The 72,089-nt window shown below is 42.5% G+C and overlaps 3 protein-coding genes and 1 long non-coding RNA gene across 4 annotated transcripts in view; 3 read left to right on the forward strand and 1 right to left on the reverse strand.

The window, feature by feature from the left end:
- The first annotated feature begins 4,095 nt into the window (after positions 1-4,095).
- On the forward strand, positions 4,096-26,564 carry tlcd4a (TLC domain containing 4a). The gene is made up of 7 exons (XM_080020347.1): positions 4,096-4,432; positions 10,073-10,242; positions 15,312-15,401; positions 16,409-16,467; positions 17,661-17,755; positions 21,889-21,962; positions 22,893-26,564. The coding sequence occupies exons 2-7, from the start codon at positions 10,088-10,090 to the stop codon at positions 23,209-23,211; spliced, it is 792 nt and encodes a 263-aa protein (XP_079876473.1). The 5' UTR covers positions 4,096-4,432; positions 10,073-10,087; the 3' UTR covers positions 23,212-26,564.
- Positions 26,565-29,026: 2,462 nt separating this feature from the next.
- bco1 (beta-carotene oxygenase 1) lies at positions 29,027-33,774 on the forward strand. The gene is made up of 11 exons (XM_080019991.1): positions 29,027-29,107; positions 29,212-29,340; positions 29,460-29,589; positions 29,707-29,854; positions 29,945-30,095; positions 30,189-30,415; positions 30,690-30,947; positions 31,054-31,159; positions 31,272-31,366; positions 33,170-33,281; positions 33,394-33,774. The coding sequence occupies exons 1-11, from the start codon at positions 29,044-29,046 to the stop codon at positions 33,546-33,548; spliced, it is 1,575 nt and encodes a 524-aa protein (XP_079876117.1). The 5' UTR covers positions 29,027-29,043; the 3' UTR covers positions 33,549-33,774.
- Positions 33,775-47,436: 13,662 nt separating this feature from the next.
- Positions 47,437-62,127, forward strand: zc2hc1a (zinc finger, C2HC-type containing 1A). Its single transcript, XM_080019955.1, has 10 exons — positions 47,437-47,523; positions 48,337-48,410; positions 49,046-49,162; positions 50,575-50,601; positions 51,501-51,642; positions 52,915-53,054; positions 57,974-58,088; positions 58,872-58,944; positions 60,605-60,709; positions 61,034-62,127. Exons 1-10 carry the CDS (start codon positions 47,505-47,507, stop codon positions 61,152-61,154), a joined length of 933 nt encoding a protein of 310 aa, XP_079876081.1. The 5' UTR covers positions 47,437-47,504; the 3' UTR covers positions 61,155-62,127.
- An 8,826-nt stretch (positions 62,128-70,953) lies between these two features.
- LOC307244687 overlaps positions 70,954-72,089 on the reverse strand; it is a 4,175-nt gene continuing 3,039 nt past the window's right edge. Inside the window, exon 3 of the long non-coding RNA XR_013844656.1 lies at positions 70,954-71,022. This is a non-coding gene — a long non-coding RNA (uncharacterized lncRNA). The remainder of the gene's footprint in view (positions 71,023-72,089) is intronic.

A 72,089-nucleotide genomic window follows, 5' to 3' on the forward strand; every position in this document is an offset into this window, starting at 1 on the left:
GAGAATAAAACCTGCTTTACCATCTCTGGGCAAGGGTACGATTTTAAAACTCTTTCCATAGCCCCGGACCATGGTCCCACGTCTGTTAAAAATATGACACGTGGGTTTGGAAAGCGGCGTAGCTGCAATCTTGGAAAGAAAAAAAAAAGTTCCGTCCAGGTTATGTGTGATCTGAAAAAGAGAAAACATCTCCTAAGCCGTGTCTTAGTTCATCTCATCAAATGGAAAAACAACATGTTTTATCCCTCATAATACCGTTAAGGACGTCGCTCGTCAGGTTGACTTCCTCCAATTGCGCGCAAGATCTTGAGCCGTCTACTTTCGTTGATAAACCATCGTACGGCCTGGTGATGAAAAGACCTGCGCATTCCAAATACTTTTGAATTCTCGCACACCCTTTACCTCAAAGTTTTCCATCATCTTCAGAGCTACAGATTTTTTTCCTCCAAAAATACTCTCTCTTTTTGACGTCATTTGACTCTGCAGCCTTATTTCTCAGCCGACAATAAAGACTTAAAGCACCCTAATTTGTGAGCAGCTACCTTGGCTTTGTCCCTTTGAGGCATTGAAGATCTCAACTCGTCATCGATCCACGGTGCGCTGCGTCCCTTCAGCCTGGAGAGCCGTTTGATGCAAAACTTGTGGGCGTCCGGTAACTGGATAGGTGGGTGGTGTGCAGTTCGGGCGGGGGTTGTCGCATCAAACGGCTCTCCATACTTTACTCACTGATTTATCCATGGAATGTTTCAAAGCGATGTTCCCGTCGTTTTCCCCGGCGTCCATCAGACCCCTTCAAATCCTGAACGTCATTACCAAATGAGTCTGCGTTTAGACGACCTGCGGTAAACAATCCTAACCCCAGACTTTTTAGTCTTTCTTGTGAAAGCAATCAAATGACGGTCACTGCATCCCACTGATACTGCCTGTGAATGCAGCTCATGTATAATAGCGGAATTATTAGCACCAACAAATGGTTGTAGAGATTCTCGTGGGTTTGAGTCACAATCCGGGTACGATCGCAAGCATCTGCCGTAGAAATCAACTTCCTGCGTGGTGGACAATTTTTACAAAAAACAGTCAATATTCAGGTCGCCGAAAAGGATCCTTACCGTCATCTTTCATCGCTACATCTAGATTTTCACAAATAATATCCAAATACATCACATTCGAGCGGCCTGTGACGACAACCGACTGGAATAGGCTGACAGTATAGAAGGTGAGTCTGTCGCCATATTATTTCAGTGTCAGAACTCGTGATATCGTTCCGTGGCACAACTGAAACGTGTCCCTGAGCATAAAATGCAACTCCACCGCAATATTTGTCCCTGTCTATTGTATATAACCTGTATCCTTCGATGGCCAGCTCGGTGAAAGTAGTGTCTGGGTGTGTTCCTGACAGTGCTAACACATGAATATTGTTTGAGGAGCGGATCCTGGTCATGTCATGAACCTTGCGCCTGAGACTGCAATTATTCAAGTGAACTGATACCAGTCCCTTCCTTGGCAAACTTAATGACAAAGATGGAGTTTTGTCATTTGGACACATGAAACAAACAAAAACAACACAAATTCCTTTTATGAAAAAAAACATTGATTGAGTTTGTCCACCCCCTGGGTGAGATGACCAGCTTATCACACTTCAGGCTGGCTTTATCATCTCTTTCTCGGGTAGCTTTCATAGTGTGCGGATGGTGTGGTCTGAGCAGCCACACCTGTCCTGGGTCTAGGTAACTGGGGGCCCAAGATCAGTGTGGCTGTATACCTGCTGCTCTTGTTTGGTCAAACGAGCAACAGGTAAAACCCCCATACCCACACACACTCAGGAGAGGAGCCGTCGTCATTACACGTGTCCATCTGCTCCTGGCTTGTTCCACCTAGTCAACTCTCTACAATAAACTGGTATCTTTTCTACCCCATTGTCTGTGTCTCTGTGCCGGAGCACACTGGAAATGCCACTCGGGGGGCGTGCGGGCGGCAAAACTGCCACAATGGTGCCTGAACAGGGACCCTGAAGGGCCTTCCGAAGACGCCCAGCAGCCAGGCCACCTCTCCAAGCAGCCCCCGCAACAGCCAAGCCCGGCCGCGCCTTCACCAGCCAGCACAGCAGCCCGAGGCCCCATGCTCTGGAAGGGAGGAGGGGTAGTCTGCGTCGTCGCCCTGGGGGATGGTCGCCGGTAGACCGTGCCGTTCCCGGGAACCAGGCCCCCTGGAAGGGGAGCAGTTCTGTTTTGTTGGGCTTTTTTGTTGGTTTGAGGTATGGGAAACCTGATCAGGGTCAAATGTTTTTATTTATTCAAGGTACAGGTACCCTGTGTCAGAGTCTGTATTTTTAGGTATGGGAATATATATATATATATATATTTTATTTTATTTTTACACGTTGATCACATCAAATCCCCCCAAAAAGGTGGTACACATGGTGCACAAGGAAATGGAGTAACACACGTGTCAATTGGCCTTTTCACATTTTAACAGCCATGTGTCTTGTGGATTGTGAGTAAAACAACAAATGTTCTTTTCACTCGTTAAATTGTCCATATTTTTATATGAGACGGTCATTTACAACTAGATGTAAATTCATTTTAACCTATTGAAATGCAAATTAATTATTCGTTAATAGAAATTGTATTTAAACTTATTGAAGTGCCGATTGTGGATGTCTCAAACACAAACCAGGAGATGTATTTTAAGTAGGACAATGAAATCAGGCAATACCTCCAAAACTGGAATTTTTCAATTATACAAGGTGAACAACTGCAAATGAATTACATTTCATACACACCACCCTTTTCCCCCAATGAATTTCAATAAGAGACGGAATCGGAGATCGGATTATAATAACACAGACAAAAAATATCCGATATGTCATTCTTGACGTCAGATTTTTTTTTTTTTCCAAAATAATAAAATGATCTCTCCCAGTTAAAGGTTTTATTATTCGTTTGTTATTATTTTTTTTAATTATAATTCAGGTTCCTATTTTCCAATGAGTTGCTCAGTGCCTAAGTGGTGACATTCACCACCAGATACAATGATTATCCTGCATGTTCTTTCCTAGGCAGCCAGATGGTGCTGTAATTAAAGGTCCACATTTCCACTTTGAAAGGCTGGACCTCCTATGTAATCTGCATGTCTTCAAGGTAGATTTTGATCTTCGATCAAGGTAATTTGGAGTTTATTCCGAGTATACAGTATATAGCGTATAAAACTAACCCTAAAAATAAAAGTGGAATATATGACCTCATCTCTTAAGCTCATGAAATAATAGTTCGATTACCCATTACAATGTGGAATATTTGACTAATTATGACTCACGATTTGACCAATGTGAGACGCTTCATGGATTTATTGTTGCGCCAATTTCACGGATGCGCACTACCGCCTCTGCCCACAGGAGTGAGCAGTAAATATTGGGCACTTTTTTTTTGGGGGGGGGGGGGTATTTTTGGGAGACGTTTCCCGACGAAAAGCTTCTTTTGATGTTTTATGTGAATGTTCAGCGTCGCCGCCGCCCGTTCGCCCAGCGTAAATATACAACAATTCTTTATTTGGTCATTAACTTCCCCACGCTACTCCACCTCTTTGAATACGCGGCGTGCCCGTATTATTATTATTATTATTATTATTATTATTATTATGTATTTTCTTTTTTTTTTTTCTTTTTACATTTATTGCATGTTCTGTATTTGCTGAAAGTCACTGACAACTGGAGTCGAATTCCTTGCAGGTTGTGACCACGCGTGTGGGCCAATAAATCCCTTGCAGATTTCTGTGTTTTTGGGTTTTTTTTTTTTTTTTTTTGGTGTGGCCCGTGTCCTATTCAGCATGAATACCAGGGCTATAAATAGGCGCGAGTGTGCGTGTGTGCGTGCGTGCGTGTGTGTGTGTGTGTGTGTGTGCGTGCGTGTGCGTGCGTCTTTAAGGATCCAACAGTAATTCGATCTCTATAGGAAAGGGGCCAAGTGTGAGAAACGAAAGCGAGAGGGAGGTGGAGGGAGGGAGAGCGCACCCTACAATAACCCCCCCCCCCATCGCCACCAGTTCCATGTTGGAGGAGCGTCCGTCTCGCTGCGCGCTCCACACGCACTCACACACACACGCACGCACACACACACACACACGCACACACACTCACAACATGCGTGTTTCGACTCGGGTACGGTTAACACGCACGGCCGCGCCGCATTCCACCCCGTCAACAACAACAACAACAACAACAACAACAACAACAACACCACCGACGACGACGACGAGAGCGCCATCAAAACCGAAACCACCACGCGTGTTCCGACGCGGCGGGCCGTCCGCGCGTCAAAATGAGCCCCGCGGCACCGAGGCTTCTTCGCCGCTCGACGGGAACCGCGTCGCCGACAGGGAGCCCCCTACGACCGGTCGAGTGAGCGCCGGCCGCCACCCCCATGCGCGGTACGAGGTGAGTCCATCTTGCACGGTCACGGTGCGCGTTTGTTTTTTTTTTTGTGTGTGTTTTCGGTTGGGTTTTTTTTTTTTTACGTTCCGCACAAATCCCAGCGACAAGACGACGCGACGCGGGCTGCGGGTCTTATATTCACGGGGTGGCCATTGCGTGTCCTTCTCCGATGAACATGTGTATGTATGTGTATATATTTAGTTTGGTTTATTTTTGGGACTCATGCTGCCCAAATGCGAAACGCGAGCCGAGCATCCACGCTCGGTTCCGTGCGCAGGCCGTCAGCACCGTTTCTGCGGGCGGACAGAGTCCCGAGGTGCGCAGGCGCACAACGACATATAGGCAAATGTCATTGTTAAAATAAAAATAATAATAATAATAATAATAATAATAATAATAATAATAGCTACGACATGTATTTGTTACAAAAATAAAACTAATGTTCACAACAACATATAGGCGAATGTCATTGTTTAAAAAAAATAATAAATAATAATAGCTACGACATGTATTTGTTACAAAAATAAAAAATAAAACTAATGTTCACAACGGCATATAGGCGAATGTCATTGTTAAAAAAAAAGAATGATAGCTACAACATATAAATACGACAACTTATACCTGCTGGTTAAAAAATAACATATACCTGGTAAAAAAAAATGCAACATACTGTATGTGCCTGTTGAAAAATGAAAATACCAGATATTGCCAACCAACATACTAACAGCGTATGCCTGTTTCATTGCAAATAAATGGTGCTTTTCGCTTGACGGGGCGTGCGTTCACGAAGTACGAATCAGTCCGAATGCTGGAAGTCATACACTTTTATCGTTGTCAGAAATGACTTTTTTTTTTTACTTGTCCATGACCTCAATTCAGTATGCATTCAACAATAAGCCAGTCTGATTGCACAAGGCTCAATTGAGCAACATGGTGGAATACACTCATGTGCAGCGGGTCTGATCTTGTTCACTCTTCAACACAAGGTCCCTGATGTTGTGGTGAGGATGGGCGGCGGCGGAGGGGGTTACTTTCTAGTTTCTGAGCTTTTTTTTTTTTTTAAGTTTGCAAATGGGTTCTTCCTGTGTTTTGCGCTCAACCTCATTCGACCCCCTCCCCCCACCCACCCACCCACCGCCTCTAAAAAAACACACCGCTGTATCAGTTCAGTCGCCGTCGGTTCGGTTTTCTTAGAAGTGGCCCTTTTGCGACAGTGGCATCGGCTCAGTCCCGACCCCCCGAGCAGCGCATGAAACTACTTACTCCCACTAATGCGCTGTAGATGCAAGACAAGTGAAAGGATATAGCTCCATGGAATAACCAACAGAAATTACTTTTGGGCGGGTAAAAATAGACAACAAATGGCCCCTTGGCTACAGTTTTTAAGTGTATCCTCGACAGGCCAAGACGGTTATAAAGTCATGTCACCGAAGCCAGTACTCTTGGAATTTAGAATCCATTGAGGAAAAGGAAGTGTGTCTGTGTGTGTGTGTGTGTGTGTGTGTGTGTGTGTGTGTGTGTGTGTGTGTGTGTGTGTGTGTGTGTGTGTGTGTGTGTGTGTGTGTGTGTGTGTGATGTATCTGGACAGGAACATGATGCTGGCTGTTAATGCATATGAGATGTAAATGTGTGCTTCAAATGTAACTGTGGGGCTCTGCTCGCTTTCAAACTGAGGGCTGGCAAAGTAAAATCAGACCATATGCAAATGAACCAGTGAAAGACAGACAGACACACACACACACACACACACACCCACACACACACGCCACCCACACTCACAGTGAGGGGCAGTGTACTGGTCAAGCCCCTCGGATGAGCCGCACTCCCCATTGGTCCACAACCAGGCCTGCAGCTGCTAATTTTGGAGCTTTGTTTTGTTTTTAGCCAAAGGTCACTTTTCTATTTAAAATCCAAATACAGATGATCCCGATGGCCTTCGAAGGCTAAAAGGAGCTCCTGGCCACGATAAGAATACTTCAGTATATCACTATTTCTTCCATGCCTGCTTTGGAAAACAAATGATTTAGCCCGTCATTGTCATTGAAGCGCCTTCTCTGCTGTTTAAGGGTTCACGCGGTGTGATAAACAGGGTGGGTTGTTCTCCTCAGCTTTAATGGTCGCAAATTACTTGTTGTACATGGTGACTTGTGGATTTCATAGCCCCATTTGAAGGCCGGCTTTGTAATCGATCAGTAACTATTTATTGGCCCTCTTGCGTTTAATGAATGTAGGGGTTCCATTGAAACTTGACAGTTAACATAATGACCAGATCAAAAACCATCTGTCTTGTTTGTTTTGTTAAAACGACAGCGATTGAACGACTAAATTGTATTATAATGTGTGACACGAATGACGTGATATCCGAACACCAAATTCAAAGTTGATAGATGTCAAATTCCAACAATCGATCAAAATCTGTTTGAAGGCAGTGACGCAAACAGAGTGGAAGGAATGATCGGAGCATTCCTTGTTTCAACCGAACCGAACACATAGCCTCAGGTTATTCAGGTTTTGTCTGATTTGACTGATACACCCACCACCGGACATTTCCCCTTTATCCTGCTGACAATCAAAGTTCCTGTGAAGGAAGACGGTGCGTTAGAATTTTTTGTTGCTGCATAAATGCATAGGTGTTTGCTATACTGTATGTCCAAAGATCAGCTTTAAGGGGGGCGTGCGGTGTAGGGCACTGAGCAGTTATTTCCAGTCATTACGATAAGAAATTTGCAGCTGCATCGAAATATTTCTCTGGTAAGTTGTAGCAACCCACTCTCATTATCTGATTTTTAAATGTGTTTTTTGTATCGTATGTATTTGTTTGTTTTTGTATATCAACCGTCATACTTCATCGTCATGGCTGTATTTGTCATTTTTTATATGAAAATATGATGCGCCTCTGTTGTATTTATGAGAAGTATCTGCCGGTAGTAGTTTTCTTCCTCAAGACGAATCACTATAAACTTGTGGCAGAAACGCCACAGCTTCACAGTATCCACGAGTAGTATTACTTTTGTCGTCAAGTTAAGTGACACTTGAAAGTGTTAAATTAACACTTATTAATTGGTCTCTGGACAGATTTTCCTTCGATTTACAGCCAGCATCTCTCTCTCTGCTCAGTCGCGTTCCATTCCAGTTCCTGTTGATAGATGTTTAGTCTAGGTTGTGGTTGTCGATAGAGGTTTTGCCTCGGCTTCCCCATTGTCTGCTTTCGCTGGATAATTGTTTTATTCATTTGTAGTTCCTGGTCAGTCCAAATATAAATTTGATTAATAAGTGGTCAGACACCCAAACAGATATATGTCACAGATAGAAGTTAGGTACAAGGCCGACTGCTATCATGCACCTAACTACGGTTTGACTTCTTCTGGTTAAAGCTTGTGAGAGACAGTTCGGTTAAACATTGACCTGCCCGCTCTGAGCAGGTGTGGTCCGACACAACGATATCTATCAGCAAACGCAAGTAAACACAAGCTGCCGTACCTGTGTAGCTCAGCTGCCAAAGAAGGGCGGCGCGCCCCAAGGGGATTTTATGTTTACCTGCGATACACTTTGGCGTCAAGAGGAACGTGGGTGCGTACAGTAGTATACTCCAAATGGCTGTATTGTTGGGGCATCAAGAGAAACTTGGGTACGTAGGATGTTTGAAATGACTGCAGTGTTGGGGCATCAAGATAAGCTTGGGTACGGAGTATGCTTCAAACGGCGGTGCTGTTGGTGCGTCAAGAGAAACTGGCGTAGGTTATTATGCTTCATATTGCGGTGTTGTTGGGGCATCAAGAGAGATTGCCATGTGTTATATGCTTCAAATTGCGGTGTTGTCGGGGCGTCAAGAGAAACCTGGTTATGTACTGTAGTATGCTTCAAGTGGCAGGATTGTTTGGACATCAAGAGAAACTGGGGTATGTTCTATACCACTAATGGTGGTGTTGTTGGGGCGTCAAGAGAAACTGGCCTATGTTATATGCTTTAAATGGCGGTGTTGTTAGGGCATCAAACGAAACTGGCGTAAGTTACATGCTTCAAATGGCGGTGTTGTTGGGGCGTCAAGAAAACTGCCCGGTGTTACAGTATATGCTTCAAACGGCGGTGCTGTTGGTGCCTCAAGAGAAACTGGTATATGTTCTATGCTTTAAATGGCGGTGTTGTTAGGGCGTCAAGAGAAACTGCCCGGTGTTATATGCCTCAAATGTCAGTGTTGTTGGGGCGTCAAGAGAAACAGCCCGGTGTTATATGCTTCAAATTTCAGTGTTGTTGGGGCGTCAAGAGGAACTTGGTTACATATTGTAGTATGCTTTAAGTGGCTGTATTGTTGGGCATCAAGGGAAACTGGGGGTATGTTGTATGCTTCAAATGGTGGTGTTGTTAGGGCGTCAAGAGAAACTGCCCGGTGTTATATGCTTCAAATGTCAGTGTCGTTGGGCTGTCAAGAGAAACTTGGTTACGTATTGTAGTATACTTCAAGTGGCTGTATTGTTGGGGCATCAAGAGAAACTGAGGTATGTTCTATGCCACTAATGGTGGTGTTGTTGGGGCGTCAAGAGAAACTGTTCTATGTTATATGCTTCAAACGGCGGTGTTGTTGGTGCATCAAGAGAAACTGCCCAGTGTTATATGCTTCAGACGGTGGTGCTGTTGGTGCATCAAGAGAAACTGGGGTATGTTCTATGTTTTGAATGGCGGTGTTGGCACCGTGCTCCAGCGGGTTATCTCCCAAATAGGAGCCTTTCTGTGTGAAGTTTGCATGTTCTCCCCGTGTTCACATGGGGTTTCCTCCACCTCACGTCAGTAAGGACCCCCACTAAAAAACATGCACCCATCATCGTCTGACCAGCGATGGACATTTATCACCCGGTCCCCGGGCGCGTCCACGTATGCTGCCCACTGCCCCTGGCTGTGCCCCCGGAGGAAGGACAAGCCAGGATGGGTGAAATGCAGAGGATCCATTTCACCGGCCACCATCAAGCATGTGCGTGTGTGTGTGTGTGTGCAAGCATGTGATGTAGTGTGGTGTGTTGCGTGACGAATAAAGACTGTTTCTTTCTTTCTTTCTTTTCTGTTAGGGCATCAAAAGAAACTGGCGTAGGTTATATGCTTCAAATGGTGGTGTTGTTGGGGCGTCAAGAGAAACTGCCCGGTGTTATATGCTTCAAATGTCAGTGTTGTTGGGGCGTCAAGAGAAACTGGCCGGTGTTATATGCTTCAAATTTCAGTGTTGTTGGGGCGTCAAGAGGAACTTGGTTACATATTGTAGTATGCTTCAAGTGGCTGTATTGTTGGGGCATCAAGGGAAACTGGGGGTATGTTGTATGCTTCAAATGGCGGTGTTGTTAGGGCGTCAAGAGAAACTGCCCGATGTTATATGCTTCAAATGTCAGTGTTGTTGGGACGTCAAGAGAAACTTGGTTACGTATTGTAGTATGCTTCAAGTGGCTGTATTGTTGGGGCATCAAGAGAAACTGAGGTATGTTGTTTGCTTCAAATGGCGGTGTTGTTAGGGCGTCACGAGAAACTGCCCGATGTATATGCTTCAAATGTCGGCGTTGTTGGGGCGTCAAGAGAAACTGGGGTATGTTGTGTGCCGTTATCTTGTATTTCTGACTTTGCGCTTGTTTTTGCTCTCCATCTCTCCCTTTCCTCCCGCAGTGACGTTGGGCGGCCATGGACCCGTTCAGCCAGCTGATCCTCGCCATCTCGGTGACCAGTTTCCTCTCCTTCCAGTGGCTCTTCCACAGAGTGAGCCCCTGGGTGTCCACTCGCATTAGCCCCAGCTTCCTCTGCCTCAGCGACAAGCAGAAAGTGGAATGGAACTCCAGGTGGGCTTTTGGTTGTCTCACCCCGTGTGTAATTTTGTTGTATTTTTCCATGTGTATGGGTCTGAGAGAGAGAAACAGGTGCCGGTTTGAGTCCTGCCATGTCTCTTTATTTGGTTTTTAGCTTTTTCTTTTATTCTTTGTTTCTTTTATGTATTTGATGCCTTATGAATTGACTATGTGTACGAAATATGCAATTCAAAAAACGTACATAATATATAGACTTACTCAACGATTAAATATTTAACTTTCCAATGCACTAATCTTTTGCTGCTTTATAGTTGACTTTTCCTTTTCAAGACAAGCTTCTCTTCCAGATAAGTTGCCACTGCAGTTGTAGTTGGTTATTGCTTGATTTCAGAAGCAAATCTAGTTCACCACTTAATATAACTGGATCCTTCTTGTCGTTTTTCAAGCCTCAAGCCTCTCTGTTTGTTCGTCTTAAAAAATGGCATTGTTGGACTTTTCCCTGCACTTCCATTACAGCAGCTCTAACCGGGCCGGTTGTCAACACTGCACGCTACAAATTCAGTGCTTTATACTATTGCCGCTGGTCTGCAATAACCTAATTTTAGTGCATGAGAGCACAACGTCTTTTTCCTTTCTTCACTGACCTTATAAAAAAAGCTTTGAGTGCCAGTCTATGATGCATCAGTACACCTGAATTAAAAACGACACGGCGGCTGCTGGGTCAAAAATGTGCTTCACAGCGCCAGAGACTTCAGTTCAATCTTTGATTTAAGGACCTTTCACTGCGTGGAGTTTGCTTGCTCCTTGTGAGTGCGATTTATGTGTGATGACTCGGCACTACAGCCAGACGCCTCCAAAAAATGATAATATATAATAGTGTTACCCTTAACTGCATTACAGTATTGCAGTGCAACCCGGAAAACGGTGGGACAAACATTCAGAACTATGAATTTCATCCATGGATTAAATTCCACTATTTCTATTCCAATATTGGAAATCTTTATTGGATTAATTGTGATTCTGACGTGTCTGTACTGTCTGTACCGGGCATCGCCCTGCCCCCAGAAAGCGCCCAGAACGCTGGGACAAGCTTCCAGCCGACACAATGCTGCAAAGGAATAAGTGGTTCTACAAAACAAATGAATTGTAAATAACTCTCACACTGGAAGTTATGAATGAACTATCTTCTTTCACGCTATTATGCAGCAACTGCAAAAGAGAGAGGGAGAGAAAAAAGGACGGACTATATATTGTCCAATTAAATCTCCTTCTTTGCTGACTGTAATTTCAATATAGTGCGTTGACGTTATCGCACCGGTTGGAAAGTCTTTATCAGTCCAGATATGTTTTCTCACTTCATAATGGTTGTATGTGTGTGAAAATCCCATTGCCACAGATAGGTTCTTATTGACTTCTTATCTCGCTAAATTAATCACTACGTATGTAGTGTTTGGTGTTCTTTTTCAATTTGCCATGCACTTTGCACTATGTATCGTCAGTTCCTTACCAGTGTTTGGGTGTTTCATATCACCAGATAGAGCAACCCGTCCCAGCAATGATAAAAGGGCTGAACTCCATTTGTTTTAACACAAAGCGCTCACTGCGCCTAATAATTGTCGCTGTACAGTTCAATCTATTGATATTTTCTCATAGAATTTTGAAGGCAATGCGGTATTTGCCTATTTTGAATGCAAAAGTAGAGAGTGTGTTTGTGCACATAGGCAGTGTGGAAGGAGGAATAGGCTAAGGAAGATTTATTTCCAATTCCAATTGCAATCGGTGGTCCAGCTCTATTTTCATATTTGTGATTCAAGCATTGTGCGAAACCGATGACCAAATTAACATTTGTGATTAAACTGCTGTTTTGGAAAAGCTGTGCCAAAGACTGCACTATTGACGGCCGTACTGTCAAAGCGCTCGCATGCCAGATGGACTGAGTTCCTCAAATGGTCTCGCTGCGCCTTCTGGTCTCCTCCAATGCCAAGTACGTTCTGGATTTCTTCACTGTCTCCTCGACCGATTGCCAAGAAGTGTTTGGGTGGCCTGTCGTCCTGCCCCGGCCCTCCGGCCACATCTCAGCTCTTAGTCTAATTGGTCTGAATCTGTCTTCCGCGCTGACAGCCGATCGATTGATTCGCTGCGGGCTCTACCTAAAAAGTCGTCGGTTTCTTTTATCGGATACTGAAGAAGAAAAGTATTCCCTGTTAGGAAAGACTCCTGCGCTCGGTGGCAGGGCTGGGTGATACTCAGGGCTGTCGCGATCATGACATTTTACGACAATTTTTGAAAATTAGTTGTCATCTTAATCATTGCAGTTAACCTTTCTCGATTGTCTCTTTTGTTCATTTTATGCCACAATCCCGGTATAAGCTTACAGTATCACGCTCGGACCCTGCCTGTAATTATATCCCCCTCGAAGGCGTAATTTTGTGCTGGCGCCTGGGAAGGCCCCCGGGCTGCCTTTGTGGAAAAGCAGTTGCAATGCTTTATCTGTCCACCGGAGGGGGGGGGGGCAGTGGTTCGAAACGTAATGCAACTCGAGTATACGGTATATTCCTGTGTTTATTTAATGAAAAATATACATGTTTTGGAACAGAACATATGTTCGGTACATCTAATACAATCAATATATACATATCTCATTTTAAAGGACGAATCGTTTGAAAGAATGAATGAATCCGTGTTCTTTTTTTTTATTTCTAGATGTATCTAATTGAATGAAACTAAGGAAAACACTGTGCGTAACCGTGTGTAACAGGTGTTATAATTTTCCTAAAATAAATGTGAAATATTGCAACAAATTTAATCACAGTACTTAATCTTATCGCTAAACTCGTCATATCGTGCGTTTTCGCGCCGCAGGAATTTTTTTTTAGCGTTCTGAGGACTTTTTGGAAGAACCTTGTGTCAGCACTGCAGGCACTACTGCAGGGACGATCGTAGTTCTTAGAGCTTCGTTTTGAGCAACTCATTCAGCTCCTGCTCCAGCACAAGGACTGAACCTTCAGTGATGTGGTGGTGATGGAACAAATAATAAAATAAAAATAGTATTGTCTATGTATTTATTTAATTTTACGAAGTGAATTGAATAAAACAGAAAATCTCAGAGCGAGTGAGCTCATGCTTTACAAGAGTGGGAACAAAGTTTTAAATTATATCTGGTAAATATAATATTAGTGAAGATTCAGTGACTAGATGGATTATTTCTGTGTGTGTGTGTGTGTGTGTGTGTGTGTGTGTGTGTGTGTGTGTGTGTGTGTGTGTGTGTGTGTGTGTGTGTGTGTGTGTGTGTGTGTGTGTGTGTGTGTGTGTGTGTGTGTGTGTGTAAAAAATAATAGAGTGCCATTCTCATCTGGTTTAATACTGTGCTTGTATAAATTAAACACAAAACTTTCAGAAAATCATTTCTCTGTGATGATTGAATGACCTTGAGACAATGAATGACATAAAAACAACAAGAAATAGCAGGGTAAGCATTAAGGTGATAATGTACATAATAGCAGTGTAAGGGTTAGAAGATAAGGTAATTCATGTATTTGAGTTACCATTTGTCCTCAAATATAAAAAGTTACTCAAAACAAAAAACCCGGACCTCTAATAAATGTCGTGTGGTCAAAAAAAACAACGGCCTAAACTCTACCTCAGATTTAGACCAGGGTTTGGGCAGTCCAAGGATGAACTACTGATGCCTGTTACACAGCATGTGTACAGTATGCCGGTTAAGCATAATGTACATTTCCGCTGCTTTACTGTAAATTGATAAATTCATGAATGCAATCATGCTATACAACACTTTGATGTCTTCAACTCATTGTGTGAGAGGTGAACCTAACTCTGAGAATTGGAGCGGGTTTTTTTTGTCCTCCACTGTGCCGTAAGTTATTATTACTTATTACTCCTAATCTATGGTAATACTTATTTGAAGTATATTATTAGTATCTATCGAATCCCTGTTGCTTTTCATAACGACAACTAATACAAACACACAAGTGTAATTGACTACTGTGCATTATGACAAATGATTGTATGAGAACATTTTTATCTGTATTGCTGCATCACCCTTTATTGTTTATCACATGTTTTACCTATTGCTTCCTACTTTCTGTTTTTTTATATTTTTTTTATAATCATTTATATAATCATTCCAGTCTACAACCTTTACACAAGGATACGGCACTTGTCTCTAATTGCCGCAGTACACATTTATGAGTGACTATGAAGGCCTAGAAGGCCTTGGGCCATCTCTTTGTTTACACTTAACGGCCGGTCATTGTGTCACCCAACAGGTCTGTCAGCCCTAACCCTAATCCATACATATGCAAACACAGACCCAACGACCAAAATCTCTATACTCCATCGGAGCAATCCACCCCTTTCTCACAGGTGAAAATTCCTCTCTATAGAGGGGAAATCAAATATATTTATTTAATAGCTGGCAACTAATCTGTGAAGTAAGCCATGGAGTTTGAACTGTATCAACAGCAAAATAAACTTGAGTGTTCAGGAGGGCCTACATACTGTTCAGTCTCTTTAACGTTTGCTGGAATTTGGCTGCAATTCGCCTGTCAGCCGACTGGAAGAGGCCACTTCGAGTGGCTCCTACTGTATAATAGCTCATATAAAAAGCTCAAACATAGAAACTCAGGTAGACAGTTAATTTTCCTTGACCCATCTGATGGAAATGCAACTAGTTCACATCTTATTAGTTGCAATGATTCTAACATTGGCTTACATTGGCTTACATTGGCTACAACATTGGTGATTAGGTAATAATTGTGACAGATCTAGTGATGTTGAATATCAAATATCATTCTATATTTTTGACGCATACCACAATATCGATCACTTGACCATATTTTGGTGATGAGTAGCGGTGCTCTGAGATATTTACACCCAAGGAATATCTCTGAAACAATCATTCTTGCGTCGCATCACAATGCCGATATTATTGATATATGGTCCACCCCTACTCCAAGGTTGTTTTCTTGAAGAAGATTACAGTAATATTCTACTTTTGGCTCCTTTTTTTGTTTGTTTGTTTTTTAATTCCCTTGATAATCACCACTGTCTTATTCCGTGTCCGTCTCTGGTTTCTCTTCCAGAACAGTGTCGACGTTTCACGCGCTGCTGGTCGGACTCTTCTGCCTCTACATCTTGCTCTTTGACGAAGCGGTCAATGAAGACCCAGTGTGGTGAGAGCTCACCTCTCAATCATTCACATTAAGCTGTATTATATTGCACACATAAGGGTTTTGTATAAATGTCAGGATCACAATTGTGTTTCCCTTTGCATTTATTTTTATAACTATCCAGTTGTGTCCAAATCACAAAATAAGGATGCATATTTTGGAACAAAATCTTCTGATGCTGACATTTTTAGAAGTTGGTTGCAGTATAATCAAATCAAACCACTTTTATTTCTCACATACTTTGCTTGGGGAATGGAGAATCCTTTATTTGATGGAATTTAGAGGGAGCCCCATTGGGCATAAATACATCTTACCAAACACACACATAACATAATTGATTCGACAGCTCTGTGTTTTTCAAATCTATTTTCAGAAAAGCCCTGTGGCACAATACTTGAATTACCATACAATTACATACAAGGCCATTTTCAGCTTACTTAAAGGATGGGTTGGCTATTTTTAAACTCAGGATTTATTAAAATGTGGCTTTCCGTCATTTATCATAGCTGTTCATAAACGCAACCTCGCTGAACGCTTTCCTATTGAGAAAATTACCACTGCTGCAGCTTCTCACTGTGCTTCAATGCAGTCCAATGGGGCAAACGATTAAGCCTCCTTTTAAATGAGGGTAAACTCCTATTATCGTCCCATGTGTATTTATTTTATTGTTAATTATAAAAATAAATGATATGATATATTAATAATATATGAATATATATTTATATAGATAATATCACATTTTATTTAAAACGTATTTTTGCAATTGCCACAGTTCATTGAAGGCATAACATTGGCTACACTAGGAAGTGGCGCAACTTCCAGTTTCTAGTCTCGCACATTCGCGCAGATGTGGCTGTCGTATTTGATGGGGGCGCGTGCTTCGTAGGGAGCGACCGGTTCAAAGGAGAGAGCCCGGGCGTCCTCGTCCTTCCTCTGACTCGACTGGGCCGCGCTCTCTGTTTCGCTTGATCCTCAACGCTGCGACGCTGTCGTGCTCTTTGTGTCGACAGGGGCGATCCCACACTTGTGAAGATCAACGTCGCCATCACAACAGGCTACCTCATATCTGGTGAGACGAACCAAAAAGCCGAGGCCGCGTCGCTCTTGCGAGACCAGCAATAAAACTATTCCCGAGCGAGTTGATACACGTACGCAGAGATAGTGAAATAAGGAATTGAAATATGAAAGTGCACTGCGTGTACTATATGGGCCATTTAGTTGCATTGTTTTTGTGTTTTTAGTGTTTTTTTCCTGTGCTTGGGTAATTAATAAATGAATTAAAGATGGCTGTTATGGCAATGAATGCACTTAAGCTTAAGCTTATCTTTATGTGAAATGGCCAAACACACAACTCCATCACTACGTTCCCTCACTACTCTTTCTATTGTCACGTTTAAGATGATTGCAATTCATATTTCTTTCAGAAAATATGAGATACTACATTGTTACGGGATCGTTGGGGTACATTTCCGCAACAGCCTCTTTGTCCAGGCGCGTTGCGGTAATGCACTTTTTTGAAAGAAGAAAAGCGCAGAAAAAACACTGAAATGCCGTTGTCGTGAAAGAACAACTAAGTGGGCCATATAATAGGCGTTGTGTAATTTCAAATTTCAATGAATTACTTCACACTCTCTGAATATGTGTATCAACTCGTTTGGGACAAGTTTTATGTTGGTTTCGTGAGAATGACCCAGCCATGTTCCATCATGGAGGTGAGATGCACAGAGAGAAATAATAATAATAATAATAATAATAATAATAATAATAATAATAATAATAATTATAATTATAATAATAATAACAATAATGATTGTCTCTAGTCGGGGTGAGAGTAAGAAAACGATTCTTAGCGAGTCTCTCTTGAACAACGATACTGAATCGATGCCCAAAAATCCACAATTGAACTTTTATAATTCCTTTTTTTTTTTTTTTTTTTTTTTGGACATTTTGGCTGCTTTTCAAACCTTTTTTCAATCAGCGCAGCACGACGTAAAGGATAAATGGAGCAGCAGGACAACGACGAGTGCTTGAATTGTGCTAGGCTAAATTTGAGTAGAGTATAACTAAAGAAATGTGATATGTTGCAGAATATGTGTTTGTAAATTTAGCCTGTCTCTTTCATTACCTGAAGTCGTCAAGTAATTGTGTTAGCATGCTTATTAGGAGCGAGACCAATCTCAGGATGGTTTCTGTTATACAACGTTTTATACAAGCCCACTGTAACGTGTCATCCCTCTCTGTTTTTCTTCTCTCCCCACCCAGATCTTCTGCTTATATTTTACTATTGGAAGGCGATAGGCGACAAGTTTTTTGTAGTTCACCATCTGGCAGCATTGTATGCTTACTACTATGTACTGGTGAGTTCCCTATTGTCCATTAGCAGAACGCGCAGGCAAGATGGGAAGGAGACGACCAAGGGTGAACAGCCGAGTCCTGACAAGCTGGGTGTTTGCACGGCGGTCTCGCCGAGGCCTCGGGTGGCGCCGCCCCAAAATGGCTGGAAAAGGGCGACCCGCCTCGGTCAGCCGCGGGAGGTTAGAGAGGCGAGTCTCTTAGCCGCCGCCGCCGCCGCCGGAATACTCCATGTATTACGCCTACCGCGTTGGAATGTACCCGCAGGGAAAACTCCGGAGACATTGCTCTTGATTTAGCTTCGGGCGGGTAACTCGTAAAAAAAAAACAACAACAAAAAAAAAAAAGACTTTTTAAAAGCTGCCTCCGTGAGGAAGGTTGGGGGATGAATTCCCTCAAAACCGGTTAAGCGTGGCCGCTAGTATGTTAAAGCGCTATCTAGCTGGCGGCTCAGCATGCTTCCGAAACAATATTGTTTGAAAGCATCTTAACCCAGCAGCGAATGTGCTTGCCCGCTGAGTGTCAAAAGTCTGTAGTCGACGTCCAGCGTGTGTTGCGATCACCCTCAAGCCATAAGCCTCGTCGTGTGGACAAAAACCGAGACCCGAGGGCAGGGCGCGGCCGCTCTCACCCCCGCTTGGTGACGGTGGCTCAGCTCCTGCCTGGGCCGGTCTGGGTTCCACCTCGGGTTTCGGGGGGCTCAACCCTCGGCCCTCCTTCCGGCTCCGCCACCTTCCCAGCCCAGCTTCGATGGATCTGGCCGCTGTTCGCCCTTGGTTCCGGGCGGCGGGGCCTCACCCCTCCAGGTCACCGGGTTCTGTTGTGAAACATGACACGGAAATGAATGACAATGGTATTTTTTGCATGGAATGCTCTACGATGGTAATTGACAATGCCCCACCCGCCCTCACCCCCACCCATATCCCCCTCCCCCCCCCCATCCCGTTGTTGTCCCCCTTGTTCAAGTGTTGTGTCAACATAAACTAAAAGCTGAACCTTCCTAAAGCTTTCAAGCTGAGCTGAATGCCCAAAAGCTGCAGTCGCTGTGTGCATGCCAAGAGCTGCTTAGATCCCTGAGGGGGTGGGGTTTGTTATGGTGCATGCCAAGAGAATGACTTTTAACGTTCCTTAACTACTTAACCGACGAACTGCCTCCTGTATATGTCTTGTGCCATAGCCCAAATCTGCCTGCTCTCTCTCTCTCTCTATATCACTCTCACTCACTCTCTCTCTCTTTCTCTCTCGTTCTCTCTCTCTCTTTCCACGTGCTATCTGCATTCTGTTTGGGTCGCGGATCCAGACAGAGCCTTTTACTGCCCTTTACGTTCCAAGGATACTATGGGTGATGCCCTTTTTTAACATAGAAAGCAGAGGCGGTTTCCCCCCTGCCATTGATATAATATTGATATACATGACTTACTAATTGGTGGCACTTCCACTAATTTGAGCATGCCAGGCTCATTGGTACATCAATGATGAAGAATCTATTTAATGATCCCGCCACTGGGTTAAGCTGAAAAGCTGCAAAGCGCACCAGGAATATTTTTTGTGAATAGGTTTTTAATCCTGTCCCCGCGGGAGGGGGGGCTCCTTTCCTTGTTTCCCCTCCACTCCGTTTCCTTCTGTCTCGCTGTCCCATTGCAATTGAAATGGGGACAAAGCGTGTCCTTTCGGGTTCACACAGTAATTAAAATCCCCGGAACGGTGTCATACGTACAGCACATTTAAGCGAAAATGCCGCAAAATGCGGCGGCGGAAAGCGAAGTAGGCCATACTGTCACTGGACACTCTTCAGCGTCTAATCAGACCAGACCAAACCGAAACCGAGCTCACGTCGGACAAAGATGTTCCCAGTTTTACATCAAATAGCTCAAAGACCAGAACTTTCTTGGCTACTCTTTTGCTACCCAATTGATGACTTATTTTAATGACGTTTTCCCTCTTTATTTTTTTGTTATGTACTCGGTTTCTTTTTGTCAGGTGTTGTCAAAAGGCCTTCTTGTTAGTTAGTGTTTTAAGTGTGTGATCACATTTTACTAGATTTATTTAACTCAGTGCACATTAGCGATTTCTATCTCAATATAGTCCTTTTATTTATTTGTTTTATTTATCATTTGAATGTCTTATTCTTTGGTAAACAAATATACACCTACCACAGGGATGGCCACAGTTTTTTTTCGCCGCTGTGTGACAATTAAATGCATGCTCTGACTTTCGGTGTTGTCAGTGTGGCTTTCTTTTTCGCTTTCGACCGTGGTGAAATCTTTTATTTGATTTATTTTTTTATTTTTCTATTCTTTCTCTTAATATTGTTGTCTGTCTCTCTGTATGTCCTCTGCTAATACGACTTAAAACATTAATAATCCCCCTCTCTTTCAAAACAGCAAAAAAAAACAAAAAAAAAACGCTTCATGCAAAAAATGACCAAAACTTCCTGTAACTTGGGTTTGGGTTATGTGGTTCATGCAAAAACTACCAAATCCGAGTAAGTTTGGGTTTTATTTTTAGGGAACCGGAGCAGGGGTCAGTTTGTAAATTTGGGTGGGGGGGGGGGGTTGGAATCCCGAATCCCTCACTCCTGTCTTGTCTGCTGTTATTGCTGTTATGCCCAGTCACAGTATGGACTTACCAGTACCTAGAGGTACCAGCATGCTCATGCTACATGGAAAGGTCAAATCATTAAACCTGCGTATAGCCACCAAGACCAACCTTGTCTGTGTACCCATAGTAAGTATGTTTTCGGATGTTATCGTGACCCCCTTTTATTTTAGTCCGGGAAGGTAAGTCACCCTCCAAAAGCTTGTGTGTGTGTGTGTGTATATACAGTATATGTCTGAGTAAATGTATGTGTATATGTGTGTGTATGTATGTATATATATATATATGTATATGTATATGTGTGTATATGTATATATGTATATATATATATATATATAAAACAGTGATCAGAACAAGGCCGGGTTTCCCAGTGTAATGGTGGATTCAACATAATGGGGGAAAATGTTACAATTCTTGAAGTTGGGACGTGAACTGAAAATAGTTTTTGACAGTGGTTCTCCTCAAAGGCCACTGTTAGTTCATTGGCAGCTTTTCCATTTTAAAATGTCCATGTCATACTGGTCTATAAACTCTGCTTCGTCACTGCCAGAGGTGGGAAAACGACCACTTTTAAGATGTTATATTGATTGATTGCTCATCTTTTTTTTTTTTTTTTATCTCGTTTGAAAAACAATAGCCTTTCCCCCCTGTTCTATATAGTTAATCAAATACAGCCTTTAACATCAATTGAGTTCAAATTCCCCAAATGTGATCACACACATAAAAAAAAAAAAAAAAGGGGAACCATGCCTGGGTCTTTGAAAAGCAACATCTATGGAATTAGAACGTCCTTCGTAGTTTGCATGGCTATTTATCGCTCCTCCATTTAGTGGCTGGCTGGTTGTGTAATTTAAGGCCTGTTATGTGTTATTTACCATCAAATGTGTTTAATGCCTTTAATTATGTGATGTATTGTCTGCTGTCGTTTTGATGGGATCATCCCATATAAAAGCTTCAGTTTGCAATACCAGTTATCCGTTGTAATTGTTTCCTCATGAGCAAATGCTTTTAATATCTAATGCCTCCAATTCACCATTTAATTTCACAAAAGACTATTTTTTTTAAGTATTTGTATTTTGAGTAAAGTATTAGTCATCCTAATTGGGGTCATGATTCATATAATTTAAAGAGAAATGGTATAATCCGAAACACTTGACAATGACAACAGAGTCCAAATCAGCAGCTCTATTTTTCACCAGGGTGCGAGCTATTTTTAGCAGCAGCTCAACTCAACCAGCCCCGCTCCCCCTACAGCCATCCTTTAATCTTGGGCACCTCGGGGGAAAATGGGGGAACGTCAAAATGGGATGTCTCCGCGAGGTCTGCAAAACAAAGAGAAAATGTCTCCTTCCGTTCCGCGTTTGAGACGTTTCAACCTTGGGTGTGATTGGTTTTGTGCTCTGCGGTGCAGAGTCGGAGCAAAGGGTCGACGTTGGTTTTGCACCTTCGTCTGACCCGGGCGACTCAGTCGTGTGTCTTTTGTCCCTCTCCCCTTTTTTTTTTTTTTTGTCGTCTCCTTGTTATAACCTTGTCCTTCCAGGGTCAAGGGACGTTGCCTTATTTCGCCAACTTCCGACTGCTCGCTGAGTTCTCCACCCCGTGTGTGAATCAGCGGTATGTGCTATAGCTGCCACATTGGTTCCTCATATTCATGCTCACAGTGCGGGGTTCAGAGCCAGTTAGTGAGCTGTACTGATGTCACAAGCTGTATTAATCTTTTAAACAATCTTAACAGCCACAGTGGCAAGAGAGAAGCAGCAGGTAACGCAGTAATGTTTAATTTAATACATCTTATCGCACGGCTCTGCTGAATACTCAATTATGATTGCTCAATAGCTGCACTCAGCGGTCGGTTATTCCTGAATAATGACCATTGTCATGGGCATCAACCTCTCTGCCTGGATTTACATCCCCTGAATCACCCCACCTACATGCCAATGCTAAAAGGCGACATCTTGTGACGCTGCTTAGAAATTACAATATAATAAATCCTAAAAAGTCCAATGTCCAATTTCACATTGATTACAATAAATAGGTGAGTCATATGTAGGCAGAAGGGTTTATTTTAAGGGCGAATAGTTTGCTACGTTGTTGAGTGTTAGGTTGTTGTGGACTATTTTTCTTAGTGGAAGCTAATTGTAAAATAATTTAAAATCAATACTCATTGTATTCCCATTTAGTAAGCAACCGTGTAATAGGCGGGTTAATGTGCAGTCAGCTGTTCATTACCACAACTAGCGCCCTTCATAGTGATGTTAGGGGTTATTTTGCGATAATGACTGGGTGGCTGCACATTATCCCTTACATAGTTTGAAGTAAAAGCTTTGACACATTTCCATCTCATACATTTCTTTGAGTGGCCGTCAATGAGCAAATTATTACAAGAGGCTGTTTAAATTCTAATATTGTCCCTGTGGGGCGCCAAATACAGTAAATAACATGTAGCCTATTTATATTCCTTAGTCTCCCCAGGTTGGCCTTATTTAATTCAACCTTGACCTTCATCCTTCTTGAACCCGTCCTTGACTATGTCTTGTCTTTCAGCTGGTTCTTTGAGGTATTAGGTTACCCCAAGTCCTCTCGACCAAATATGGCCAACGGCGTCGCCATGGCGGCAGTCTTCTTCCTGGTCCGCATCGCCGTCATGCCCGTCTACTACAGCCGAATGTACTCCATCTACGGCACCGAGGACTTCTACCTGGTCCCCTGGGGCGGCCGCTTCGCCTGGATCTGCTCCAGCATCTGCCTGGACATCATGAACATCATGTGGATGCACAAGATCGCCCGCGGCTGCTACAGGGTGCTGCGCTCGGGACATCCGAAAAAGGCCGCCTCGCCCCAGGAGAACGGGAAGACGGATTAACGGCGCGGGGCCGTCCAGCCATGACTAAGCGCTCCCAGACAGTCGGGCGGAGTTCCGCTCTTGGCGCCGTGTCGGGGCAGCGACTTTGACCTTTTTTTCTCCCCGGCAAGATGACTGCAACGGCGGCGTGAGACATCCTCCGTTAAGGAGGAGGTCGAAACATGAGCGAACAAGTTCTCGCGGATGTGGAAGTAGCGAACTGGCACAGGAGCCGGTGGCACCGACACAGTGGCCAAACTGTGAGCCACGGAATGACGTCTTTCCAATACTGCGTGTGGAATGCTAATTGTGATGTTTGTTTGGGGGGGCGTGTTGGACGGGAGGTCTTATATATTTGCTACTCAAGGTAAAGAGAACATCCGGGACGATAAACGGATCTCCCAAACGAGTCGAGGTTTACCATTCTTTTATATTTTTCACAAGAGAATGCAACAGACCTTTTTTTTTTTTTTTTTTTTTTCTTTGCCTAATATTTTCCGCTGCCTGAATCGCCAGAGTGTGATTAAGAGAAGACACGTTTAAATGCATACGCGTTGTGAAAGTCTCGACCGTGAGTATCCCGTTATTTGTAAAATAGAAATAGAAAAAGAAAAAACAAAAGGCTGTCGACTCCTGTTCCAGAGGAGCTCCTGGACAAGGCAGGAGGCTGGCATCGAGAAGGATGGATCCCTGTTCATTACTTTTGTCCGTACGGGCGTCCCAAAGCGTAGACGGTTGCCGAAGATTGTTTTTAAATCATTGGAAGACGGAGGTGCCGAGGCGAATGTCTAAAACCCCAAATTACCAAATAGGAATCTGAATGTCAATTGAACTGAGGTACTAAGGTAACGTGTGTCTACATGTATTATACAACCTATCTGATGTTCTATCTGATCGTCTATTAAGTATCTAATACCTCTACTAGGATGTAGCGTTATGACATCTATGCTCCGGGGGTAAAACCATGACCGCTGACTAAACCTAAAATTGTCTTCACTGTATTCTTGCACCGCAGCAATTTCCACATCCAAATGTTTTGCAAGACATTACGTCTTTTTTAAATCTGAAATCTGTATCCTCTCGCTGTCCTTGAGTTTTTACGTTTCGGAGGGACGGGGTGTTTTCGTTTATGGCGAATGTCGGCCTACGACTTCCCTTTTTTGGGCGCACACTGGTACCTTGTAACTTTATCTGAAATATCCAACTGGCTGCTGCTGAAAATGTTCATGAATGTTGAAGGGATCAAGGATCTGGCCGGCAAATCCATTCTCACCGTGCGTTTTAACGTTGCCGACTTTCCCTCAAGATTTTAATTTCGTATTCAATTATATTAAAGTGAGCGAACCTTCTTTTCTACAGTGTTCTGAAATGGAGCCAGGCAGATTGATTCAAATCTTTTTCCACATCCAGTGTGAACACCTATCCAAACTGTGGATATTGAGGTAAAAGCGAGAGACTCGTCCTTTCTGATCTCCAACGGCCGACTTCCGAGGTTAAAGATTTGAGAACAAGGCGGAGTTTTTTTGTGCCAACGATTTGCCTGTTTTGGGAGAGAACAAGCCAAGTAACGTGATCATTTGACAACAAAAAAAAAAAATGTTAGACGGATAATAACCATCTTTGCTAAAGTCAAGTGTACTCCTCACAACGTTGAGCAAATTGATCGTCTACTTGTTTTTGTTTTTGTTTTTTTTGAATGGATTGTAATCGTATACATTTGAAATGGTTTGTCGAACAGAAAATGGGGAACTCAACTCATCAAGTTTGGCCTTGACACTTGAGCTTATTTGCCTTCGATTACAAATGTTTTTTGTTACATCGACACTCCTTGCAATACTGAAAATAAGTGCTGTTTTCAGAGCTCTGTATTTGTTTTGTTGTTTTCCATTTTGTCTGCCTGTCTTAGGATTTGGTTGTAGGCCTTTCAAAGGTACGACACTTGAGTTGTTTGCTGAAGTAGGACTTTTTAAATATTTATAATTCCAAGGCCTAAAAAAGACTTCAAATGTTGTGGATTAAAGATGTGCTCGTATTTTAGTTATTCTGACTTTGTGCTGTTGACAGCTCTATGTGACAATGTTCTTTTTTTGTTTTGTTTTGTACACAACAGTGCCAACCTCCAACCGTTAAGTAGTTCATAAAGTAAATCGATAAATTAAGTACGTTACCGGCTGGAGCTACTTACCTGAGGAAAGACCCCAGTTTGAAAGAAAAACGAACAATGTTTGGAATAGATTGGAACATGTCAACAAGTGAATGGTAATGAATGACTGAATGTCGAGAAGTGAATGAGATGACAGGCTTTTATCTGGTGATCAGGCTTCATATTGGATCTCTTTCCGGCCGCTGTTCCGTCAAAAAGCAAAAGAAAACCCTGGTGGAATGTGAGGACAGCGGGGAACTCCAGCAGTGGTTCTGTATGCAAGGTTCTGCATGGATCCTGGTCTTCATGCACCCGCTGTAACTGCATGTGGCATTGCATGGGGATATCACTGTAATCGGAATAACGTATACATTTGCAAGCTGTATGTTGTTTGGTTTAGTTTTCTTTCCTCCCGAATACATGTACATAATGTCTGACTTAAGCGTTTTCATGGACTGTGCCACCAAATGTAATCCACAGACGATGAAAACCGTAAAAAAGAGGGGGAATGTGATGTTGAGCATAATAACTAGCACAGAAATAACCAGTAATGGAAATTATACTTGAATCCTACAGTTCTAATAATTTGGAAAGTGGAAAAAAATATATATATTTTTTAAATTATTTATATATATATATATATATATAAATAATTTAAAAATAAATATTTTTTTAATTATTTATATTTATATATAATTGTTAGAGAGAGAGAGAGAGAGAGAGAGAGAGAGAGAGAGAGAGAGACTCGTGGCTTCTGCTCTGAATGTGTTGTGGAAGGGAAACTCACGATTGGATTTTTAAATACATTTGAAAGTATTGCATGAAGGCAGCCTGTATTCAGCTACATTGGGAATCTCATATGTATGAAATCTATATTTTGTGATATGACAAACTGACACGTCTTACAAACAGCTATTAAATATAAGATCACTTCGGTTGTCCTGATTTTACTCACAACGTGTTTATTTGCCTCAATAAAGCAGCATTTACAGAATAAACATAATGAGAACTGGCAGTTTTATAGTCAGCGTATACGTACACAAGGATATAATACATTATGTGTTTCCTGCAACGACACAACAAATGAGGAAATAAGACTATCAAGTGGATTTATAGCACAGATAAGGATTTGTATTTTGTTTGTTCGATTTAACAGGTCCATGTAAGGCGTTGCTTATGTACACGGAAATTGTTGTTTTTCAAAATAAAATGAAAAATACAGCCCTTGAAATGTCAACGTTTCAGTGTTTCTTTAACAATAACTGAAATACTGTTGTAATGCGTGTGTGTTTTCTTTAATAGAACCTTGTTTTGATTAATGGAGATGAAGATGTGAGCACCAAGTCAGGGAGAGAGTGAAATATCAGAAACGGTGCAAACTGATCTAACAAAGTGGCCGGTGGTCTGTCCACGTACTTTTGGCTTGTCAGACCAGTCCAGCCTGTTAAACTGGAATCCCAAGAAATGTGGAGGCCAGCAACTGTCCACAACACCATCCTGCTGCGTCTTTAAGTCAACCAATTGTCTCACATCCACAGAAAGTACTACAGTATATTGTAGGAGCCGCCACCAGAGGGACTTATTGTTCCATGTTCAAACTGGAGCTGAGTGATATGCTGCAGAGAATCTATGAGATCGTCTTATATTTGCTGAAGCCCAGGCCTGGGAGGCCTTGGGTTGTTAAAACAATTGAATGATAACATTCATTCATAATGACGCATTGGCATGGAGGCAGACCCGGTGCAAGAGGAAAATTCCTGGCCGGCCTTGGGCGGGGATCTTTTGTTCTTGTTTTTGCTTTTGCAGGGCTTTCTCTTTTGTTTTTGTTTCATTCAATAATGTAAAAACGGAGTAAAATAAATACATCTAAAATATTGCTCCCCCTGCAGGGAGGGCCAAACTCCCTGGAGGGGGAGTTTCATGTAACAGTTAACGTTCATGCTGGCACCTACAGACACCTCAATGAAACAGACCCACATTTAATGTCACTGGGTTGAACTGTGTTCATTTACCCTTCCATGGCATGTTAAAATGTCTGCCAGAAAAACACCACCAAGCTCCGGCCTGTTGGTGCGGGAGCCCACCGCAATGCAGGTTGACCCCGTCATGGCGGCCCGGATCATCGACTACCTACTGACAGGCCACAGGTAGGTCCATCTGCAGGGCAGCCAGTAAGATGTGGTACACCCTTAATGCAACCTAATATACTTCCTTTGTATTGCCCTCACCTCTCTGAAAGCAAGATTTCCATTTTAATTGCCCATTGTGCTCAGTCAGCATGAACACACTGCTTCAGGAATCAAATGTATAGGCACTCGAAGAGTAGCCAGGCTGAATAATCTGTGAATTCACAGCTAGAACAGTAAGCAATAGGTCATCCTCTGATTTAATTTCAGCTAGCATTGACATACCTGAATGATGGACTTTGACCTTGAAGACAATGATTCATGTTATCACCAAACCTTGCTATGTGTAATCAGATAAAGGCTTTTATTTTATTTTTTATTTTTTCTGTTGACACCGCAGGGAGTCACTGCTGATGAAACCCTGGTGCTGTTGTCCTCCAGGGAGAGAAAATAGATCTGTTATTAGGGGTACAAACAGTCAGAACTATAAAATATGAAATATAGCTGCAGGCAGCAATACACACGGTCCAGGTTCGTCGTGTCAAATACTGCAACTTAAAAAAACAAAAGACAAAACACAGGCAGATTACAAAAAAACATAACAAAGCCACATTACGGGAGTGAGCCACACCAGATGCATTGATTTATCTGCAATATAATATATTCAACTAAATTATTTGGTGTCTGTTATCATAAATAAGAATTCATACAAGTAATTACAAGTAAGTGCCCAAATCCTCCATCTGCTTCCTCCATGCAATTAATAAATAGAAAAAAAGAACTTTTATATCAATCCGCAGTTTTTATTTAAGCCATTTAAGTGCGATGTTCCAGAGAAAACGACATCATGACGGCTCCGTGATAGTGTGGTGAAGTTCGCAAATTATTAAAATCTGGTGTGGATCAAAGTTGAACCACAAGCTCAACCATGTCTGTGGGTTTGGTGGTTTCCCTGCACCAGACACTTTTAGCCCAAAAAATGCCCTGGAGAAAAATAATAATAAAAATCAGAACAAAAGTAATACGGCTCGACCCCCTTAAAATACAATTCTAAATATATAGATGTATATAATATTTTTGTGTTAAATTGACATTATCAAAAAAAGCACTCCAGAATGAATTGAATAATGTAAATTTAGTCATTAAAATATACCCTTGGGGTCGCACACTACTCTGTCTCTGAACTGGATGTTCTGTAACTATTCTATAAATATAACTATTACTGTAACTATCTACTATCTATATATACTATACTATAACTACTATCCTATTGTCACTCTGTCTGTAATCCGCATTTCCTATGACTGAATAATTTATGACAATTACAATGTTATTTGTTGTCTAGGCCTTTCAGAAACATTGGCTTAAAGTCACATTTTAAATGACAAAAAAAAAAAAGTACAATGGGAATTCCACAATGAACTTTCCACAGCATGAAAGTGGGTGAACTCTCAAATAAGTAGGTGGAAGATAGGATAAGATAAATGCCCTGACCCACCCCTTGAAGAAAACAAAAAAGGGAGTGGTTTGTCGCATTGTAGGCTATAAAACACACTTCTCCCGGCTGCCCTCAGCACAGCAAACATGATCCCCGACTTTGGCAAGAACGTAGAGGAGCAGCCGGAGCCATACACGGCGACGGTCAAAGGTAGCGTATGCTGAAATGCCTTCCATTTCCTGTTGTAACCTACTGGGGGGGGGGAAGCGTACAATACGTCGCTGAGAGTTACAAGTTATCTCCTTTTATTCTAGGTAACATTCCGAGCTGGCTGCAAGGCACGCTGCTGCGCAATGGCCCGGGCTTGTTCTCCGTGGGGGAGACCACTTACAACCACTGGTTCGACGGCATGGCTTTGATGCACAGTTTCACTTTCAAAGGCGGTAAGTCTGTTTGGTCCCTATCTCTTGTGACGTCATCACAAAAAAAACAACAAAAAAACAAAACAAACGACGCCCAAGTGTTTGATTGAGGCTTGAGTAACGGCCTCTTTGTGTTTCAGGAGACGTTATCTACAGGAGCAGGTACCTCAAAGGGGATACCTATAAAGCAAACATGGCTGCCCAGAGAATAGTTGTGTCAGAAATGGGCACCATGGCCTACCCGGATCCCAGCAAAAACTTCATTGTCAAGTAAGCCCATTTATACACAGTATGATGTCAAATTACACGCTTCATACAGTATGTGTTTACATGCATAATAGGTGTATATGATAGTCGCTTATCTCCATTTACCACATTTATTTCTAGGGCAATTACCTTTCTCAACCACACCGTGCCCGACTTCACGGACAACGGCGGCAGCAACTTCATCAGGTACGGCAGTGACTACTTTGCCACCTCCGAGACCAACTACATCCGCAAAATTGATCCCGTCACCCTGGAAACCCAAGACAAGGTATGCCCTTTTTCTCCATCCCGTCGCAGAAGGCGCTATAAATCGCTCGCGTCGCCCTCGCATTCGTCACATGTGTTTCCGCCAACCCAGGTGGATTACCTCAAGTACATCGCCGTGAATGTGGCGAGCTCCCACCCGCACTACGACAGGGAGGGAAACACCTTCAACATGGGGACTTCCATAGCGGAGAAGGGAAAGACAAAATTCACGCTGTTCAAAGTTCCCGCCGTGTCAGAGAAAGGTATGCGCACGCAGCGTTCCCTTTTCCTTTTCCTTGGCGCCGACAACCTCTCAATCACTGATTCCAAAACCCGCGTTTTTACCCATTTCCCAGGACCGGGCAAATCCAAGGACGCCTGTCCGCTGAAGAGCGTTGAGGTGGTCTGCACCATCCCGTGCCGCTCGCTCCTCAGCCCAAGCTACTACCACAGCTTCGGCATGACGGACAACTACTTCATCTTCATCGAGCAGCCCTTCAAGCTGGACATCGTCAAGATGGCCACCGCGTACATGCGCGGGGTCAACTGGGCCAGCTGTCTGAAGTTTTTCCCCGAGGAGACTGTGAGTGGCCGCTTGGAAACGCCCAGCGATGAAAGCCAGGCTACAAAAAAAAAGCGTATTTTATTTTTAGAAAATGTTTATTCCATTGTTTTGCCATTTTAACATCCTCATGGTGGAAAATAATGTAGAAAAATGATCGTTTAGCTGGCTCCATCGATAGAATTTGACTCCTTACGCATTTGATCAGCTACAACAGCAAGAGTGTCACCACACAGTTGGAATTGTAACTGCCTGTCATTTAATTTAGCTATATTTTATCCCCCAACCCCCACAGACTCTAATTCACCTGATAGACAGGAAGACGGGCAAAGAAGTCGGGACAAAGTACTACACGGGAACGATGATCGTGTACCATCACGTGAACGCTTTCGAGGAGGACGGCCACGTCGTCTTCGACGTGATAGCCTACCCCGATAACAGCCTTTACGATATGTTCTACCTGAGCAAGCCGCAGGAAACGACCAAATCCCAAACCTCTGACTACCACAAACCCACCTACAAGAGGTTTGCTCTGCCCGTCCACTCCGACATGGTGAGATGAAGGGATGATGAGCCCCTGCCGCCCTGAATATAGTCGTTTGTTGCTCTGCTGAGGAATCCCATCTTTTCTTACATTTCTTTTGTTTTTGACTTTGTAGGGGAGTAAAGTTGGAGACGACCTGGTGAAAACCAGATGCACCAAAGCCAGCGCGGTGCTGGAAAAAGACGGCAAGCTGCTCTGCCAGCCTGAGGTGCTGTGTGACGGTAAAGCTAAACCCAATCCGACTCTCACGGACTCTGAACCCTACAGAAGTTCCCCGCAAGTAAGGCAGCGGGTTCATTTTTACGATTATTGCTTGCGTCTCTCTCAAAATAGGCCTCGAACTTCCAAGAATTAACTATGACGTCAACGGGAAGAGGCACCGATTCATCTATGGGAGCTGTGCGGAGATGTCAGCGGTGTCGACGGAGGTAACATTAAAGTTGGATTATTATTACGACAGCAATTGTTCGGCGGCGTTGGTGGAAACAGCCGTCAGAATAATTCCTCAAGTCTCACGTGTGCAGTTTTGCAAAATGGGTCCCAAGACTTGCAGGTTCCTGCTGACTATTGACGTTTCAAACGAGCGGCGATGGGAAACAGATTGTTCCTGCCAACGCTGTGTTTAGAGAGGCAGGAAGCAATTTGCGGAACCGAGACTTACCAGTTGACGTAACAGAAGCTGGAAAGCGGTTTGGGAGTGGGATTCGCCATTCGCCGCATCAAACGCATCTTAAAATTCAAAGGGATCGCGTCCTCGACTTCATGGTAGGGGGGGTGGGCGGGTGGGAAGGGAGGGGAGGGGGTCGAGGAGAAGAATTTAGGAAGTGCGCAATCTGCTGGCCCAAACAAAACGGGGAACAGGGCATTTTCCTGCGTCAATAATGTCATGCAATTTCCCAAAATAGTACAGGACGGAAAGAAATCAATGGTTTATGGACAGGGCGGAGGAGGTGATGCTACGCTGCTCCCTCAGCAGCCTCTTGTCTTATGTGCCTTTGTGCATGTGCCGGTCATGGTTGACAATAAAGCTCGCCGGACATTAATTTGCCGATTGAGATCGGTTTGTAACGCTAACCTCAATTGGAATTCTGCCATATCTGTTGTTTTATTCCCCGCTATCTTTTGGCGATCATAACTTCCTTGATAGCATTCTCGTGAACCCATTGTGGCTTGAATAATGAGAGCGATCCACCGGTAATTCCACCGGTGGGACAAAGACAGGTGTTTTCAGAAAACACCAGAAATGTATCGACACCAGAAGAGTGTATTATTTTCCCCAATTGCGGCTTTAAAAGTTGATAAGATCAGCGTTGATCTACACGCTGGATCAAAACTCAACTGAAACCTGCTTTTAATGAAAGTCAGGCTATAAAAAAAATCATATTTTAAGAAAACCCTTTAGCTATTTTAACATCCATTTGGCCATTTTAACACTCCGACAAATAGAATTGACTGATCAAGCATTGGATCAGCTAACAGAAGTCTTACCAAACAATTATTGCATAAATTAATAAATGACTTTCTACACTGCGGGCTTATCATTTAGTTTATTGGAGGAATGGTGCACGTAGTAAAACATCGTGAGCGCTGTTACGCTCATGAAATAATCAATCACATTTCATAACCACAATTGACAGCAATATAAAATGAATTACACAGCGTCTACTGACATATATAAACAAGCAATTAGGCTGTTGCAACACCATCTTTCAAGGAACCGAGCCACCTTAGTCTCCCAGATGTGCTGTCACCGCAACAACAGCTTGCATAACTTCATTTTACAGATCAGATCGTATTTACTTCAGGGAATTATTGCATAAGCTAGATAATACTTTGTGTATATTTTGCTAAACACTCTATCACCTTCATGTGATGTGTTTTTCTTATATATAATATTATATTATAATATTATTATGATTGCTGTGTTTTTGTTACACTCATTTTTACCCGCATTTTTAGGGGAAGGAAAAGCACTTTTGCCGATTAAGGATTGTGAGCTTGAACCCTACTGTAGCTAAGCTGCGTCCAACCTAAAATGACCTTATCTATCCTGAAAGCCCTGCCCAGGTTGTTCTCAGAACGATTCCTGTGCCTTCTAAGAACAGCGCTGAGATGATCTCGTGCAACTTGAACGCCCTTTTTCACGCTTTCGTCCCGTTTATAAGGATTCTAATCCTGGTAAAGTGGCGGAAAGATTGTTTTAATCACTCTCCCACCATTTACCCTCTTAGATCGGAAAGATGGACTTAGAAACCAAGGAGTTGGTTAGGTGGAGTGAGCAGAACTGCTGGCCATCGGAGCCGGTCTTCATCCCCAGGCCCAATGGAGATTCCGAAGATGATGGTGAGACAGTTGTTCTGTATATTGGAACCATATATGTAGTGATTTTCCGTTTCTCTATTTACTTTTCTCTATCGTATCCTCAAAAAATAGCTGTGTTTTCTCTGCTTCCCAGGGGTGGTTGTAACATCAGTCATCAACAAAAACCCAGGACAGTCCGGCTTCATCCTGGTTCTGGACGGAAAGATGTTCAAGGAAGTAGCGCGGGCCTATGTGAACACTGACCTCCATATGGATATGCATGGATATTTCATTCCACATGGAAATTAATCAAATATGCATGGATACATGGACTATATGCATGTATTGCAAAGTGTATAGTCAACAGAAATGTTGTATTCATTGTTAATGACATTGCCAAAGCAATTTTTGGAAAATTGTGCATTGATACTTTTCCCAAAGCACCAGATATTATAATGCATGGTATAAAAATGTGTTTTTAGTGTATATCACATAATTCTTATTGTTTAAGCATAGCTTTATATTACTTTTTGTTATTTAGGCAACATGGCAATGGTTATTTGCAAATTAATAAAGATTTTGTGCCTAACCTCCAATTTGGATAATTCATCAACACACCAACACACCAATCAGTATGTGGGGCTCAGCACCGGGTCTTTGCATGAAGAGCAAACCATTTCCCAAGTACATCCAATAATCTTAAAATAAAGATAAATACCAGTGGGCAATGAAAGCTATTAATGCGTTGTTCTCCGCGCAAATATGGTGTCATTTGAAAGGAGGATGTTGGTATGACAGCGTAGCCATTAACACTGGTGGGACCTATGATCCACCAGCAGTGAACAAAGGAAGGTGATGTGTCACAATTCTTAATTTACGGCAATGACCGGTCTGTACTATGTGTACTGCATACATATAGGGGATGTAACACCTAATGTTATAATATCAAGGAGCCAATCAGGAGTAGGGCATCCTTTGTCATTCAAAACAACTTCAATCCTTGGAATGCAGACATACAAGTCCTGAACTGTATGAAGGGATGGGATATTGTACCATGTGTCATGAAGAAAAAAAATCTTTCTTTGAGGGATGCTCAAGAAATCAGTCTAGAATTTGATTTAATGTGTGAAAGATTTCATTTTTATCAGTCATCGAGATGTACCGCTTAAATAAGATCAATAAAAAAAGCATGGATATATAAAAATTGAAAACGCATGGGTATAAATTTTGTTCTATCACGAAATAAAAGCGGGAGACTGGTTTCGCTTTTTCTCTATTGAATGGTGTTGGAGAATTCTCACTGCATGGTCGGGGAGGTGAACCTGTTTCTCTGCGGGAAACAAACTGAGAGTATGAAAGATATACATTCTTAAGAACAAAGAGAAAGATACAGATACACTTCAAAACAATGATTCTGATCAGCCTGCCCTTGCTTCAACGAAGAGGCTTTTATACCAATGAGAGGTTGTCTGCCATTGGTCAGGTGTCATTCATAGGACTCTGCCCCCCAATCATATCCCCTGGTGTTTACCTAATACAATGATTTAACAGTCAAATTCCAGTCACGGATACAATCTTACTGCGCTATAAAACAAACCACAAACAAAACAGTGTGTTTTTAATTTACGTCTCCTTATGGAATAAAACAAGTGCGTATGATGTGCATAGCGGTATGGAACGAAGCCGTGGGTAATGCGGACACGTTCTCGGTGACTCTCTCCCCGATCACCCCCTCTCCGCGCGTTATGCAGAAAACAATCTTAACAAGTCTACGAGTCGTGCCCCGTTCCTTCGTGCACCGTCCCCACAGTTTTTAGTAGTTTATTTGGAGGAGAGGGGCTCGGCTGTCCGCGTTGCTCTATATAATTATAATTCCTCATTGAAATGTTATCCCTGTGCATTTTGTAATCTGTTTTATCCTGTTATTGTAACGGACACTGACTGAAAAAATGAAAAAAATTAAATAACTACTGCCAGCTTGAAGAATCTCGGTCAATTGACGGGTTTCCGACTGATGATTCGACTCGTCGACTATCGGGGGCAGTCCTTTTATTTTTTTATTTACGTTCCCTAATTGAACGAAACCAAAACAAAGCCCCTCCCCCATTCTTGCTTTAAGTGCATATGTACTGTACCGTAAGGCACATACAGCACTGGTCAAAGCCACAGTATGAATTTTATTCATAGATACAATTTACCTGTCTATAAATACCAGCATTTGCGCACCTGTGTACCCATTGGCCAGTGCGGTAAACGTTCCATGGTAACAGCGAGATCCACCAATCAGAGACGTCGCTGTTACACTGAGGATTATGGGAAGTGTAGTAGTTCTCCATGACATTGTGAAAAAAACCCATCTAAGGTTGATATAATATGGACATGTGGCTTCTACAGGAGCAAAAACTCATTATTATATACATTGAGTAATATTTACGCAATTATTTCCAGCTCAGCAAGGGTTCAAAGCTCACAACCCTAAATTGGAAATGAAGGTGCTAAATTAATTAATGAATTCCTTTCCTTAAAGTGCATAGAGTCTAACCAAATCACAGCATTTTTTAATAATTTTATAATATAATATTCTTTATAAGAAAAACAAATCTATAATTGAAGGCCTTGCAAAAAAATGATCTAGCTTATGCAATGATTCCCTGAAATGTTTACGACCTGACTTTCCATGTATATTTGATTAATTTCCATGTGGAATGAATGGATTTCCTTTAAGTCAATCACATTTTACAACCAGATTTATACAGCATCTCCTGACAAGAATAAATAAGCAATAAGACTGCTGTCACTGAAACAACAGCTTGCATAACTTCATTTTACAGATCAGGTTGTATAAACTTCAGGGAATCATTGCATAAGCTAGATAATACTTTGATTGCGTATATTCTGCAATACATTCTGCAATAACTAAAGGTAATACACTTACCTTTAGTTATAGATGTTTGTCTGACATCCAGGTAGAAGCTGTTTGTTGGTCTGGCACCACCATGTCAGGGCCTCCACCTCCCCCAGGTAGACCTTCTCATCATTGTTGGAGATCAGGCCCAGCAAACGTTATGATGGTGTTGGAGATACTATATGTGTACAGATAGTACAGCAGGGAGCTCTAGACCGAAGACAGGTGTGGCTGCTTAAACTGCACCACACCACAACACGCTTGTCACGTGTCCAAATTGCACCAGATTCGACACTGCACGTCCTTGGGTCCCCAGCAACACACCCGCCAAGTGTGAAGACGATCGGATGAACGGTTGCCGAGATAATTGAAGGACATGATAATCGAAGGGCAAACTGACAGACAAGATTCCTTCCTTTATAGTTAGACGAGTGCAGCACACCGTTCAAAAGGCAAGACTTTCTAAGACATTTTAATGTCAGTTTAACAGAAGTCATGTGTCCTGTGTTTGAAACGGCAGTTTAACAAAATGTAAGGACAACTTTGCAATAATAACTTAGCGCCAAATGTGAAAACATAGGCATATTAGAACTTAAGGAGGATCAGTCGAGTCCAGGTTTCTTCAATGATTTAGTCACGTTGACGTGGGCTGCCAGGTGCTCCGCTCGACGTGCAGGGGTCTCCTCCTCTGGTGTGTGGGTGTGTGTGTGTGTGTGTGTGTGTGTGTGTGTGTGTGTGTGTGTGTGTGTGTGTGTGACGTTGAAGTCACATGCCCGGCGCTCGTCCCCCATCCCCGGCGCTTCCTCTCGTGCATCTGGTGCTTCACATATTGGATGACGTCCCAAATCGCCGCGCTTAGTGGCATTGGATGATGTCACAAAACGCCCCAGCTGCACAGAGCGGTTCTCTGTTCGCTCAGTTATTCAAATTTCATTTATGTCACGTGTGTCGCATGTCCACATTGCACCAAATTCGACATTGCACATAACTCGGGTCCCCAGCAACACGCCCGCCAAGTGCGAAGTAGATCGGATAAACGTTTGTCGAGATAATCAAAGGACCTACAGCCAGACAGATTCCTAGAATCATAGATTACAGTAGGTAGTTACATGTGGCCTACATATATGGTAGGTAATAAAAGTAATTCCTAGTAGACCAGTTCTCAGCTCAACCCTTTGATGCAGGACAGTGTATGGGTTTTATAATGGGGGATGGTAGCTCAGGAGGTAGAGCTGGTGATCCAAAGGTTGCTGGTTCGATCCCAGGCTCCTCCTGCTTGCATGCTGTAGTGTCCTTGAGCAAGACACTTAACCCCTAATTGCTCCTGATGGCTGCGTCCGTCGGTGTTTGAATAATTGTAAGTCGCTTTGGATAAAAGCGTCTGCTAAATGTCTAAATGTAATAATATCGTTTTTTTTTATAGACTGATTCTGGGACATATACATCTTAGCGATCAATGGTGTTTCTGAATATGTGAATCATCCTTCACCAAGCTTCGACAACATGCCAGTATGGGGTTGCCTGTAACAAGACAAACACATCACAGTGCACGCGTGTGACTCCGGTTTCACGGAACTGAAGCTATTCCAATCTTATCGGTGGCTTAGAAGCCTTACTGTACATTAACAAGGCAGTGTTCTTGCGCTCCAAAGTCTAGACTTTGGCAAAAAGGTGAAACGACTGTAGACTTTGTCTCATGATATCATTGGGCATGGAGTGCCTCAACTTGCTGACTTATTCGGGAATTATGTATTCGCTTCATTGACCCAATTCAATATTATGAATAACCCTTGGGACGTTTTATAATGTCATACATAATCATCGTTTGTATCAAACGATGTTAAGATATTCTGATAAAGCTGCTCCCTCGGGGCAGTTATCTCCACTGAACGAGTCAGAGGAGCTACGGTATATAGATGTTGCCCTAGATGCCGTAGATTTTATTTCATTGTTTATATATGTTTGAATCGCCTATTATCAAAACGTATATAAAAAAAACAACAATCAAAGAAACACAATTTATTATAATAATATGATGTTATTAATATGGATATAATAAGTTCAAGGTTAATGGTCAAAATCTTTTTTATGTAAACAAGTCCTGATTATCATTATCACATCAGTCTATAAAAATTAAGGTAAATGCCAATAAAGAGACGAGGGCAAGCTATACTATATCAGCACAGTGGTGATTAGCTTTTACGTTCTTACCATATTACTCATATACTGGCCAACTTGACATTTCTACTTAAAATGTTTATACGTACTTTCTCTTAGATGTACAAAAAGTACTACAAGTAAAAACGCTTGCCAAATCCAGTGCCCAGATTATAACAGAGGCTATAATAAGTCATAAAGTACCCACTGTACCTTTTTTTTCCTTTCTTCTCATGGAGATTGTGGTTAAGTTTTACAAAAAACTGTTTGATGTACTTTTGACATATATAGACATACATTCAGATTTATTTTTCAGACCTTAATTTACAGTGTAATTTAAAACATTGTTATTGTATAATACAGTTAAAAAAAATATGTTTTAAAATAACGTATCAAGTAAGAAATGTACATTGTTTGTCTTTTATTGTTCATTATTTATAACAAACAAGCCACAACTACACAAAATAAGTACAAAATGACAAGACAATGTTACCTCATGGTCACTAGAGGGAGCCAGTCATATTCTAAACCAGATGTTTTGAAATGCTTGATCTGGATTTGCTGGTTGGGCTATAATATTGATTTTCTGATACTTTAATTATACAAACAACAAGACAAGATTCCGGGTATCCAAAGTATTTGTAAAAATAGTTTTATTTTGACCTTCCCTTGACATTGCCTGTCTAACAGCAGCTTAGCTGCTCTAATTTCGCTTATTTTCTTTGTATGTAAGACACGGTGAAAAGGGCTGAAGGTGCAAAGTCATAAATATCAAAACGGAATTTAAGCCACTACAGGCGTTCTTGTCCATACAGTGCATTTGGAAAGGCATTGGAACACACAGTGCTTGGATGCGTGCGACAAATAAACTGACTGAACCTTTCAAATCCAGTTAAAATCAACTTGAGCTTTGAAAACCTCCCATTAAAGGAGTGTGATCATCTTCATTTTGACGTAATGCCAAGTTGTTTTTTTTGTGTGTTTTTTTTTTGTTTTTTTTAACGTATGCTGGAAAACATAATGGTCGATTATTTATTTCTTATCTCATTGTAATTTCTATCTCTACTGCACTGTTTTTGCTGCCGTAACACCTGGATTTCCCTAAAAAAAAGGGTCTATCTTATCTAATGCAAATGTTGAATGTACCATCATCACTGTTAAATACCAAGCTGTGTGTAGTAGATGATGAAACTATTATTACTTTATGACACACGCAGACCCACAGACAGACATCACCCATGTACACACACACTCCTTTGATCAATATTATATATGTGCATCACATAGCAGTGTATTACTGTTTTTTATGAAACAGCAAAAAAAAAAAAAAAAAAAAAAGAGCATCAACTACTCCCATCGACATTCATACACGTCTACCTGGGTGCACTCACACACACTAAAACAACCGCAAATACGGACCGGTGTGCACTGTAGCACACAGGATCTCCTATACCTCCAAGGCATAAAGAGAATTGCTAAATCCTGTATTCATGGTTAAGAGATTACATTTGGCAGGACATTTAAGGAACAATTGAGGGAATACATGATTAACATGTTGGTTAATCAAACCAGATTGAGCTTTGAAGAGGAAGACCACTCAAGGCCATCACCAAGGTATAATCATTGCTATAGCGACCACCAGAAAAGATGGACATATGGACACAAATGTACAAACTCACACATCATCAATAAAAAAAAGTAAATAAATAGAATGTGTTATCCTATAACCCCTTGACCAATGGGGCAGGTGGCAATGTCTCCCTTCAATAAATGACTTGTTGAGTTCCAAATCACAACCTGGTCATTTATTTCCGAGGAATGTCCTCTACAAAAGTCTGCTGGTATTGGAACAAGTCACATCATCAGTCATTTCTGACCAAGAAATGCAAAATAGAGACCGGGGTAGGGGCGCTGGAATAGGGGGGATTCACGGAGACACCGTGATTTTCACCGGGCGTCCAGGGCTTCAGCACCGAATGCCTTATGAAAAGCCCCCGATCTAAAAAAGCCCCCGATGGAGGCCCATGAACCCCCTCTCTGACGGTACCAAGTGCGCTCACGGTGCGCCAGCCGTGATCGGCGCGCCAGAACACGGTGTTTTTCATTTCGGATGGCTTATTTTTATTTTACTCCGTTTCCTGACGGAATGAAACAAGAACCATGCCCGACGGGGACACTTTGCTTGTCTTTTGCCGTACGCCAGTTAGCTTCCCTCAGCTTTTCTCTCCTCTTCTTTGGCCGGGGGATCCTGGCTTTTCCCAGAGTCTTCACCCCCATCTGCTGGCGAGAGAGGGCGAGAGAGGGAGAAGGTTAGAGGGAGATCTTATAAGGGTGTGTTTGCACGTAAGATTTAGCCCAGATGTGTGTGTGGGTGTTGTGTACCCCATACAAAAAAAATCACATAGTCTCAATATCGCTTTGGATCTGCTTTTTCTAGCCACCTTAATTGTTGTTTTCTTGGGAAACTGCCATTTCCCGGGCAGCCTCTTCTGTGTTGTGATCATTCGGCTGATGCAGGAGCAGTTGACTTTGTCTGCGACGGGTCTGCGATGCCGAAAAAAAAAGCATCTGGGTGCGGTGGCCGAGAAGCCATGCGTGCGAACACGCGCCGAGACCGCCGGTCAAGCCAACCGGTCGGGAAAACACAGGTGGCACGGATGGAGTCGGTTGGAACATGCTTTTACAAAAAGTCAGCTGCATGAAAGGCCTGGCCAGTCCGAGTGCTCTTAATAAAGTATTATTTTTATAGCATGTCCTCATTTGGCTCTACAGTACATCCTATATTAACCACATGCACCTTTGACCGGGTCGCTGGTACAAAGGCTCTCTCAAATAACTCGCCATCGCCATTGCCTCCTCGCCTTTACCTGTCCATTCTAAACCAAAGAGAAGGGTCCCCCCCCCGCCCCCCCGACTCTCCTCCGCACCTGGCTTGCTGATGTCGAGCCGGGCCAGGTCCCGCGACGGCGGCGTGTGGTCCCGCGACCCGGGGAGCTTGTGGATGGCATTCCTGCGGCCCGAGCGACCGGAGGCGATGAAGTCCTCATAGGCCGAGTCGACATCCGTCATAGCTGACGCATCTCACGGGGGGCCGGCGGGGACTGCCACGCCGCAAAGAGAAAAGCACACGGGGCGGAGATTTGTGAAAGCTCTGCCCGCTCATTTCTTTCGCGGTTGGCGCGGAGGCACGCGGGACAGCGGGTAACCCCGTGCAAAAATATTCCTCCCTCCCTCCCTTCATTTTGTCACCTAATCCCCTCCACACTAATCCATTCTAATCTCAGGCGGGTCGGAACTGTGACACAAAGGAGGAAATTTAAATAAAAGAAGGGCAGATGAAAATTAACAAGCAAAGGCCATGGGAAGTGGAATGGGAAAGTTAAAATTGACTGGAAGAGAGAGAATTGAGAATGTTTCCCCGCCCCGACTTCCGAAAATCTCCGCACCGACCCTGGGATTTGAAATTATTTTCGTCGTTTTTGTCAATGTCGGAGATTGTCGACGTCGATTGAGGAACGCGGATCGCGCGGGGAATGCGGATAACTCGTTCCAGCCACGGGAGGGTGAGGGTTAGGGACCGCATCCGGAGTCGAGTGGGCGGCGTTCGGCCGCGGCTATTTCTCGACACAACTCTGTCGTCATCGTCGGAGCACGCTCCGCTTCAGCCGCCGCTCTGGTCTCGCTCTGTCAGGGTCGAGCGAGACCAGAGCGACGACGCAACGCAGTGGGTGGGGGGGGGGGGGGGCTCCCGCGGGAAGACGGGAGGGGGGACGCCGTCACGCAGACGCAGGCTTCATAGGGCCACTCAGGGCCGCTGATCGGTCCCATGACGCCACGGATGTTTGCAAGCTGATACATGGATTTGAGGCTTGAAGTGAATGTCCGTGCTCCCCTTTGAAATGACGGTTTAAAGCGTGGACCGTGATCCAAGGGTCAGCATTGTAGAAGGATCTTGTTCGTTGACTATCAAGTCTTTGGGCTCAAAAAGATGATGCGGCTTCATTATAAGTTCCCAGATAAACGTTTGTGCATCACCGTGCCAATAATGACACATCATCGGGGTATGTGTGTCTTGGGTTACGTGTTGCCATTATAAAATGTTTACTGTATCTTTTATTTTATTGTAAATGTATATCGGAATTATATAATGGAAGGACTAATGTATGTAATGTAGTGTTGGAAGGGATGGCGAACACGCTGAAATCTCTAAGTCTAATCCTTTCGATTTATGAAACATTAATCTGTGCTGTACATAATTTACTCACACTGATACAACAGAGCACAGCATCAGGGTGGAGTAATTATTGTGTAGGTGCGTGCGTGCATGTGTGCGTTGATTGTGAATGGTTGACTGTAGGAGCGTGTCCTCCTTACTGGAAGTCCAAATACCTTCAACTGACCATAGAGTGGAATTAAAACCGACAAAATGACATTACAAAAAAAAAAAAAAAAAAAAGAAAACCTTCGCTGCGGACCCTGCGAGAACCCTGCGAGGACCCCCTAAGGTCCTCGCGGACCCCGGATTGGGAAACCCCGTTCTGGGCCGTGGAGACGCAGCAGCGCATTTGGCATCAACAATAACAGCGACGATGATATTACATATTACACAGTTGGAACAAACATAAGACTGCGCCACAGCAACGGCAGTGTAAGAGCATTGCGCTGATCTTTCAATAATGCTCGGGCACCGCGTTAATTCGTTGTGTTATAATTAAAAGTTATTATTATTATTATGGGTAGAAGTCGTATCATTAGAATTATAACTAATTATAACTATTAATATAATATTAATAACTACAGCATATCATGTTGTGATTGTTATCACAGTACCTGCATGGGGGAAGGCTTCCAGATATTCGCAGCGTTGACGGACGCGGCTTCCCCGGGCGGCGAGACGCAACTGGGCGCAAACTGATGCGCGCTACGCAGGATGCGTGACCCGTTACGCTGCAAACGTCAGAGGGTCATTTACGTCAGAGCGCGGTGACCGACGGACACATGTGATGAGGGTTTCGCTGCAGAAATATTACAATGTAATAGATAAATATGATATACATACAGGCCTACCAAACCTTAAATAATCACAACACTTTAAACACTATTCCTGTTGCAGGAGTAATGACAGAAGTACAATTTTCATTCCAGTAGATAATTACTTTTTTTTTTTCAGGAGATGTGAAGATACAACAATTATAATTTTTACATATATGATAAACCTACATGACAACATATTAGGTCTTCATATATGTTAAATAAATTGAAGTTGCATGAGGGCTACTGTCTATGTGAGATCTGAACCTTCTTTGTCCATCGATTTATTTACGACACCCACATTCTGTAGGGGCCTTCAAATCCATTAGCAATCAAAGCTAGACGGTCAGATGTCAGTACAGCGATCACTGAGTATTTTTTTTACGATTATGTGATGTGTGTGTGTGTGTGTGTGTGTGTGTGTGTGTGTGTGTGTGTGTGTGTGTGTGTGTGTGTGTGTGTTTGTCTTAAGAGAGAGCGGGGGAAGCGACCCGCCATCTGTTTCGGCGTCCGTCTGAAGAACAGTGGTGGTTTTGTGGTGGAGGCTGTAGCACATTGTGGCGCTGCACCATCTTGCTGTGAATGATCCCATTCAAAAGGCCACTCGTACGCAGTATGCTCAATATGCAAGCCAGAGAAAGCTGCCCCCAGATGAAGCAGCGAACGGCTAGAGATACTGTATACTAGTTTCAGTGTTTGTGGAGGAAAAAACAATATTATAGCACGGCTGAGATGAAGTAAGATAATGCCCTCTATAATAATGTATTAAGACATGTTATAAGATATAATATAATATAATATAATATAATATAATATAATATATCACATCATATCATACGTAATGTCATATAATATGTCCATGCCATAAATTAGAATTATTTGGATCTATCTGGTTTGGTGGCTCATACCAGGGGGTGATGGGGCTGTGTGTGTGTGTGTGTGTGTGTGTGTGTGTGTGTGTGTGTGTGTGTGTGTGTGTGTGTGTGTGTGTGTGTGTGTGTGTGTGTGTGTGTGTGTGTGTGTGTGTGTGTGTGTGTGTGTGTGTGTGTGTGTGTGTGTGTGTGTGTGTGTGTGTGTGTGTGTGTGTGTGTGTGTGTGTGTGTGTGTGTGTGTGTGTGTGTGTGTGTGTGTGTGTGTGTGTGTGTGTGTGTGTGTGTGTGTGTGTGTGTGTGTGTGTGTGTGTGTGTGTGTGTGTGTGTGTGTGTGTGTGTGTGTGTGTGTGTGTGTGTGTGTGTGTGTGTGTGTGTGTGTGTGTGTGTGTGTGTGTGTGTGATCAAAGAAACTGGTGAAATTCTGATGATCGAAACCGTGTTGTCTTACATTCCAGTTAGTAAGATAAATGAATGAATAAACCCAAGCAACGCAGCATTGTCTGTGATGTCATAATATGTCATAGAGAAGAGTAGAACATCGACTGGACTTGATAGTTTACGCCTTCGGAATCAATTTCTCATTCAACGTTTGGCACAAATTGAATAACACCCATGCACTGCGTTAAGACGCGCTCTAATTGCAATTCCTCCCTTTCGCTGATTTACTGATTCTGTCAAACCATGGATCTTGCAGTGACCAGGCAGGAGGCAGAAATCTAATTCTAAGGTAAAAAAAAAAAAAAGCCTCAAAAGTTGTCAGGACTTGAAGGACGAACCCTTCAAATTGAATCTACTCCATGTCGCCCGCTTGGGGGTTATTTTGTGATAATGACTGACTGGCCGTACATTATCCCTTACATAATCTCTACGAAAGACACAAGTGAGCTGAGACTCACGTGTCTCAAAGGGCTGGATTCAGTTTGATTTCTCTTGATATGTTCTACTGTGTAGTGCCACAGAGGCCTCAGCTGCTCACGACTGAGGACCTCGTGGGCAGTCCCGTGTACACACACACGCACGCACGCACGCACGCACGCACGCACACACACACACACACACACACACACACACACACACACACACACACACACACACACACACACACACACACACACACACACACACACACACACACACACACACACACACACACACACACAGACAATATGCAGGCTGCAGAAACGACACTAAATAATGCGCAGCTAGAGATCCTGGTGTGCTTTTGGTTACTTTCAGCATATCATGCAAATATTAAGTGTTTAAATGTCAATTTTTCAACACTTAGAAGCAGGATTGCTTACAAGGTTACAAAGTAAAAAAAAAGGTGTTTCACACCCACGTAAGGGGGGAATAAACCGGCCGTATTAAGAACTACATCAGACTACATCAGCCTATGTATCTGTATATACATAGGCATATTCCCTCTTATCTATTCCATTTTATTTCATTTTATTTTTATTGTATTTCATTCTGTATATTTTTATCTTATTCTACAAGTATTCAACTTACTGTGTTACGTTTTAGGAGTCAGTTAGTCGGTCTAATGGAAAGATTTATTTTTATTTTTATTTTTTCCGAGGACATAGTGTGCTATCACCGGGTGCGTTGCATTACATTTCACTGCATATATGTATGAAAGTGTGTATATGTATGAAAGTATGTATATGTATGAAAGTATGTATATGTATGAAAGTGTGTATATGTATAAGAGTATGTATATGTATGAAAGTGTGTATATGTATGAAAGTGTGTATATGTATGAAAGTATGTATATGTATGAAAGTGTGTATATGTATGAAAGTGTGTATATGTATGAAAGTGTGTATATGTATGAAAGTATGTATATGTATGAAAGTGTGTATATGTATGAAAGTATGTATATGTATGAAAGTGTGTATATGTATGAAAGTATGTATATGTATGAAAGTGTGTATATGTATGAAAGTATGTATATGTATGAAAGTGTGTATATGTATGAAAGTGTGTATATGTATGAAAGTATGTATATGTATAAGAGTATGTATATGTATGAAAGTGTGTATATGTATGAAAGTATGTATATGTATGAAAGTGTGTATATGTATGAAAGTATGTATATGTATGAAAGTGTGTATATGTATGAAAGTATGTATATGTATGAAAGTATGTATATGTATGAAAGTGTGTATATGTATGAAAGTGTGTATATGTATGAAAGTATGTATATGTATGAAAGTATGTATATGTATGAAAGTGTGTATATGTATGAAAGTGTGTATATGTATGAAAGTATCTATATGTATGAAAGTATGTATATGTATGAAAGTGTGTATATGTATGAAAGTGTGTATATGTATGAAAGTATGTATATGTATGAAAGTATGTATATGTATGAAAGTATGTATATGTATGAAAGTGTGTATATGTATGAAAGTGTGTATATGTATGAAAGTATGTATATGTATGAAAGTATGTATATGTATGAAAGTATCTATATGTATGAAAGTATGTATATGTATGAAAGTGTGTATATGTATGAAAGTATCTATATGTATGAAAGTATGTATATGTATGAAAGTATGTATATGTATGAAAGTATGTATATGTATGAAAGTATGTATATGTATGAAAGTATCTATATGTATGAAAGTATCTATATGTATGAAAGTATCTATATGTATGAAAGTGTGTATATGTATGAAAGTATGTATATGTATGAAAGTATGTATATGTATGAAAGTGTGTATATGTATGAAAGTATCTATATGTATGAAAGTATGTATATGTATGAAAGTATCTATATGTATGAAAGTATGTATATGTATGAAAGTGTGTATATGTATGAAAGTGTGTATATGTATGAAAGTATGTATATGTATGAAAGTATGTATATGTATGAAAGTGTGTATATGTATGAAAGTATGTATATGTATGAAAGTATGTATATGTATGAAAGTATGTATATGTATGAAAGTGTGTATATGTATGAAAGTATGTATATGTATGAAAGTATGTATATGTATGAAAGTATGTATATGTATGAAAGTATGTATATGTATGTGACGAATAAAAAAATCTTGAATCTTGAATCAAAAAGGATTTTTCAACATAGGAAGTGGCCTCCCACGCGCCGCCTGCCGGTCAAAAGCCCCCCCCGCACCCACCGCGTTGCACGCCCGGAACCCAGCGGCCAATCGGGAGCCTGGATGCTGCGACGCGACGCGGCGTCCGAGCCGTCGAGCCTCAAACCAACAGCCAATCGGGAGGCTGGACGTTGCGGCGTCCAGGCAGTATCCAAGACAAGCCCGTTCCTAGGTGCGGATGATGGAGGAATTTGAAGGTGAGCGACGACGAGTCCATAAATGCCTCGATGTCCGCGGTGGTAAACGTCTTTGGAGCGGCCCGCGTTGAGATGTCTCAACGCCTCCCCGGCGACCTCTTTTTTTTGGGGGGGGCGTCGGAGCAACGCCGTGTAACGGGGCACGGCGCACGGCGCACGGCGCTGCCCAATCGCGGTGGCAGGGTGGGTGCCCTGGTGCTAATCACAGCTAGCCCCGACGCCGAGCCCTGCGAGCCCCGACGCCAAGTCTGCTTTCGGTGGACAACACGTTTCTCTGCTCGTCAAAGTGCGGCACCAGCGAAGCCGATTGGCTCCCTGTCGTCCCGAAAAATGGCTGTTTGTCATTGTTTCCCTATGGATGCCGGCCCTACTGGGGTCTGAAGACCGGCCAAATTACTTTCCGTAATATATATATTTTTTAAAGCAGTATCTTCCATGCCCCCCCCCCCCATCCTGCGCTGTCAACAGACAAGAGTGTCGTTGCCTCCGAGACGAGAGTTTTACCTGCGAGTGGAATTCCCACCCTACGATGCCAGCCTTACAACGGTTGTCGTAAAACACTCTGCATGAACTCCATCCTTTGGATGATGTGTGGAAGGAATGTCAAGAGCGGCAACACTCTACTTTATTTTATTTTTTTTAAATTCACTTTTGTAGCTGCGGCCTATCCCTTTCTGAAGAGGACGGCCTCACCTCCCATGATTTGACCGAGTAAACAAAACTAACTCTCGTTGCCTCTCTCAGAAGGGGGATGATTTTTTTTTATTAGTTTTTTTTTTTTTTTTTAATGTTTTATTTATTTTTGTTTTACAGACGGTGAAGCTCCCGCAGCTGAGATCCTGGCTCCCTGCCAAATCTGTGGAAGAAGCTTTTTCCCTAAAGTCTTGGTAAAACTGAAGCCCTTTCTGTTTGTGTTTTGCCCTTGCTCATGTGTTGGGGTATTTTTTTTAATCGGCAAGGATAGATATCAGCAATCATACCTTATGACCTCAAAAAAAAAAACCTGACGCACAATGTAGGCCAATATATAAAGACAGACTTTGAAATTAGTAGGAATAGGGTTATTTCATGTGTATTTTGGATGACGATGATGTGTTGCTGATATTTTGCGTAGTGATTATCAGTAGACAAGATCAGGCCCTTGAATAATCGTGTATCTCTGGCTGCCTTCCATTCAGCCAGTACGCCCTTTCCACAGAGGTTGTGTAATTCTCACCAACTGTGGCTTGTTTTTGGCACAAAGTTATGCTGTCTCACATTCAAGTTTTAAAAATGCAACGCAAACACTGACTTTGGAAGTTTGTTTAACAAGGCAGCTAACCACAAAAGTGGAGGCCATATTTATACTCAGGCAGTCATTATAGACTCGCCACTAGTTTTTTTTGATAAGTACATTATTTATTGCTAAGTCACAGGTTATGTTGAAGATAGTGTTGTTTGAGCTACATGAGATTGTACATTATTTGGTTGTCCTAAAATCTATGCACATGCACACGTGTTCTACTCTGTTCCTCCAATGCAGAAGAAGCATACGGCCATATGCCAGAAGGCGGCGGCAAAGAGGAGGAAAGTGTTTGACTCCAGTCGACAGAGAGCCGAGGGCACAGACATTTCCACCATAAAACCCGTCAAACCGAAGGTGAGACGAAGCCCCTGGAGGGTAATCAAAATTCACCGGGCATTATTTACTTCAGGCTGGTTCTTAATAGCTTAATGCTGAGTGTTTTGCCTATATCAGTTTATTTTGCCCATGTGACCCATATGCGATTCTCATGTTTATACAAGGAAGTAGGAAAAAGAGTTAAAATCAACCCTGCACGTAGGGCTGTGATGATAACCACATTACCGCAATCTATTATATATTGAGGTCATTACCGCTTCATTTTTTTTATTGCTGGTGAAAGTTACAGGAGTGCATATGGTGTGTGATATGAAAGATAAACACAATTGTCATTGTTTAGTTATCATTGTCATCATGACTGTCTTTTATCCTATGTTAAAAGCGTTCTGGAGAGAGAGAACCTTTCACTTGCACCGCTCGTCACTTCAGCTTTACGTGCGGGGCGGGGGGCAGTCCATTAAACATATTGGGGGATTTATTTTCTGTGTGTCCGTTTATGATAATTTCTAGGGCTGGACCCAACATAGAATTTTGCCAGTTGATGATGTTGTTTTCCGAAGCATCTTTAGAGGTACACAATGTACATATCAAATTTTACGACAAAGAAGAAAGCGGAGAGCCCCGACTGAAGCCTGGGCATGTGCTATTTGGGTTCCATCTGGGGTGTGGGTCTGGCCAAGGACTCAACATCGATGGGATTATGTAGTTAGAACCTTTGACCAGGAACAGTGGGTCAGTAACTTTTGATTGCGTATGCGATATGTTTGAACTGATCATTGATGAGGTTTAAATCGCAATGACCATCAAACTCTGATCTATGCGTTTAGAAACATCAGAAGTTGGTCATTTCAACCTAAATGGACTGGTTTGGCCCTGGAACCATCTATGAACCTTCCCCTCTCTCCCTCCCTCTCTCTCTCTTTCCCCCCCCCCTCCCTCTCTCTTCCTCCCTTCCTCCCTAACTCCAGCTGTAAATAGCCCCTCCTCTCTATGCACACAAAACATTGTGTTTTTATTTTCGATGTATTTTTAAAATATATGTAACAAAAAATAAACCAATCACCACAAATATGATCTAATTCTGTGGTTCGAAATGATGAACCTCTAGCCCAGATGTGTTTTGGCGCATTTGGGAGTATGACATAAATATAAACTCTTGCTTTCTCAGCCTCGGACCACACCCTTTGTCTTTGTAGTGACCAGACACATTTCCCTTTTTGTTTTGATTGTTTTTTATGTGAAGTCACTAGTAGACAATGTAGGCAAGCTAATATGGAGTTTCTGTAAGTTATGGCTTATTGTCTATTTCTTTGGAGAGGTGCCAAAGTGTTTGCTCCGCAGTTCTGTTCATAAGCTGTGATATTTGTTTGTTCCACTGCTGTGCTGTATGATCTGTTAAACAATTTAAACCACTTTCAATTGTATTTCAGTCACAAAGTTCATCCACCTCTGTTAAAGTAAGTTGACTCGTCTTTATTTTATTTTTTGTTTTGTGCTTAGGCTTAATGGTTATTTATTGCGTACCAAAGGGTGTTCCCCTGCACTGCTTCTTTTTTCCCTCAAAATAAATCAATTGTTGACTAGTGTGGAGTGCTAATGTTTTCCACTCTTTCTCTCTATGCTTAACACATACTGCTCTAATGTGTAATCTTTTATTAAATTAACATTTTTTTTTCTTTGGCTGAGCTAATCCCTTTGAATCTGTACTTGGCCAAGATGCCCTTTCTTAAAAAAATAAATAAATAAAACTTGAGGGCAATCTTCTTTGCCCTCAAACTGCCCGCAGTTCCAGTCTCTCTCCTTTCTTGTTGGCACTTGTCCTATATGTGTGTGACAAATAACCCATTGAATTTTGAATCTAGGGTATGGTGGCTTTCTAGAAGTCAAATCACCAGTTATATGTTCACTTAGTTGTTCATTACTGACTTTTTTATGTAAATGCTGTTAGAGCTGAAATAATAGCCAAATAACTCACTTCAGAGGTGTCAGTTTTGCTGGGTATATGCTTCAGAGGTGCCAGTAACACAAAATCTGGCATGTCAGGTCAAATAAGTTGCATCAGTGTAATAATAAAGGCATTCAGGGAAATTCTTCAGAAAAATAACATGCCTTAAGTTGCAGTATATTGTGATTATATGCATACCTCGAGCAAAATGTCATGTCAAATAGTCACTGGAGACCATTGTCGCTGCATGTTGATGTCAGGTGTGACTGTAAACCGTCTCAAAGCTATCTAGCTACAATTTGGATATATTTGTCTTGACGACCCAGGTCTGACCAGACAAGCACACCTGCTCAACTTAAGGAGTGTAACCCAGTAACTTCCTCTCCTCTCTCCCTCCCCTTCTACCGGCAGGCGGAGGCCCCGAAAAAACCCTCAAACTGGCGCAGGACACACGAGGAGTTTGTGGCCACCATCCGTGCAGCCAAGGGCCTCACTAAAGTCATGAAGGAGGGGGGGCCTTTACCACCTCCACCACCTCCCTCCCTCAACCCAGGTACTCCAAACAACGACATAATCTCTGTAATGTGTTGCTTTGAACAGAATCCTAGCTAAACAGAAAAGAGATCCATTCTTCTATCACATATATATATATATATATATATATATATATATATATATATATATGCATGCATGCAGGGACCATGTGAGTCGCCCGCAGGGCATGTTCTAAAAATAGCACGAGTCAACTCAGCTCCGTCTAAAAATTGTATTTAATTGTGTTGCTGTTCTTTTTGAATTAATAACATTTGCATTGATGTAGATTTGAAAATGACAATATTTGAATATAACATTTTAAAAACAAAAATGTTTTATGTATATAAACTCTGACCTTGTCTGGGGTCAAAGTTCAGTTTCACACGCAAAACAAACCTCCATCTCACTTTTGCTGAGAAAGGCAAGGGGGCGCAGCTACGATGGGGAGCGAGATTTGCCCCCAAAAACTAACGAAAAACATGGACAGACTTGGGCAAGAGTTTGAGAATGGGTTTTGTGACTTTGATCAACTTGAGCCATGCGTGTCATTCAATTCTTTCATGGAAGCGGACATGACATGCATCGCTGAGCAACTGAGTGCAATGTTATACTTGGATGCTGGACAGGTGGAGATTAAAATCCTAACCTTGCAAAATGACCTCCACCTCAAAGCCCATCAGGGTCCACCAATCTTTTGGGGCCTTGCGGACAGAGAAAAGTACAAGGTGTATTGCACAGCAGCTATGAAAATTGCCTGCCTTTTTGGTTCAACCTATCTCTGTGAATCAACCATTTTCTGACATGAACTTCATCGAGAACAAACACAGTACACGCCTGACTGATGCACATCTACAAGACTCGCTCAGAGTTGCAGAGTTAAATTATACCGCAGATTACAGTACACTGGTGAACAGCATGCGACGCCAGGCTTCTCACCAACAGACATTTACAGAAAAAGAAAGAGAACAGATGTTCACGGTGAAACACCATGGCAACGTTAAACATAAATATTGTACAAAAATGTGAAAAACAACATGTTCAAAAAGTGGTAACGGATGTGATAATTTTTTGATTTATACAAATGTGATATGATTCATTTAAAAATGAAAGAGTTGATGAACTGATAATTTGTACAAACAAATTCTCAGTTTCAAAAAGGTTGGTAACCCCTGATATATATTGTCGAATATACAGTATATCGACCTAATCAAGTTGTCTTATCTGTATTTTACCTTTTTTAACAATGTGCCAAAACTTGACATGTTTTCTCCCCACTGTGTTTATTGGCCAGACTACATCCAGTGTGAATACTGCCAGAGGAGGTTCAGTGAAAACGCAGCCGACAGACACATAAAGTTCTGCCGCGAGCAGGCAGCACGCATGCCCAACAAGGGCAAGGTGGAAGTGAAGAAAGCGGCTCCTCGCACACAGGTAGGAGCTGAATACCACATATACCATTTTGTGTGTGTGTGTGTGTGTGTGTGTGTGTGTGTGTGTGTGTGTGTGTGTGTGTGTGTGTGTGTGTGTGTGTGTGTGTGTGTGTGTGTGTGTGTGTGTGTGTGTGTGTGTGTGTGCGTCCCACCACAGCAAGACCTCCTGTCTCGCGCACAAATAAGTTGAAAAAAACCTTTCTTGAAAGAAAATGAGTTTTTTCCAGATCCGTGTTCCTTTGTGTTTTTTTTTCTTTTTTTTTTTTTTTAATCTTTAAACGTATCTTCAGAACTGAGTTTGTTTTATAAATAGTAGAAAAATGTTAAACCGTGGAGTTAAATATTCCCGTTAGATTACATGGGGAAACAGTTCACTTACCGAGACACTGAACAGCGCTGAACAACGACGATCAATTGTTTCCTTTTAAAGCGAGTGTCCAAGTGAAGATCATTCATCCATATTCCATGTGATGTGAAGTCACAATGCAAAACCGTTTTGACTGAGTTCAACCTTTAAATCGTACTACTTTTACACACAAACTGAGACGTCATTGTGGAGTGGGCATATACCAATGTCTACCTTCGAAGAAGAAATCCTGACATCACTTCCGTAAACAAGACGAGGATCCGGTTTCACTTGTCTGTGAAAACTCTCCGTGTTGTTATGGATTACGAGAAGTGGGAGGAGGAAGATCTAAATCATATCGCGGACCTTAATCTGACCAGTGCGGTAGATGTAAGTCTGTGTAAGCAGCGCGTACTGGACTCAATTTTCCGCAATGACAGTCAGTTCTCCGACAGCGACACTAAGAACGACAGTGCTGCTGAATCTGATATGACCCCGGACTTGGAGAACATTTCAAACAGCGAATTTCAACCTGAATGTGACGATGAAACGGAATATTTTAAAGCACCACCGGAGGAGACCGACGATACGGCTGTTGTTGTTACAACGGTAGAAGTTGATGACGTGATGCCCGTGGAGGTTGGTGGAAGATTTGCTGATTTCAGATTCCCGAGACTCATATTATTGATAGACTCTACATTTTGTTGTGTTGTCCGTACTTTTAATCTCCAAAACAATTCCACTTTTATAAAACATGTATATACATGTGGGTTGAGGACGCTGTTCAACATTCCCTCAAAAGACATGAACAAAGCAACCCCCTTTGCATTCTGGGAGCTGGCTGAATGAACCAAGTGTGGGTAAAACTTTGGAGGTGATTATCTCAGAATCAGTTTGCCACACCCTTGTCATTAACAAGTGACACCTTGTTTGGAAGCTCTGATTCTCCACTTTCAAATGATGCAGAGAAAAAAAACAGTCGAATGCCGCCAAACGACCGTAGAGCGAATGTCAGTGTGTCAGTGTGTGAGTGTGTGTGTGCTTCTTGCCTTAAATTTGTTCAGAAACAAATTGTAGTTGATTGAAAAGGTGAAATAAGTGAAAGTTAAGGACTCAACACAACACTGATTAGTGCTCAAACAGTGTTAGTGCTAATGTTAATTAGTGCTGGGGAAAAAAAAATATATATTTATATGCAGAAAGACGCGCAACACATTTTTGTCTTTTATTTAATAAAAATGTTTATTGTTCCATTAAAAAAAAAAAAAAAACATCTAAAGAATGAATGGACAAAGGATAAGAATGAGGAAGTATTCTCTTACAACTCCAGCTTCCCATTGGCAGAAAATGCTCCTTTCGGAATTTCGGAATGCTCCTTTCGGCAACACAATTTCCAAGAATGCTTTGCACGATGTGATGCAAGGGCCCACTCTGTGTGTGTGTGTGTGTGTGTGTGTGTGTGTGTGTGTGTGTGTGTGTGTGTGTGTGTGTGTGTGTGTGTGTGTGTGTGTGTGTGTGTGTGTGTGTGTGTGTGTGTGTGTGTGTGTGTGTGTGTGTGTGTGTGTGTGTGTGGATATATACATACAGTGGGGCAAAAAAGTGTTTTAGTCAGCCACCAATTGTGCAAGTTCTCCCACTTAAAAAGAAGAGAGAGGCCTGTTATTTTCATCATAGGTATACCTCAACTATGAGAGATAAAATCCAGAAAATCACATTGTCTGATTTTTAAAGAATTTATTTGCAAATTATGGTGGAAAATAAGTATTTGGTCAATAACAAAAGTTAATCTCAATACTTTGTTATATACCCTTTGTTTGCAATGACAGAGGCCAAACGTTTTCTGTAAGTCTTCACAAGGTTTTCACACACTGTTGCTGGTATTTCGGCCCATTCCTCCATGCAGATCTCCTCTAGAGCAGTGATGTTTTGGGGCTGTCGCTGGGCAACACGGACTTTCAACTCCCTCCAAAGATTTTCTATGGGGTTGAGATCTGGAGACTGGCTAGGCCAGTCCAGGACCTTGAAATGCTTCTTACGAAGCCACTCCTTTGTTGCCCGGGCGGTGTGTTTGGGATCATTGTCATGCTGAAAGACCCAGCCACGTTTCATCTTCAATGCCCTTGCTGATGGAAGGAGGTTTTCACTCAAAATCTCATGATACTTGGCCCCATTCATTCTTTCCTTTACACGGATCAGTCGTCCTGGTCCCTTTGCAGAAAAACAGCCCCAAAGCATGATGTTTCCACCCCCATGCTTCACAGTAGGTATGGTGTTCTTTGGATGCAACTCAGCTTTCTTTCTCCTCCAAACACGACAAGTTGAGTTTTTACCAAAAAGTTCTATTTTGGTTTCATCTGACCATATGACATTCTCCCAATCCTCTTCTGGATCATCCAAATGCTCTCTAGCAAACTTCAGACGGGCCTGGACATGTACTGGCTTAAGCAGGGGGACACGTCTGGCACTGCAGGATTTGAGTTCCTGGTGGCGTAGTGTGTTACTGATGGTAGCCTTTGTTACTCTGGTCCCAGCTCTCTGCAGGTCATTCACTAGGTCCCCCCGTGTGGTTCTGGGATGTTTGCTCACCGTTCTTGTGATAATTTTGGCCCCACGGGGTGAGATCTTGCGTGGAGCCCCAGATCGAGGGAGATTATCAGTGGTCTTGTATGTCTTCCATTTTCTAATAATTGCTCCCACAGTTGATTTCTTCACAACAAGCTGCTTACCTATTGCAGATTCAGTCTTCCCAGCCTGGTGCAGGTCTACAATTTTGTTTCTGGTGTCCTTTGACAGCGCTTTGGTCTTGGCCATAGTGGAGTTTGGAGTGTGACTGTTTGAGGTTGTGGACAGGTGTCTTTTATACTGATAACGAGTTCAAACAGGTGCCATTAATACAGGTAACGGGTGGAGGACAGAGGAGCCTCTTGAAGAAAAAGTTACAGGTCTGTGAAAGCCAGAAATCTTGCCTGTTTGTAGGTGACCAAATACTTATTTTACCGAGGAATTTACCAATTAATTAATTAAAAATCCTACAATGTGATTTCCTGGATTCTTTCCCCCCACTCTGTCTCTCATAGTCTAAGTGAACCTATGATGAAAATTACAGGCCTCTCTCATCTTTTTAAGTGGGAGAACTTGCACAATTGGTGGCTGACTAAATACTTTTTTGCCCCACTGTATATGGAGATATACTGTGTGTGTGTGTGTGTGTGTGTGTGTGTGTGTGTGTGTGTGTGTGTGTGTGTGTGTGTGTGTGTGTGTGTGTGTGTGTGTGTGTGTGTGTGTGTGTGTGTGTGTGTGTGTGTGTGTGTGTATAATATATATATATATAATGTGTGTGTGTGTGTGTGTATATATATATATATGTGTGTGTGTGTGTGTATATATGTATATATTTATGGAGACACTGTATATACACTACTCACAAAAAAGTAAGGGATATTCGGCTTTTGGGTGAAATTTAAGGATGAACCTAAAATGTACTATAACCTTTACAAGTGAACTTAATTTGACCTTCTCTAAACTTTTGAATGCACATGTCCAACTGTTCAATGTTTCAGTACTTTTTGCACAACTTGCTGTTCTCTAACAAGGAGCTGAACGGCAAAATTCACAACAGGTGTTTGATCCATGAATCGTTTTGTTGAGCACAATTGATGGCCGGCAACAATGTTGGACACGTCAAGGAGAGCGCTATGCATCAGCCACTGTTGTCACCAGACGAGCCTTTGGTGGTGGTGGTGTTACAGAGTGGGCAGGTGTGTCTAGTCAATAGCCAATACTACCAGATAACATCATTAATCTAGTCATTGTGCCCCTGCATGAACAACACAGGCCTTATTTCATCTTCATGGACGACAATGCTCCAGCTCATCGAGGTCGCATCATTAGGGAACCGGTGCTGGAGACTGGGGCACCTCAAATGGAGTGGCCTGCACATTCTCCAGACCTGAATCCCATAGAAAACCTATGGGATCAGCTGAGTCGCCGTCTAGAGGCTCGTAACCCTGTACCCCAGAACCTCAATGACCTGAGGGCCCCCTTCAAGAAGAGTGGGGGGCCAGGCCTCAGCAGACAATAAGTCGACTTGTGAACAGCATGAGATGTTGTTGTCAAGCTGTAATTGATGCTCAAGGCCACATGACAAGTTATTCAGATATTGGCATTTTTTGTTGTGGTAAACCCACCGCTGTTGTTGGCTTTTGTTTCAATCAATTGTTTGAGATGAGGAAATCACCATTGCATGCTTCTACTTAAATGCCCTACTTTCATGATATAATATCACTGTAGCTTGAACTTTTTACATTTTCCATAAATTTCACCCAAAAGCCAAATATCCCTAACTTTTTGTGAGTAGTGTGTGTATATATAGATTCAGTTCAATTCAATGTATTGGGCATTTTGATAAAAAAAAAACATTAAAAAAAAAAAAAGGTGAGCAAATGCATAAAACTATAGTTTTATGCAACTAAGTAAATAGAAATAACATACTGCAATATTTGTATAGCAATATTTGTCCACTTGAAAAAGGCCTTATATGCTGTAAAAATAATAAACTGATTATCTGTCTCTAGTTCAAGGCTCCTACTCCGGTGAAAAAAACAAACTCCCCCATTGTGTCGTCTATTCCATCCATCCAGCCGGCCTCCTCTCGTCTCCCACAGCGCTCTAGCTTCGGACAGCCCTCTGGTAAGAACTTTGTCTGGATGCGGTTGGGGCCGTATTTGGCACGGAAGGTGCAGTTTTTTCTACTGGCAACTGCAGTGTGTCTTGATGTAATTGTTTTTCTACTGATAAACAAGCGGCACTGATCAATAATGTGGTTTAGAAGTTAATGATGGTGAGGGGTCAAAGGTTTCACAGAACATTCTGGGCCCTTGGCCGGATTAAACAGGACGCCCACCGGCTTCCACACAGAAGTAAACAGAAGCAGATGCACCTGCAGAGCCAAGGGTTATACACAGGACTTTCATGCAGACCTTCTTTCAATGTCAGGAGACGCTGAGGTTCCTGGGCGCCGGAGGGGCAGCGTGTGTTTATCTTATTTTTACGCTGTGCTTTTTCAGACGATGCTGATCAGATGGTCCCACTCGGCAAGTCACTTTTTTTTTTTGTAGAGAGTAATAGAGAGAGAGAGGAAATGGGGGGCGGAGAGAGGGAGAAACAGAGCAAATGACGCACACTACCGGTCGAGCCACCAGGATGCCCCTATTGTGCTGTTTTTTTCAATTTGTCTGTGAATATGAATGTATATCCATATTTATCTGGGATTTGAATGTGTTGTTTGAAGAGTTGAATAACCCAACTGGGATATGAGCGAAGCAAAGCTGCTTCGAATAAATAACAGATATCTCGACAGGCCCTATCATACGATTGATTTAATTGGATAATGACAATTTTTAACGGATCGGAGTTTTCTGTGATTAGTGACTTGTACCTGTTTGAAGACCATTTCTCTCTTTTTGTCTCTAGGAATCCCATCTAGTAAGCCCTCTTCAGGTTCCGGGAGAAGTACTCCCTCTGGCCTCACAAGTCCTCCATCAGGGTGAGAATAACACACAGACACACACACACACACACACACACACACACACACACACACACAGACAGTAACATTGGACAATTGGTGACAAAAAGCACCCACTAAAAGAAGCCGTAGAAACTACACCAACATTGCCAAATGTGATGCTCCTCCTCCACGAGGCTACTAAACGGCTCCTTTATAGTCAACGCAGCCTTAGTGTCATTTAGTGCGCGCTATAAGTGAAGTGCGCGAGGGCACGCAACTCCCAGTTTTTGGAACTCCATGCCTTGCACTTCAGGTAATTGAAGATGGACGTTTTCCGAAGGAAGGTTGTATGAAGAGGTCTGCGGGTACTATCTGCGATCCATCCATGCGTGACCACAAAAATAACCAGATGGCGTTCATGTAAAGAGATGGCTCGGTCTCTGGCCAAAGATTTGGGCTATTTTAATACTTCTGGACTTGTCTCTAATGTCTACAATGACAATTTGTGCAAAAGAGTGAGTGAGTGAGTGAGTGAGTGTGTGTGTGTGTGTGTGTGTGTGTGTGTGTGTGTAAAACTTCACTGACTACAATAGACATTTAACACTTTGTATTTTAATTTTACTGTTCTTCTGCAGTTATTCAGATCCTTCCCTAATGTTTACAGCACTTTCAGTTTCCTCTGGTGGTTTGTGCATAGCCCCCCCCTGTCTTTCAAAAGAATATCGCCACAGCAACATGCAACTTTAATGCTCGTGCTCTCTGGTAGTGCATGTGTAAGCCTGCTATAAAGCAAAATAGAAAGTGTTAAATGTATGCATGTCTATTGTAGTTGGTGCAGGGTTTTTTTTTGTGCGAATTGTTGATTTACAAATAAGTCCCGAGGTATGAAAATAGTCAAAATTTTTGACAGGGACAGCGCTATTTCCTTCCATCTGTTTGTTTTTGTGGTCATGCACGGATGGATTGTACAGATTCTTCCTGCTGACCTCTTCGTGCAACCTTCCTGAACTACTTGAAAGCGCACAGCCCGGAGTACCAAAAATTGGGACGTGTGTGCCCTTACACAAAATTGCCATGCGCCGCTGTCCTGATGGCCGCAGTGACGTCATTTATGGCACGCACGCTAAATGACACTACGGTACAGCACAGGGTCTTGCATAACCACCCTTTTGGTGGCTGGATGTTTGTCCATGCTTGTGCTAACCAACATGAAACCAGTTTGCTGATATAAGCGCTGTAGTTAAGGAGGCGGGATTGAGGGGAGATCATACAGCATCCAAACCTCGGGCCCCATTCCCTAACACGTGCGTGGAAATGGTCTTACCTTCCGTGCAGAAAAGTTGCATATGCAAAATTCATGCCAGATTCAATGTGAATGCATTGCATTTGTTAATTTAAACCAACTGCAATTAATGTCATTGTGCAGACAACGGCTTTAATTGGTGGACCTGGAATTTCGTGGGGGCTGTTGTGATTAATAGCCTTTGGAGATAGATATATATACAGTATATATATATATTATTATTAGTAGTAGATGTTTGTTTTCATATTGTTTAATATTTCATATTTATACATTTTTACTAATTGTGGTTCAAATATGCCAGTTAAATTTAGTTAAAGTTCTTTAAAATAATTTTCTAGGATTTTTCTTTGTCCCGCCCCCACCCTTCCTGCTCCCACCAAATCCATCTCTCAGTGTCGGGGTTAAGCCTCGACCTGTCGGTTCCGGCTACGGCCCCTTGAAAAGCACTCAGTCGAGCGTGGGGATAAACAGGAAGAAAGTGGAAAACTACAACTCTAGGTAAGTCAGCTTTCCTGTTTGGTTGACAGATAACCTACAACCGAATTCATGTGAAATTTAATTGGGATGTTTTAAGTCCAACAGAACTTACAAATTGTGCATTTTATCGGGTTTTCCAGGCCTTTATCCTTTAAGTGTCCTCTAAGATGTTTTCTCTCCATAAGCCATGAGGTTTTATCTGCTGCCTGTTTTTGTTGTTCAAAATACCATATTATAGCTAAGTTTGAGTTTGAGCTTAAAGGCTTAAAAAAAGGGCTTCTTATAACTTAGTCTGTGACAACAAAAGGTTGGTGTTTTTTACTCTTTCTCCACCCCTTCCTTCAGGAATGATGACATTAGTGCCAACGACGTGAAGAGCAAGTTCTGTCACGAGTGTGGCAGCAAGTACCCCGTAGACTCCGCCAAGTTCTGTTGCGAGTGCGGCGTTCGGAGGATGTGCGTCTGATGGCAGGAAGGAACAACGGAGAGTAGGGATGCGCCGAGTTAAACGCTTTTCAAAGGACAAGGTCTTTTATTTATTTATTTTTTCATCTTTCGCTCATCAACAAGTAAAGCAGATATCTGCCTGCTGCCAAGTACTATGTGTAAGATATCATGACACAAAGCATGGAAGAGTGTTTGGATGTGTGTTTGCCTTTCCACCCTTTAGATCTATCAAATAGAGGGAAATGTATTTTTTTTTAAATGGTAGTTGTTTTTTGTGCAGTGACTCAAAACTAATGATCTAAGTCTATTATTATCAGTAGAAGATCAGGACCCTTCTTTTGAGTAGTCCTTGTATCAAAATTGTGCAAACTACCTCTCGGTGCATCCCTAAAGGAAAGAATATGATGATGTGATAGGAAAGAATTGTCAAACCACAGGGGAGCAGTGACAAAATAAGTAGGAAAGAAAAGTATCTGGAGAGGGTAACTTAAATATTGTGGATGAGCTTGTGAAACCACCTGAGTCCCAACCCAATATAACCAAACTTTGTAACCCGAAATCTATTCCCTCCTGCGATGTCCCCTCTGCTTCCTCATACGCTGAATCTATTCCCAGTGAAGTGCAATATGATCGACTACTGAGCAAGGTACTGCGTTGCTGTTAAGAAAAGGAAGAGTGGAAAGCTTTGGGTGAAGGGTTTCTCAGATGGCACGCGTCAGTGGTACCTGTTGCGCTGGAGGCGCCACGACCAATGTTACGTTGCGTTGCTCTCAGCCTTGTTCTACATCTACCTGCGTTCTATCTGGCCAATCAATTTGATTAAAAAGTCAGATCATAGCAGCCTCTGTTAACAATGTTAAAAACAATGTTTTTCTTTTATCACTATCTATATGGATTGACGCACTTTTTATTTTTTTGTGGGACACCATAAAACAACCTATATCAGCTTCATTCTTTATTTTCAATAAAATGACCGATTTTTTTGAGATGTATTGTGAGCGAAACGGAAATGACCAATTTTTTTTGAGATGTATTGTGAGCGAAACTCAGTGCTTACAAAGGAAGTATTCCTCACAGAGTTGACCACCAATGCGTTTACTAGTGCCGGGCTGCTAGGTCTTTTTTTCTGTTCACTTTTTCAATGTTGTAGAAAAAACAAACAGGAAATTACTGTTTTCCACTTTCTTGGAGGCAACCTCCTTAGACCAAACATTTCGATGGAGGGGTTAAATTCCCCTTCTTTCACCCTTATTTTATATAATGAAATGGCTTATTTATTTTCTTATTCTTCCTCCATTGATTTTTAACTGGATGGCTTTCTACATTTATTTTAAAGCATTATATGTGGATTCAGAATGTGCTTTGGCGTGTGGCTGTGTATAAAGATTTATTTACTTCAACACAGCGTTTCCACTCAAACAGTATTCAATTGAACAAGGGAGGTATTTCATCATTAATAGTCCTGTACTATTATAGTCCTGTACTATTTAGTGTTTCCAATTTTCACTGTACATGAAATTATGTTTCTCACGGGGAAGGTTTCGTTTAACTACCAGCATATGCTGAACGATTTTACCCCAAAAAGCAAATTTCATCACAAGTGTATACAATTCTTCTGCACTGGCGGGGCCGAGTTGGAATCGAACCCCCGGACCATCAATAACTGTGATTTTTTTTTTTTAAGCACATCTAGCTTATAATTGAAAATCAATGAAGATTTGTACAGAATGCAAACAAAGCAATTTGGGATTGTGTGTTGGTACGAGGTAAAGTTCTCAGAGGCCGTCCCTCTGCTTCATGGCTTGTTAAGAAATATGTGGTGCAATCCTTTTCCCTTTTCGCTTTGATCTGTTGAGTCAGAGTAATGATCAGTCAGCACTAAACTCCTGTGTGTGTTCCTCTATTTTAAAGAGCCAGTGAGTCATCAAAACAGGCTGGCATTTGTCTGAACAAAAACACATCTACCACCCAGATATCCAAAATCCCACACTCCCAATTCTCTATTAAAGTATTTAGTAATGCACTCAAGCATATCTACCGTCAATAAACTTCTGGGGAAGAACATGTATGCCTGTGTGTACAGTATGTGTGTACTGCTATAATACATATTTTAGGTAATACACAGAAGCCTTAAAGTGGTTGTATTTCAAACTTGCATATATAGAATTGGGTTATATTGTGCCTTTGGTATTGGTTACACAGTACATCGGCAGAAAACTAGATCTAACAGACAATGTATTGTGTTGTAGTTACTGAAGGAAAGGTTTGTTGCTAGAGACGATGCCATGTTAATTCTCTTACCTACTGTCATACAATAGGACAGCTTAGTTCAAAAGGAAGTGAGGCACCAAACAGTCTCTGGCACCATTACTCAAAGCATCAAATGATCCCAGTGAGGAAACTTCTAAAAATGGATCTCAGTGGTGCCCTATAAGGAGTCGTCGGCCCGTGACAGAATCTGCTTTTAGACCGTCAATCATACCCATTAACACAATATTATCTTACAATGTGTGTTAGCACACTGCGTCACAAGAAACAACAAGAAGGGAAGGTGCGGATATGAGAAGACCGAGAGATCTGCCGGGAGTCATTCGTCTAAAGCGAGCAAGCAAAACTGCACTTGAGCTTCTTCATTTGAAAGAAAATACTTGCAGCGTGTCCTTCAAGCTTTGGTGCTGAGTATCTCTTTAAAATGTCTTCTAGTTGCCAGTTTGTCCAGAACTTGGGCCTGCGTTATTTTCCCCTTTGTCTATCTGACTTGAGAACACTTACTTGTGTTACCCTGCAATTGATGTTGGTTCAACTTCATAATTGCCGGTACGCACCTTTTTTGGGCTTAACAGCTGGTCCCTATGGAGCTTACCTATTGGAGGAGTGAGTGGGTTGTGACGCTGAACGGTTGCAAAAATCAAAAATCGGGCATCTACCTGGCAGGATAGCTTAAGTTCCCATTTTCCCTCATCTTGGAAGGTTTTGGAGAAGGACTCCAGGACCTTCAGGGTTTGTTGTTGCCCGTCGCCTGCCCCATGACAGTGTTCGGTAGATTGGGGTCTCCGTGCCCGTTGACCTCAGTATTCAGCCTCTCGTAGCATGCTATCATGTCATCCAGAAGTGTCCGGACTTTGCAAAGATTACGACACTCCCCGCAGTTTCTTCTGGACTTCCGTTTGGGCACTGCGCAACTCGGCCCCGACTGCTGTCTGGGTCTTCCGGTCTATTTAGGGGAAAGTTATGAGACGGAGACATCAAGCTTGTTAGTTTGTGCATGGTCGCTGTTTGATTGGCATAGTCTAAGAAGATTTTTACTCATTTAGTGCATTAAATGTGCGAGGGGAAAAACCCTCAGAACAGATAATCCTTTTTGTCAACAACTGGGTCAAAGTCCCCAGCGGGTCAAGCCATAAAATATAATATTAGCATAGGGAATAGCATTTCCTCGTAATTATGTATAGGATCGCTGAAGACCTTACAAACACCACTTAATTTCTGCAAAATATATGCTAAACCCTTACCCTGGTACCAATTCCATGAAGAAGAAAGCTTAATTTGTGTCAAGTGTCATGACATATTGGCTCCTGGGCTAATTCCAGCTAGCCCACTCTCTACAATGAACTGGTGTTTATAACCCCCCGTTGTCTGTGTCTCTGTGCTGGAGGGCCCTGAAAACGCCACTTGGGTGGTGTGTGGCGGCGAAGCTGCCACACTGGCACCTGAACAGGACTCCGGACGGTCAACTGTGGTGTTCGGGGGAACCAGGTCCTCTGGAAGGCAAAGACCAGCCAACACAGCAGCTTGGGGTGCCATGCGCCAGAAGAGCAGAGGGGAGTCTGCATCGTTGCTCTGGGGGAAGGAAGCCGGTCGACCGTGGTGTTTCAGGGGACCAGTTAATTACTTTTTTTTTTGACATTTGTTTGTTTAAGGCAGCGGTTCCAACCTTTTTGGACTCACAGCCCACTCGGAAATCTTGAAAGTGTTCGCGGCCCACATCTGACTAGAAGTAATATGGGCGCCAAACAGTGCGTTCTCAGAGGATGTTTATTTTAGAAATCATATGCATTCTCATACATACAGTGCAGTAGTAGTGGTGGTAAAACAAAAAAAAGAGGTGGGTTAAAAGTAACCTTTTCTCCAACCTTCTTGTAACGTTAGTAACCGTATCGTATCTAGTAAGTGCTGTCTGAAGGGCAGAGTGTTTTGAATGTAGCCTAAATTAATGCCTGGTTATAGTAACATAACCACCGTGTTCCAAATGATTATGCAAATTGGATTTAAGCGTCGTAAACATTACATTTTTTGTTTTTCAATTAAAATGGTGGTATTGTGTCTCAGGGCTCTTTGGATCACTGAAATCGATCTCAGACACCTGTAATAATTGGTTTGCTAGGTGAGCCCAATTAAAGGAAAACTACTTAAGTAGGATGTTCCACATTATTAAGCAGGCCACAGCTTTCAAGCAATATGGAAAGAAGCGTCAAATAGTGCAATGCCTTGGACAAGTTATGAAAACATTAGATATTTCACGAAAACTTAATCGTGATCATCGTACTGTGAAGAGGTTTGTGGCTGATTCAGAGCACAGACAGGTTTGTGCAGATAAAGGTATAATGAGGAATGTTTCTGCCAGACACATTCATGGGATTAAGAGAGCAGCTGCTCAAATGCCATTACAAATCAGCAAACAGGTATTTGAAGATGCTGGTGCCTCTGGAGTCCCGCGAACCTCAAGGTGTAGGATCCTCCACAGGCTTGCAGTTGTGCATAAACCTATTATTGGGCCCCCCCCCGAACCAATGCTCACAAGCAGAAACGGTTGCAGTGGGCCCAGAAATACATGAAGACTCATTTTCAAACAGTCTTGTTTACTGATGAGTGCCGCGAAACCCTGGATGGTCCAGATGGATGGAGTAGTGGATGGTTGTTGGATGGCCACCAGGTCCCAACAAGGCTGCGACGTAAACAAGGAGGTGGCAGAGTCATGTTTTGGGCCGGAATCATGGGGAGAGAGCTGGTAGGCCCCTTTAGGGTCCCTGAAGGTGTGAAAATGACCTCGGCAAAGTATATAGCGTTTCTGACTGAGCACTTCCATGGTACAAAAAGAAGAAACGTGCCTTGCGTAGCAAAATCATCTTCATGCATGACAATGCACCATCTCATGCTGCAAAGAATACCTCTGTGTCCTTGGCTGCTATGGGCATAAAAGGAGCAAAACTCATGGTGTGGCCCCCATCCTCCCCTGACCTCAACCTTATTGAGAACCTTTGGAGCATCCTCAAGCAAAGGATCTATGAGGGTGGGAGGCAGTTTGCATCAAAACAGCAGCTCTGGGAGGCTGTTCTGACATCCTGCAAAGAAATTCAAGCAAAAACTCTCCAAAAACTCACAAGTTCAATGGATGCAAGAATTGTGAGGGTATCAAAGAAGGCTCCTATGTTAACATGTCACTTGGCCTGTTAAGATGTTTTTGATTGAAATAGCTTTTGATTTCAGTCAATATGACCTCCTAATGCTGCCAATTCAACAAATGACCATTTCCAGTTCTTACAACCTATAAAATGTTTTGAAACTGTTGTGCATAATAATTTTGAACAGATCATTTTGAGTTTTTTATTTTAGAAAAAAATACTGTTATCATTGGGAGGTTTGTTCAATAACATTCAAAATATACCCTAACGGGTGATGACTTGAAAATTATGCCGACTGTCATTTGCATCGACTATTTAGGAAAATCAGAGAAAAATATCATTCGCATAATAATTTGGAACGCGGTGTAATGTTGCATGGCAGACACCAAATGCTTGATGTCTGGTTTAAGGGATGACAGTCTAAGTCGAAAGTCTGGCTCAACATTCATTTTATTCCTGCATTTCGTCTTCAGTGCCACAAGCGCCTAAAAGCCAGTCTCACAGAGATACGTCGTCGGGGAAAGGCATCGGAAATCGCACAGCTCTGTTGGACAGATTGGGATGCTAAGAAGCAACAAAGAAGAACGCCAGTTGTGAGAGCCAGTTTCAATGCGCTGTCGCAGGAGAGATCCACAAGATTGTCGTCCTCTCTGCGGTCAGACCTGCGAGGGTCTGGACAATGGCTGACGAAGGAGTTTTCCATCCAGGCTGCACTGCACATCTGGAATGGGGAAGTGTTCGCGCGGCTTGGTCCTCGAACCATGCAGGTGCTCTTTGACATGGTTGATCACGGTGACGGGAAGTCGCATTTCTTCCTTGTCAAAGAATCCGACATTCTGAAACGAGTCAATGTTTGACTGGTCAACTCCCCTGGACCACATATCCATTTTTTCTTATGGTCACGTCTATTTTATGCTGGACATTCAACATGATCCCTGCTTTTCATTGGAGACTGAGGTTGAGTCCATTTAAGTGACTGAAAATTTTGGCCGTTATCCCAATTTAGCCAGCCGCTCAAAATCACTGAAGCCATGTGCGAGTTCAAACTTTGTGTCGAGAAGAAACACCCTCACCTCATCACGCAATTCAAAAAGTCACATCAGTACCTTCCCCCTTGAGAGACACCGGACTTTGGGGTGTAACAGTAGCTGCTCATGGTCACTGCCTATCTCGTCACATAAAACGGAAAATAAACGTGAATGCAGTGGGCGGCTGTTTGATGAAGTTGACTGCTCTGACTGCCTCTTCTAGAACAGTCTTTAGATCTGCAGCATTTTCTTTACAGCCAGTGCTGCTCTGTGTATACTGCAGTGGACAGGTGCTACGAGTGGAGCCACAGCTTTCTTACTTTATTTTATTTTTTTAACCTGTGCTGTCAGCATGTGGGCATACAACACAGAGTATCTGTATGCCATTGCATCTAGGACAGAGCCTGCAAGTGAAGTTCAAGTTCTCAACCTGCAACTCTTTTTAATTCTTTAATCATCAAAAACCGCTGCAATAACTCTGTCCTGTGGCTGACCTACGGTATAAGATGACAAGAGCACAGTATTTAGTTGTACAGAACCACCACTAATGCCCCTCTTTGGAGAACAATTTGACTATGTTTGGTTCTATAAACAACTGATCACTACTCCAAGAGGGGGGGATTCACCACGGGTGAGACAATTAAACACAGAACCGTGTGTGTGTGTGTGTGTGTGTGTAGGTCTTATCCCAATTGGTTCTGGTGTATAAGGTCGGTATTATGTCGTGGCACTTTCAAGCAGCGGAAAGGGCCCCGAAGCCCCCCCCCCCCCGAGCTCAGCAGCTGCATAGACACTCCGCGGCTGCAGTAAAGCCAGGGCTGCAGGCGCAAGGCATGGACCGCAGGCCCGGATCTAGGCCCTGTGCCGACAGGCCCCGCGGGCCGGCGGGACCCCCATGCCCACCCACGCCCAGCGCAAGAGCGAGGCCCACCACACCGCAGCCGACCAGATGCCCCACCGGGCCACGAGCGCCCATCCACATAGCAGAGTGTGCTCAGCACGGGTCACCCCGATGTTAGCCCCCCCGCTGACGCCAGCAGGCTGCCAGATATATGGGCCCTCCACCACCCACGGCACGCAGGGCACCCGCCGCAGAGAAGCCGCACAGTGGGAGCAAAGGAGACTGCCGCATATAGATTTTGAAATCCAAATTGATGTCATCCTAATTGATGACTGGTGTCTTGTGAGGGAGTGGGATATGTTGTTTCACTTATAGTTCTTTTTTTTTAATAAAACCAAACTCAAGTTACTTCACAGTGAATGAGGAGTAAAGCTGATGCGAATGAGCTCAGTTTTGTTTTATGTTCACATTGTAAGTGGATTTCAAAAAGGATTCAGATCTCGCACCGCTTATTCACACCACAGCCCCTTCAGCACTGGAAGGCCACACCTCTAAGCATTGGATCGTAGAATTATAAAATAGTTTCACTGTCATTATTAAGATTGAAACAATAAAACAAATGTGAGACATTTTGCACTTCGCACTTGACAAACCCTTTGTTTGAGTGTGGAATATGTAACACCATCAGCGTGCAGTACAGCACCGTTACAATGGGGGACTGAGCTTGCTCAGTTTTCTTTATTTAAGGAAGTTCATATATCACCCGTGTTATTCTCACCCCTGAGGTAGTACATACAGTAGGTAGGTTTCATTTCCACGGCGGGCTTTTCCCCCATAACGGACACGCAGCTCCAGAATGAATTCAGTGCAAGTAATGGGGGACAAATCCACAATCTGCGTTCAGGACCGAAAGTCACTCGACATTACAGGCAACGCCAATGATGATGCCACAGAGATGACCTACATTTCTCTCATATTTGTGTAGAAGCATTGTGTTGAGACTTGTGTAAGGGTATTTTACATAAAGTAGCAGATAGCCGTTTTCATCAAGTCCCGTCGAAATATTTGTTTTTTCAATCAGTAAATTGCGTCAATTACTTATCAATTTTATCAACAAGCAATCGACTTCTCATCAATGTGTACACAAATCTTTCAGATGTGTAGTAAATACACAGGAAAAACTGTCCTGCAACAACACTGGCACAGCAATCAAAAAAGTGCCGGCAAACAGGGAATTTAGCTTTGAGGCAAATGTAATTTTCCAAAATAACTCCTTGAATTTGCAAAATCAGTCTGCTGTGGCCTCATGTGGCCTGAGTTTTTGCCCTAAAGGCAGTTTGCGGATTTGTCCCCCATTACTTGCGTAGAACTGCTGATGGGAGTGTGGAGTCGGGCCCATTATGGAGAAAAGGTTGAACTGCTGCAGGAATGAAGCCTTAGCTACGTGCAGTACTACATGAAGTGTGAGTATAAAACAGGTAATCTTTGAAAAAGCTGAACTATTCCTTTTTCAGTGCGATTCACTGCTGCCACTGGAAACTGCGACTGCCGCAATCTGCCGGTCTGTGTAGAGCCTCACCAGTTTCGCGTAACAGCTGCATTTCACTGAGTTCTGGACGGAAAACACCAGTTCGCCCTCTTCCCCCAGACTGCGCATCTTGCAGGCCATGTTGTAGAGGGCACGGGGGATCTGCTGCAGGACGACACAGCCGAAAGAAAAAGTAAGACCAGGGGCGATAAAATACATGATACATTCCAGTTCTCCATCCGTGTTTCAAAATGAGAGTTTCCTTTCCATGGTAAATGGAGGCTATACAGTAATGCAACAATGAAAGATTAGGCTGCAACATGCACCTTGATTATTTTTCGAGAGAAGATTTTACCCAGAGTTCAAAGAAGCGAATTTGGGAAAAAGAAGGCAACTTAATGTACTTTTCAGAGCGATCAACAATTAATTTTGACCCCGATGTCGGTGGTTCATTTCAAGTGCAAGGTAAAAATAAATGGAAATATTGTGTAAATATATTTAAAAAAGTAAAAAATATTGATATTCATTCATTGATGTTTAAATTAATTTCACGTTTCCAACAATACATATTCATTCCTGAGCTAGGTTGTCAGCATGCGTCAGACATCCCTGCAGCTTAGTGCTTTGGCTCAAAAGTATCATATTAGTTCCGGGTTGTGAGAGAGTGATTGCCAAGAGGATGTGAAAGGGAAACTCTGGGAAATCAGGCGTTGAGGCATCAGCGGGGCATCAACGGCTTTTCTTTTCTTTTCTTTTTTTTCCTCTCGACTGACTAATCACTCAGTCACAGATGACTCCCAATCCAGACATTAGTTTTACAAGCCACCCATGTCGGGGCCCAATCCAACCCCGGTTCAGGAAAAGCCAGTTAAGAACGATAAAAACGCCTTTGATATTTCATTTACAAGTACACGGTTAGGTGAGAAAAACGTGAGAAAAACGATGGAGCCATGGCCATTATCGTCGCAGGTGTAGCGGGACTCAGATCACTCACTCTTTGTACTCACCCAGTTCAATGTGCAGTTATATCGCCGAAAGTTCAGGTCCGGGCAAGTACAGTTTTGCAGCAAGACGTTGATACGGTTTCCCTACAGGACGGACGAGTCGCAGCGGTAAGAATCGCTTCCAGACCACAAGACAAGCCCGGAAGGAATGCGACACAGCTAAGAATGCCCGGTGTCTAAGGCTAAACTGAGACGACCCTCAGTTTACAGTTCAACAGAAGGGCATCGAAGGGGTGGAATTGAACATGAAATCTCACCGTACTCGAAAATATACCTCAACATTTTGTCAAAAAAAAAAAGGAAAAAACAGATATTGACATTCTGAGACGTCCTGCTAGGTTTCTTTTGACAGAAAATACATATTCAGTATGAAGATAAGATGATGTGAAACCTTTCCGCTTCCATGACTTATGTCCCCTCTAGACAAAAACGAACTAGCTAATTCAAGCTTTAAAGGGGTTTCACTTTTTCGGTGCTTGTGCGCATAGGCTTTGGTCTCTGACGGGCCTACGAACACACAAAATGTGAAATAAGACAACCCAGTCGGTTTCTTGTGAACTGCCTATTTCAGAAAACATGTGATTCAACAAGCCATTCGGATTTTGGACCCCTTCCTACATCCCATGATTCCGCGGTAGAATTACAACCGGCTCCCAGCTGAGCGACTCCACCCACGGCTGGAGAACTACCAAGCGGAGCCGGGAAGTGCCCTGTTGTTGGCTACACAGACAAATCTTTTAAAAACAAAGAGGAATTATTACCAACTGTCCATGAAGAAACTGAACACTAGGATAATATAAATATTTAAAAAAGAACACTGCTGTGTTTCTTTCCAAAAAAAACACCCAAAAAGTGTATGCATTAGTTTGAATGTAGGCTGCTGCAGCAGAACAAACAGAACAAACTTTTAAATTACATCTTGCAAATCTAATACAAGTGAAGATTCAGCAAATGGGTTGCTTATTTCTCACCTCAAATTTGTTAAAAAACAGATTTTGGTGAAACAAGCGAAAGTTTACGTACTTCATACAACGGGCTCACAGAACTGGGGTGAACAGTTCCAGAGCGGGCGTGGGGAGCGGCAGCATTTTCATTTAAAGCGACACACACACTGAAACAGCCCGTCGAGAACAGGGTGGTTTAGAGGCATG

This window comes from Zeus faber (assembly GCF_960531495.2).
Source record: "Zeus faber genome assembly, chromosome: 19".
Classification (NCBI taxonomy): Eukaryota; Metazoa; Chordata; class Actinopteri; order Zeiformes; family Zeidae; genus Zeus; species Zeus faber.

What these genes read in the sequence shown, in the direction of transcription:
- tlcd4a (XM_080020347.1), top strand. Translation starts at nt 10,088, where the DNA reads ATGGACCCGTTCAGCCAGCTGATCCTCGCCATCTCGGTGACCAGTTTC. An exon ending in AACAGGCTACCTCATATCTG is followed by an intron (nt 16,468 to 17,660) that starts GTGAGACGAACC and finishes CTCCCCACCCAG; the next exon opens with ATCTTCTGCTTATATTTTAC. An exon ending in ATGCTTACTACTATGTACTG is followed by an intron (nt 17,756 to 21,888) that starts GTGAGTTCCCTA and finishes TTGTCCTTCCAG; the next exon opens with GGTCAAGGGACGTTGCCTTA.
- bco1 (XM_080019991.1), top strand. Translation starts at nt 29,044, where the DNA reads ATGATCCCCGACTTTGGCAAGAACGTAGAGGAGCAGCCGGAGCCATAC. An exon ending in AGTTTTTCCCCGAGGAGACT is followed by an intron (nt 30,416 to 30,689) that starts GTGAGTGGCCGC and finishes CAACCCCCACAG; the next exon opens with ACTCTAATTCACCTGATAGA. An exon ending in TGTCAGCGGTGTCGACGGAG is followed by an intron (nt 31,367 to 33,169) that starts GTAACATTAAAG and finishes TTACCCTCTTAG; the next exon opens with ATCGGAAAGATGGACTTAGA.
- zc2hc1a (XM_080019955.1), top strand. An exon ending in ACCTCCCTCCCTCAACCCAG is followed by an intron (nt 51,643 to 52,914) that starts GTACTCCAAACA and finishes TTTATTGGCCAG; the next exon opens with ACTACATCCAGTGTGAATAC. An exon ending in AAGCGGCTCCTCGCACACAG is followed by an intron (nt 53,055 to 57,973) that starts GTAGGAGCTGAA and finishes ATCTGTCTCTAG; the next exon opens with TTCAAGGCTCCTACTCCGGT.